General features: G+C 32.1%; 2 protein-coding genes, 1 long non-coding RNA gene and 2 other non-coding genes across 5 annotated transcripts; 3 read left to right on the plus strand and 2 right to left on the minus strand.

Moving 5' to 3' along the window:
* The first annotated feature begins 12803 nt into the window (after nucleotides 1-12803).
* Nucleotides 12804-15091, plus strand: LOC103503178 (alcohol dehydrogenase-like). Its single transcript, XM_008467328.2, has 9 exons — nucleotides 12804-12949; nucleotides 13060-13196; nucleotides 13304-13350; nucleotides 13467-13875; nucleotides 13979-14054; nucleotides 14144-14205; nucleotides 14345-14440; nucleotides 14541-14702; nucleotides 14797-15091. Exons 1-9 carry the CDS (start codon nucleotides 12913-12915, stop codon nucleotides 14914-14916), a joined length of 1146 nt encoding a protein of 381 aa, XP_008465550.2. The 5' UTR covers nucleotides 12804-12912; the 3' UTR covers nucleotides 14917-15091.
* Nucleotides 15092-20770: 5679 nt separating this feature from the next.
* Nucleotides 20771-20843, minus strand: TRNAR-UCU (transfer RNA arginine (anticodon UCU)). The gene has a single exon. It is a non-coding gene; the product is annotated as a tRNA-Arg (tRNA).
* Nucleotides 20844-28555: 7712 nt separating this feature from the next.
* Nucleotides 28556-30821, minus strand: ADH1 (alcohol dehydrogenase 1). The gene is given in 9 exon segments (NM_001297469.1): nucleotides 28556-28874; nucleotides 28963-29124; nucleotides 29228-29385; nucleotides 29479-29554; nucleotides 29644-29726; nucleotides 29813-30138; nucleotides 30242-30288; nucleotides 30415-30551; nucleotides 30642-30821. Coding segments are annotated over 9 exon segments (1140 nt in total). The 5' UTR covers nucleotides 30676-30821; the 3' UTR covers nucleotides 28556-28757.
* An 11594-nt stretch (nucleotides 30822-42415) lies between these two features.
* On the plus strand, nucleotides 42416-42496 carry TRNAL-AAG (transfer RNA leucine (anticodon AAG)). Its single transcript has one exon. It is a non-coding gene; the product is annotated as a tRNA-Leu (tRNA).
* Nucleotides 42497-51157: 8661 nt separating this feature from the next.
* Nucleotides 51158-52677, plus strand: LOC127149857 (uncharacterized). The gene is made up of 4 exons (XR_007821661.1): nucleotides 51158-51319; nucleotides 51398-51647; nucleotides 51727-52194; nucleotides 52309-52677. It is a non-coding gene; the product is annotated as an uncharacterized LOC127149857 (long non-coding RNA).
* Nucleotides 52678-72089: the final 19412 nt, after the last annotated feature.

The raw sequence follows: 72089 nt of genomic DNA on the forward strand, positions 1-72089 counted from the left end.
TTTAAAACCTTGACGTGCATCAACTTAACCAAAAAATTTAAGGAGGAAAACTCAGAATAACCATGGTACAACTCATTACGTGTTTCATTCAATAAGTCCTGAAATATGTTTCTTATATCTTATTCTATATCTACCCTAATATTGCTCAGCATTTCATCCTCCAAACAACCTTCCTCTGTTTTCTTTTCCTGTTCAGTCGGGGCTTGTAAATCATTCAACATACAAAACATATCATCTTCTTCATGAAAATGCTTACTACTAGTTCTTTCATCAAAGTTTTTTGTACGTTTATTAAAGCTAGCTAACTCTCCATGATACACCCATTTTCTGTAGTAGGGGGATATTCCAATAGTAAGTAGATATCGTTCCACACCCTTTAATGAGTTCCAATTTAAGCTCATACATCTCTTGTATGGGCACCTTATTCGTCCCTAATCATCAACATGAAACTTGGCAACATCTAAACATTGGGCCACTCTCTCTCTATACTCAATGGAAAACTTATTCCTAAGTTTCATCCAACTCTTATCCATCATTAAAGCCCCTAAAACATAAATAGATTTGATTATAAGTATATTCCTCCTTTTACATCCTAAATTTACTCTCTTTTATAAACAATTTCCCAAACTTTTCATTAAAGCCAACTTTAAACTATAAAGGCTACCATAACTGCATGATAGTCACTACAGCCTAATTAACCTAAAAAAATATCAATCATCACATACTATTTACCCCTTCCAACAACGCTACTTAACAAGCTACCCTACCACAGAAATACTAATAAATACAAAACTAAGTTGGCGCAAAAATGCTACCATAACTACAGGATAGCCATCCCAAATCAACAACAAATTATTTCGAAACTACTAAGAAATAAAGTACTGAAATTGAACTAAAGGCTACCATAACTGCAGGATATCCAAAACGAATGTCAACCACAAATTACATAAAACAATAATGACCCATCGCCCCCCCCCCTCAATTTTCAACTTTAACCCCTCAAATTTTCAAGTCAAACCCTCCACCCCCTTCTTACACCCAATTAAACCCCTCACCCCCTTGAAAAGTTGAATTCAATTCCCCCTCTCAAAATTTCATCCTCAACCCCCCTAATTCTCAACCTATCCCCTTCAAATATTCAATTAAACCCATCCTACCCCTTTAAAAAGTTCAATTCATCAATCCCCCCTTCAAAATTCCAATCAACCCCCCCCCCCCCCGGTCCCCTCAAAATTTCATCCTCAACCCCCCTCTAATTCTTAACCCATCCCCTTCAAATATTCAATTAAACATACTAACCTAATCTAACCTAAACTAACTACAAATCTTAAACTAACTTCAAAACTCTAAACAATATTCTAAATAGTTTGAAACTTACCGAATAGGATGAGCCGCGGCACCGCGGCAAGGGAGACGATGGCGAGGGGCACGACGAATGGGCGAAGCAAGCGACACGACCGTAGACTTCTTTTTCTTCTCCTTCTTTTCTTGTTTTTCTTCGTCTTTCAGTTCTGTGAAAGATAGAATTGAAACGAAATATATAGGGGAACTTCCAACGTACCACTAAGATGTAGGGAGGGAGGAGTTCCCCCTCTTTTCAATGTCATTAGTGATTCATCGGGAATCGTTAGAAACAAATCCGACGAATCACTAATGGCATCGAAAATAGGTAATACCATTCTTGACGCCATGCATTGGATGTCAAAAATCTTGATCTAACATAATTAATGTTTGAGTTTTTACGACGACCATACAAGGAATTGGGAATGGTGTCACCTATTTCTAATGCATGACGAGAACCATCGGGAACAGGGGTATCCATTTTTGATGCCCCATGCAGGCGTTAGGAAATGTTATATATTTAATTTAATTACACACAATTTCTAATGCCCTAGTCCCAAACGTCGGAAATGGCTTCTTGGTTCTTGACATTTCAAGAAGGACGTTGGGAAAAGGTAATATTAAAATAATGTATTCGTCATGTCCCGACGTGTACAAAATGGCATCGGGAAAAGTCGTTCGTCCCAATTTTCCTTCTTCTGATAGCGTTTTATCCGTAAAAAATCTCTCGTTTTCTTGTAGTGTATGGTTGTTGATAATAATCCTCTTGAGTCGTTTCCAAAAAATAATCAATCAAATCCTTCACCAACTAATGAGACTGCCCACAAAACCCTTTTATCAGTAATACTTCTGTTTCAAATTCCTCAAGACCCTGGACATACTTTTCCTTCTGAAACTTGCAATGAGCAATCAATTCCCAAACCCAATAAGCCTAAAAAAGTTTTAAGAGACCAAAAAATCATTGATAAAGCATGCCGAAGAAATGGAAATATGTAGTTCAAAGGAGAACTTTTTATGAACAAAACATTTCAGATCAACCCCATTCTTGTTTGGAAATAATGGATTTAATAGTCAAAGTTTGTCGCTCTAAAACTGTTTCTCAAGTTGATCAGTTCTATCCACAATTAATTAGAGAACTAATTGTAAGTCTCCACATAGATTTCAATGATTCTAGTAGTCTTGACTAACAAACTATTCATATAAGAGGAATTCCTTTAAAACTTTCTCCAAGCATATTTAATAACTTTAATGGTAATCATATTCCAGAAGATCTCTCTTTATTACAGTCTTTACCCGTGTCGTTAGCTTCAGAACTTACTGGTGGTATTTCTTTTCAATGGACTGCAAATGGTCAAATACCTGTTGTCTCTTAATGTCAAGTATTGTATCTTGTCTAAAATAGAAATAGCCAACTGGTTTCCATCCACTAATGCTTCTACCGTTTCCATTGCATTAGCTACCCTTCTGTATCGCATTGGAACTAGTTCACTAGTAAATGTTGGTTAGTTTATATACAATAAACTCTTAAAGCATGTAGACACATTGGCGTAAAGCTTCCCATTGGCTTCCCAAGATTGTTATCAAGTATTTTACTACTCTAACATCCTAAAGTTTTAATAGATCAAGATGCCCCTAGACCTGCTCCAAAAACCTTATCCTTAAGTTATAAACTTTTCCAGGGAACTTATGTTCTAGATATTTAGCACAACGTCTGTCATCCTAGATCAATTGACTCATCCAATTCAAAAAAATATCATTATTTTTCCAGAATGATTATTAATTTCTCCTATGTTTGTGATGTGAACTTTAGTTTCATAATTAGACAATAAAAACGTAACATTGGCCGGTATAACAATAAGTACCAAGGTCTTTAAACTAGATGATTTTACAAATTAAATTTAGTTAAAGAATAACATACCTTAATCCATGAATAATCTTCTTGAGGGATTGAGTTTCTCTCCCTTTACCTAGTTTAAAACTTAATTAGATTTCTTGATGAGGAAGAATTAACTACTTAATGAGGCAGTAAGAGAGACCAATTCCTAAGGTTCTATTTATAGACACCACCCATTATCTTTTAACTTAATGGGCCTAATAAAATAATAGGCTTCAAAGAGATAAAATAACATATAATACATATGGACCACATTAATAATAGTATTATATTTAAAATAATCTAACATTCTCCCACTTGGCCAATTTACATTATTTACCATATATGTTCATAGACATAATGCACAATAAACTTCATAACATATCATGTCAAGTCAAAGAAACTACTAAAGGATCATGGCGGGCATACATCATTGCATTAACATACTCCCTTTCATGTATCACTAAAAGAGTTCTTCTATTAACATGATCTATAATAAAGATAATCAATAACGGTTGAACAATAAGTGTCTTTATCAAATACGATGTCCTAGTTAACACAATTCTTTTATGTAGATACTAATCATAAAAATAGAACCATGAGATAAAATCAGAAACAATAAATAAATGAGCTCGAAGTGTCAAATAACATAATTCTTGATTTCAATAATAATATCTACTAATGCCCGTACGTTTAACATGATCATTGAATGTGTTTAATGACAATCCTTTAGTTAGTAGATCTGCAATTATAAGTTTAATGCTAATATGTTTGATCGACACTCTTTGTTTCTGAACTTCTTCTTTAACGATAAAGTATATTAATTTCATATGTTTAGCACCTTTAGAATACTTATCGTTTATTAGAGAAAACTATTGCAAAATTATCACAATACTGTTGACAATTCCAAGTCCTGAGATAAAGTTCTGTAGCCATAAGACATGAATTATAGCTTCAAAGCATGTTACAAATTCAGCCTACATAATGGATGCAACAACAATATAATGCTTCGCACCTTTATATGAAATTTCTCATTCATCTAATAGGAACAAATAACCAAAAGAGGATTATCATATATTTACACACTCGACAAAATCTGAATTTGAATATTCTATCACTTCAAGATGATCATATCTCTTGTAAGTAAGCATATAGAACAAGGATTATAATTAAACTTACTCCTACTGATCCTTAGGTATATACATCGATCAACGATGTTTTCTTTAAAATCAAAAAGTGTGATGGTATCATTGCACTGAAGATACCAATGTCTGAAAGCTTATTTAAGTCCATATATTGACCTCTTTAATTTACATACCATATGTTCCTTTCCTTCAGCCATAAAATCTTCTGGTTGATCCATGAACACTTATTCATCTAAATTCCCATTTAGAAAAGCAGTTTTCACATCCATTTGATAAAGCTCTAAGTCACAATGAGCTACTAAACCATAATAATTCTTAATGAGTCCTTTTGCGAGATAGAAGAAAATCTCTCTTTATAGTCAAGTCAAACCTTGTGTTGTTTGTTATTGCCATTTGAATCAAATTTGGTCTTAAAGACCCCTTTCCACCCAACTCTTTTACTTTCTTTAGGCAATTTTACAAGGTCCCAGACTTCATTATCATTCATTCATTGTAACTCTTCTTTCATGGCATCTAGCCAGACAGAATTATCTTCTTTAATGGCTTGTGAAATTGAAACTAGATCATTATTAATACTTAAGGTCAAATGTTGACTCATGCAAATAAATCACATAATCATTAAAAATAGTTGTTCTTCTTTGTCTTACAGATCTTCTTAACTCTATTTCTTGTGGTTCTTCAGTTACAGATTCATTTGCTATAACATCATTATGTGGTGTTTGACCATTGATTTGTTCTTCTTGTGGATTGTTAACATAGTTAACAACTACATGAACAATAACTTGAGAAGGAATTATAGATGAAGGAATTTCCACCCTTACTTCCTCAATTTCTACTTTACATGGTTCCAAACTTCCACTAATTACGTCATTCTCAATGAACCTTACATTTTCAGTTTGAAGTATTCTCATATTGTGGTTAAGACAATAAAACCTACTCCCTTTTGATTTTTCTAGATAACAAATGAAGAAACCATTGGTTGTTCTTGAATCCAGTTTCCTTTCGTGTGGATTATAAATTCTTACTTTCGCTTGACAACTCCAAACATGCGAGTGCCTTAAAATAGGTTTCCTTACTCTCCACAATTCAAAAGATGTCTTTAGGACTTACTTACTAGAAACTCTATTTAATAAATATTGAGAGGTTCTTAATGCATACATCCACAAGGACACATGTAAAGACAAATTAATTAAAATGCTTCTAACCACATTCGTTGATGTACGATATTACGTCCTTTTGCAACACCATTTTGTTGTGGTGTTCCTAGTATTGTGTATTGAGCACATATACCATGACTTTCTAGGAATTTAGCAAATGGGTCAAAACAATGTACTTTCTAATCATATTTTCCATAAATTTTATAAAATCAATGTGAATTTCAATTCCAGTTTAGGTATCTAGTTGGCCTGCTGCAATTGTTCACAGAAGAATTTGATAATGTGCATTGGGATTGTTGGTAATGACAATTTTCATCAAATAAGTATGGATTTGTTAGTACTAACTAGGTCTGTTGTTTTTATATTGGGATGAATTAATTTTCATCAAATAATTATGGATTCGTTAGTTTGGATTATGTGCATTGGGATTATTTAGCATTATCTAATTTCTCATGTGTCATCTAGATTGACTTAATCTCTCGCTGAATGTACCTTTTTTTATGACTTTAATGTTCTTCTAGGTCGGTTATTTTTATATTGCTTAGTTAGATTACCAAATGCAAGCACATACTACTTCATGTTGTATTCTTTATATTTTTTCTCTATTTCTCTGGGAAGAAAAGAGGTTGTCTATCCTCTTGTAGTGATATTTAAAATGAGGTTTTGCTTGATGTTGATGAAGAAGAGAAGGAAAGTATTCTTTTTAGACATAGTGAGAAGCTAGCCATTTCCTCCATTTTTGTAAGTGAAAGAGTTAAACTTACCAAATTCCTAAATCAAAAACAAGATTTTAAAAACTATTTTTATTTGGTTTCCAGAACTTAGTGTATTTGGCCATTTTTGCTTCTGCAGTTAATAGATTCGAGTAGGACTGTTTCTCTGTTTGGGCGGCGATAAATGTCGGTGATCGAGTGGACAGTGCACTGAAAGACATGGCTGTAGTATTCTCCATTGTTGTATTCTCTATATGTAAGTCGTTCTTTATTTTTTCACATTCAAATTTGGGTATCGTAACTTTATTTTTTTTTCAAGTTGATTTTATGATTTGGGCAAATATTTCAAAGTTACTCTTTGGGCATTTTCTTGCATTGTAGATTTAGCATCTTTTTGCACATTTCTGTTATAGATGACTTCAAACTATCCTATATCTTACAAACTTAGTGTATCATATTCATCTTTTCATATTAAACGACATTCTAGGAGTGTAATTGTCACTTGAGCTATTTTTCTCAGTAATTTATTCTACTGCTGCTTTGGATTTTCTTTATTTCTTCTTTTCAAAGTTTCTTTTATTTTTATTTAATGAATATTTGTACCTAATAGCTTCTACATAAATTTTCTAGGTGAAATTCAAACTGAATATTTGTTCATTGTTTTAAACTTTTCTATTGCACAATTTAAAGGTGAATGGCAGCAACCCTGAGATTTACTACCCATTTCAACAGGGAGATTCTTTTGTTTTCAATGCACTAGCTAGTCGATAAAACTATTGAATTCTGGTCGAAAAGCTTGTCTGTTGGGCGTGAAGAAAAATCTTATATTAATCTTCTTCAGGTAAGTGTACTTTAAGAGATGTTATTCAACTTATGCATTGGACTATAAAGCTGAACAAGGAGAATTAATTCTAAATTGTGTTGGTGATATGTAAATTATTCTAAATTAGTTCTAATAATAAGAGTTCACTTTTATGGCATTTATCTTTTCGTGGGTTGGAATTTTATATCCGGTTGATAGGCTTCTCATCTCAATTTACTATTTCAACGATGTACATTGATATATTTATTGTTGATTGAAAGCTATAAGTTTTAATCAAGTTGTAGATTTACCCTTTTATTATTTTCCTGTTTAGTTGGTTCAAGATACTTGAAAAATCCTGAAGTGCTTGACAAAGTAGGAATAAAGCCTCCTCATGGAGTTCTTTCAAAAGGACCTCCTAGCTATGGTAAGGTTAGTTTCACTCCTTCTAGATTTGAAAATATTTGAGCGGTAAAATATTTCATTTACACAAGTAAAATATTTTATCGATGTGACTAATGGTTAAAAGTGCCCAATTGTTGTGCTGATTTACTGCAATGCTGATTTTCTGCTGTTTTACATCAAAGGGTTGGCTTTAAATGGATTTTAAACCAATCGTTGTTGGCATTTTTGTGCTTTGTACTGATAATATAATGGAGAGCTCATAGATAGTATACTCAGTAGAATATGATCTGATGCATCCTGGCCTGCCTTAAAAAACTGTTATTTAGTTCTAGTGCTCTATCTTTATTCAGTTCTTCAACAATTGAAATGATGATTGCATCGAATTTATAGTTAATAGTGACAAGCATGTGGTCATGTTCATGTTTCAGTTTCAATAAAGATTGTTAAGAGGTCAGGAAGGACGTATAAGAATCGACAACGACTTTATCTTTCTAAGCAGATGAGAACCGTTGTGATTTGTTGAAATGACTACATTGTTTATTTCTCTATGTAATTATGTTGAATTGCGGCTAAGGATTGTTTACTTATGGTGTATAGCTAGATGTTACTATATCATGTTGAAGATTGTTTCGTAAATGTTGTTTACTTTTTGGTTTTTCTTTTCATTCTTTGTTATCAGACTGATGGTAGCACTCCAAATATTATTATTAGGGTTCCAAGCATGAGCAGAGTATATTAGTATTAGGGTTCCATACTTTAGGTTCGAGTTGCACCTCTTCTGGCTAGATCCAATTTGCTCATTACCAGGGATATAGAGTGGAATATCGAGTTGAAATATATGTCATTTACCTTCTTTTGTCGATATGGAGATGGATAGGTAGTGGATTAGTAGGATTTGGACTTTCTTGTTTGAGATACACGATCATTGTTTATGATTTTCTTTACTAGTGCTTATACTTATTCTTATTCTCATTATTTAGATTTTTAGACTCTATGTTGAAAATTACATTATATCTACAATATGGAAATTAATTGGTTTTATTTTATTTTCTTATGTGTCCACAGCCTCTTAGACTCACAATCAAGGTACACTTTACGAACTGTAAATGACCATGTTTATAAACTCAAAAGATCCGGACTCTCTTTTCCTTTTTATCGTTTAAATGACTAAATGTAGGGATGTATATTATCGTTTCTTTGTCTTGTTATTTTCCACTTTTTGTATCTCCTGGCGTCTTACAAAGAGAGAAAGATCATATTTAAGATAGTCATATTTAAGATGCGTATATGTAAGGCTTTCCATTTGAATACCCTCTACATTTCCAATACCAAGCTTAGAAGTTATAGAAAAGAATAATTTACTGCCAAGCTTAGAAGTTACTATTGTTGAAGTGTATGTGTTGTGGTGTTGAAGTGAATGTGTATTGTGTTGTTGAAGTGAATATGTTGTATTGTTGAATCAATTTTGTTTCCTTTTATTTTCTTACTAGGTTTTGCCAGAATCCATTGGAGCAGTGAAGTCATATTTGCGGCAATTCATTGATGTATAGGCATTTTTGTAGGTTTGGTAAGAAAATTTCTGGTTTAAATGTAGTTATTTAAATAGCTTATTCGTAATAAACTATATATGTACCAACACTTAAAGCGATATTATAAAGTGTATGTTTCTTTATATTAAAGTGTCCACCGTTTCTTTCCATATGTGATCATATTGGTCTGTGAAATGGTATGTGTAATGGCAAGGCAACGTGAAAAACAGGATTCAATAAAAAATAATGCAAGAAAAATAATGACTAAAAAGAAAATTATGACATTTAAATGTAAAAAACAAAACTGTCATCGAAAAAGTAATATTGGCAGTTAATTAATGTCATGGAAAGTGAAATGATGACAGTTAATAAGTGTCATAAAAGATAAATAATGACATTTAATATTTGTCATACAATATTAACAATGACAGTTATTTGTTGTCATAAAATGTAAACAATGACAGTTATCCGATGTCATAAAATATAAACAATGATACCTATTAACTGTCATCGAAAATAAATAATGACAGTTATACTCTGTCATAAGATATTGAATTCGTGACATTTATTCTATGTCATGAAAAACCACATTTCGTGACAGTTTTGGAGAACTGTCATAAAATACTTTTTATGACTGCTGCATCAATGACCGCAAAAAACAGTCACGAAAACTTTTAATAAGTGCATTTAACTGTCATCGTAGGCCATTTTTCTACTAATGATCATAAAAGTAGTGTTCTAATTGATGAAGTTTACTATTCCCTTGCATGAAGTCTATCCACAACCTTTTCTGCCTATACATAGGCTTCTTTTATATTTTATTAATTAACGAAGACTATTATTAATTTTACATCAATAACAAAGGTTTACATGGTATCATAGATGATCCGTGTAATTTCCTTCCTCTTTCTGTAGGTCTCGCAACGGTTCTTCAAGTTTTTTAAGCAAAGATCTTCTTTCTCCAATTTTTCTTCTCACAAACATTTTCATCCTGATTTCGATTCATCTTGATTCATCAAATTTTTCCCCCTAAAATTTTTGGATCTCTTCGATTTTGAAAGCACACAAACTTTATGAATTTTTTTATGGATCCAACAAAGCACCTGCTCTGATTATTCTCACTCCACCATCTACAGTACCAACTGATATTGTTGCCTCATCATCGACAACACTAACGTCGTCTACCATTGTCGATCCTCTTTATGAATATTGGATTGTAAACAATGAAGCATTAAAGACTATTAAATGCTACTCTATCTCCTAAAGCTTTTGCTTATATTGTCGGATGCACTATATCAAAAGAAAAATAGGAGGTACTTATGAAACTTGTACTTTTTCCCAACCTCAATCATAATTGAAACTTATACTTTTTCTTTAACACTTGGTTTTAGACTTTACAACCTTAAGTTATTAAGTAACAAGAATCACTAACGCAAGATACCACAAAGTCTTCTATTTAATAACTTAACAACTTGCATTCTAAATATAATACATGTGTTCTTTACAATAAAGACTTTTAAATAAAAACTTTAGGCTTCCAACACCTATCGCAACTTCTTAAACTAGAACCCCAAACTTGCTTGCCTCACGCATAGCAGCTCGCCTTACCCTTCTTTATTTGGCCCGTACGTCTTCATAAACTAGGAAGAAAAACTTAACACATTAAGTAAGCACAAGATACATTAAGTACAACAACATAAAGATTCAAAAAGAATGCTTTCAAAACACTTCTTTCTTTTAGAAAATCACTCACAAAACACTTTGCCTTAGTTTCCTTCTTTTTTGAAAGCCTAACTCCAACTCCTCTTCTCACCAAGTGCTCTCTCAGCAGGTACTACAACACTTTAAAAATCTAAGAATAATAACACTTTCTTCAAACTTTTCAATCCTATTTATACTACTTCAAAATCATATTAGTCATCTTTTAAGCCTCTTTTAGCTCGCCAGTTCCTACTTAGTACTTTACACGTGTTAGTTTACTTAGCTTCTCAGACCATGCTTAATCTTAACTCACAATATGTAATCAATTGTCTAGTCGTGATTAGACATTTCCTTAAAATACTAAAATCTCCTCACCTGGCATCAACTCGCACTACAACACCAACGCCTAACCCTTCTCGCAATTCCCTTCATCACGTCGCCTGGCTTCAATGCCAACTATTACTCATAACACATGCTTCAAAATACTTATCTTCTCAAAACGCCTACTTAAAAAATCAAAGCCCTAAACCCTAAACCCTATTCTGGAGTCTGGCCTCACAAATTCGCTTCTAGTCTTATGGCTTGCCTTTGTTTTCCTAATTATTTGCCTTCCCTCGTCAAATCTCAACCATAAATCTCCATTTAAATCATGCCTCTTTCAAAAACTTCCAGATTGCGCAGGAAATACTCTCAACAGAATTAGATCCACAACTGGTTTAATCTCATCATATTTCTTGGCAATCATCCCATATAATGGGCTGCTAAGTAACAATCTATCGTCTCAAGAAGCTCAGAAAGAAGCTGAATATCGTACCTTAGCAACAATGCATCCGTCAATTTCTTGGATAAGATAGTTACCCAAGGACCTACATATGTTTAAGACTTCTCCTCCATTGATTTTGTGTGATAACAAGTTTGCCATTAAACTAACTGATCACAATCCTATCTACTGATCCCAGGTAGAACAAAGCATGTTGAAGTAGATTTTCTTTTTATTCTAGAGAAAGTTGTGCACCGAGATATTCTTCTTCAACATATTTCTACTCATTCACAACTTATGAGTTTTGACAAAACTTTTAACTTCTTAACGGTTTTCATTACTTTAGTTCAAACTCATGCCTTAACAATGACTTTCGTTTTCGTTTGAGGGGGGATATTATTGAATATCTAGAATTAGGTAGTTTTACTTTTAGTTATTTTGTTATTAGTCTGTTAAGCATAATTGTTAGTCTGTTTAGTATCTTTGGTCAATAAATAGCTTCTTGTATATCTGATTAAGTAATGAAAACCATTATTTTACACCAATAATAAAGGTTTACAATTAAAACTTGACACAGTACACTTGTAGTTTTGAGTATTATAATGAACTTATTTTCCCTAAAATCGTAATGATGTATTTATGGTGAAATTCTAACCTACGACTTCCATATGAAAGTTATCAAGTCATCTAATTAGATTGTTCTTTGAACCAAATAAATTAGAGCATGCACCAAATGAATGTCATGTTCATCAAATTTGAAGGCTCGATCCATCTTCACCTTGGTTTGGGCTTTGATCACAATTAGATAAACTTAAAATACAATTTGATTTTAAAATTGTATGTTAATTTTATATATTTATTTATAGAACTTAGTTCAAACGATGAATTCTAACAAAACCAACCTTTGTTTTGGTAGAGGAAAAAAAAAACGTTGAAAGCTGTTTTTTTTATGATGTTAGATGGATCTAGATGGCTGAAGACAGTTGAACAATTGATTATTTTGATAAAATTTTTAGTTTTGATTTCATGCTTTAACTTACACAATACATATTTGGGTCAAGAGTTACAAAAAGAAAAACACAAAAAAGATAAAAATATACATAAAATAATATGAAAGAGAAGATGGAACTTAAAAAATTAATAAAGTGAAGCTTTCAACACATGAACCTCCTCCAAGTTGCTAATTCTTTTAACATTCATTTTGTAGTTTTTTAAATGTCAAAAGAACAAAAAGGCAGCCAACAAAACCAGATACGGTAATCATCAATGGTATTTGTCGCCCACAAGGACTTCCTAATAATTAATACTCTTTATTATTCTTTACTCCAAATGGGTATTGTTCCCTTTTGGCATTTTAACACTCTATTATAAATACAGCTTACCTTTGATACCAAAATTCAACCAAAAATCTCAATCTCAGCATATCAACATATTTCTTCTGTTGAATTAAGAAGTGTTGTGTGTTTGATAATTGTGTACAGAAGTGATGTCGAGCACCAAAGGTCAAGTCATCAAATGCAAAGGTTCATACACTCTTCTAATACTTCTTCTCCATAGATCTATTTAATTTTTAGTGGTGATCTGATATTGAAAATCTAATTATTTTAATAATTTTGTTTTGGACATTGTGCAGCTGCAGTGGCATGGGAAGCTGGAAAGCCACTGGTGATTGAAGAAGTGGAAGTGGCACCACCACAAGCCAATGAAGTTCGTGTTAAGATCCTTTTTACTGCTCTTTGCCACACTGATGTTTACTTTTGGGAGGCCAAGGTAGATAGATGTAGTTTCAATATTCATTAATATATAATTACCCACAAAGATTTTAAATATTTGACATTGTGGGTCTTCTTAAAACTGCATCTTTTTCTACATTTCAGGGTCAAACACCCTTGTTCCCTCGAATATTTGGACATGAAGCTGGAGGGTATGTTTCATACATATATATATATATATATAGTTTTTTATCGGGATGACTAAATATAGATATATATTATTGTATGTGTTTGTAATTTGTTTTATGTGTTTGTAAAAAAAAATCAGAGTTGTGGAGAGTGTAGGAGAAGGAGTGACAGATTTGAAAGAAGGCGATCATGTGCTACCAGTGTTCACAGGGGAATGTGGAGAATGTCGTCATTGTAAGTCAGAAGAGAGCAACATGTGTGATCTCCTTCGAATCAACACAGACCGTGGAGTGATGATTAGTGATGGGAATACGAGATTTTCTAAAAATGGGCAACCAATTTACCACTTTGTTGGAACCTCAACATTTAGTGAATACACAGTTGTTCATGTTGGGTGTCTGGCCAAAATCAACCCTTGTGCCCCTCTTGACACTGTATGTGTTCTTAGTTGTGGAATTTCAACCGGCCTTGGTGCCACTTTGAATGTGGCGAAGCCAACTAAGGGTTCCTCTGTAGCTATCTTTGGATTGGGTGCTGTTGGTCTTGCTGTATGTATTTTTATTTTCAATTTCTCTCCCTCTATTTTTTATTATTATTTATTTTCGTGTATATTATAGATATCATATACACAACATTTTCTTCTAATTATAGGCTGCTGAGGGTGCAAGAATTGCTGGGGCATCTAGAATCATTGGAATTGATCTCAATTCAAATCGATTTGAAGAAGGTAAAACACTCATCATCAATATCCCTTTATGCTCTTCCGGATCAAATTCTGATACGCTTATTTTTCTCTAATTTATTTTAAATCTACAGCTAAAAAGTTTGGTGTCAATGAGTTTGTGAATCCAAAGGAGTATGACAAACCTGTCCAACAGGTACATAGTTATAATTACTTTATTCATCAGTATTGTTTTAAAACTAAATAACATATATATGTATATGAAAATTGGTGATTATATTTGTGATTATTTTGATTGGTGAATTATGTTCATGCATATAAAACATAACAAACAGGTGATTGCTGAGATGACTAATGGAGGAGTTGATCGAAGTGTTGAATGTACAGGAAGCATCCAAGCAATGATCTCTGCCTTTGAATGTGTTCATGATGTAATTCTTTCATTATTTCTTATTAGTTTATAGTAATTACAATTATGTCATTCTAAACTAAAAGATATTGATTTTGATTTTATTATGCATAATAATTTAGGGATGGGGTGTTGCTGTGCTTGTTGGTGTCCCAAACAAAGACGATTCCTTCAAAACTCATCCAATGCAATTTCTGAATGAGAAAACTCTAAAAGGTACCTTTTTTGGCAACTACAGAACTCGATCTGACATTCCCAATGTTGTGGAGCAGTACTTGAACAAGGTAACTTTAATATTATTGCTCCTTTCTCCTCTCCAAAATATTTTCTTTGGTACAACCTTTTGAAATTAATACATACAACTTTCAAATCATGTAGGAGCTTGAATTGGAGAAATTCATCACCCACTCTGTTTCGTTTTCTGAAATCAACAAGGCTTTTGACTATATGCTAAATGGAGAGTCAATCCGATGCGTCATTCGAATGGAACATGATTGATAATCAAATCATCCCCTATATATGTAAAACATATCTCTCAAGCAAATTAATTAAACTGTGTGCTAGAATAAATCAAGTTTTGTTTTCCATCTCTTGTTTCTTGTAATTATTTTTGTAACTATGCATGTCATTGCGTGCATTAATTTTATGTATCTTTGGACGTATTTTCTGATTATCCTTTTGAATGTAATTATTATTTTTATCTACTTTGAATTAGTTATTATTTTATGAATTAAAAAACTTATTTTCACTAAAAAAATTATATGGACCACAATATGCTTTTAATGACATTAATAGAGAATAGTAGAAGCTTATCAATATCTATTATAGATAAAATTTAAAAAAAAAATATTATATTTTGTAAATATTTTAGTTTATTTATTATATTTGAAAATGCCCCATACAAGGATGGGTTATAATAAGAAGTTTTTTTTTTTAAATATAATAAATCAGTAAAATATTTACACTTATAGAACAATTTTGAAAACGAAAAAAGTCCACTGCCCCACGATAGAAAATACAAAAATACCTAAGTCAACACGCGATTAATTTGCCACATGGGCGTGCGAGTAATCTTCAATCGTGTACTAAAATCTAAACTAATAATCTACAAACGTTTAGATTATATATGATACACAATGGTGTAGTTCTTTTTAAACGATGGGGAAAAAGGCTTCAAATTTAAACGATCGTGTTGACAATGAAAAATGATCGTATTGATCATGGAAAACGATGGTGTTGATTATGGTAAGCGATGGTGTAGTCCGATGTAAATGATCGTTAAAAAATTTAAATCTAACCATCGTGTTGACCATGCTAAACGATCGGGTTGATTATGGTAAACTATTGTTTAGATCATGATACACAATCGTGTAGTTCTTTTTAAACGATGAGCAAAAAGACTTCAAATTTAAAACGATCTTGATATTCTCGAATATGAGGAATATGGAGAGGAATACGGAGAAGAATATTGAAACAATCATGAAATAACTTTAAAGAATGTTGTCGAAAATTATGAAAAAGAAATAAGAGATTTAAACCGAAGGATAAATTGTTTAAAAATAGAATAAAGAAAATCTGGAAAATAAGATGAAGAGATCGTAAAGAAGATGAATAAATCACAAACAAAAATAAGGAAAAGAAGTGACGAATCATCCGTAATGTTCAAGAGAAAATCTGAAATTATTTATGAAAAACACTGGTGGCTTTATGAGTTTTTTTTTTTTGTTACGTTACACTATTTTTTGGTTTTGTTATATTTATATAAATTATCCTAAAAATAATATATATTTTTTAACGAGTACATACTTTAAAAATAATAATAATATTCTTGTATAAATTGAAGTTGAAAATAGTCAAACCATCCTCAACAAAATAAAAACTTCTTTTTTATACTAAGATGGATTATAATGAATTAATTTTCTTAAAAAATAAATACAGAATATTCGAGTTTATATATTATTTTATACAAGTTTAATATAAATTAATTTTCATAAATATAGCAAAACACCAAAATATTTACGGTTCGCGTAACTAAATCAAAACTCATGAAGCTGACTACTTTTTTTAAATATTCCAAATTTGTCTTTTCTTTTCATCCTCTTTCTTATGCAATTTTTCTTTTCTTTGTGATCGTCTTTCTTCTTTCTTCTTATGCAATTTTTCTTTTATGTTCTTTTGAAATCACGATCTTTATTTTCAATCCATTATAAATCTTGTATTATTTTTTTTAAAATGTTATTTGGTTCAAGATTGTGTACTAAATATAAAAGATTTTGGTACACGATCTTGAACAAAAATCCAACAAATACAAAAGATTTTGAAAAAACGATCGGATATTAGTACACGATCGTGTAGCTAAATCTAAACGATCTTGGTACAAGATCGTTTACTAAATATATTACTCATGTGAGTGGCCAATTAATCGTGTGTTGACGGCAGTGTTTGTAATTTCCATTGTGCGCCTTTGAGCTTTTTTCGTTTTTAAAATTGTTATATATAGTGTAAATATTGTGCTATTTTATTATTTTTTTCTTTCTTGAAAAAATGCCTTTAATATATATATTCTTTTGTAACATACTTTAAACTTAATTAGTAAACAAACGGTTCTTTCCACCCCAAACTCCAAAAATTCTAATTCTATAAATATTTTTCATGAAGTATTTAGGAAAAAAACCTTTCTTAGAGTTGTTTTATCAAATTTTACGATCTATTTTGTTTGAGGTTGAGATGATGATGGTATGAATTGGCTTTGTTGAGGTTTGTAAGTGTTTTATGACGTGATAGCACAAAAAGCATGCTTTCTAACTCCACTTAATTTGAGGTTGTTCAATGATTTTATGTTTTTATTTGGTTATTTTATAGGTTACAAGCAATTGAGCTAGAATTCATGTCATTGTGGAGCTAAATTGAGAAAAATGGAAGTCATAAAAGCATCAACCCCAATAAAAGCTTAAAGTTAAGAAGTTAAATAGGCTTCTACCTTTGCATCTCCAAGCAAGGTGCCTCATGATGCTATGCATGGCAGGCATAATGATTGTAATTTTCGAAAAGCGCAATGATGCGATGCTACCTTAGAACAAGCGATGCTATGAAGTCAAGGTGCACATTATTTATCGTTAGTGCCGTGACACTATCCCTACACTAGAGCGTTGTGTTTTTATGTAGTTGTTTTTCATTGCCTAGGTCGAACCATCTTCGATTCTAGTCATTCTACTACAGATTTCTCACTATTTTTTGAGTTTTGAGTCTAGTTTTATGTACCCAAATATCTCCTCTTCATTTGACAAGTGGATGAGAGGCAAAGGTACTCTCTCTTAGCTTGAGTTTGTAGCAATCACCCTTTAATTCATGAATTTGTGAGATTTGAATTGAGTTTAAAATATTGATAGTTCAAATTTTGACTTTGATGATTATGTTCATATTGTCGAACGCATAAGGATTTTATGACAAATGCTTTTAATTATGTGCAATTCTCTTTGTAAGTTGTACGTGATGATTTTATTAGAAGCATATTGTGGTCCATATAATTTTTTTAATGAAAATTATAACTAATTTTTGAGAAACTTAGTTACCAGAGAGAACAAGAGTTAATGCATAAGTCAAGCCAAATCCTCAAACTTTGAACAAGCCATTGGCAAATAATCCTTCACATACTTATAGCTTTGACACATGCAAATCTAATTTGCAAAATCAATTGCCACTTAATCATAATTAAGTAAGTGAGATATGTAGAATAAATATGTAATGAACACCTATTTAAGCAGGGGCTTATTTTCATGTAAACCCATTAAAATAGGAAAATGCCACTAAGCATTGGATTTTTCCACTAACAAGGTCAAACTTATTTTAATTTTAACCATATTTTCCAATTTTCAATTTTTCCCTTGAAGTTCCATATTCAAAATTAATTTAAAATAGTTAGTTATAAATATGACTAATTAATTATTATTTTAATATTTAATATTAAATTTTTAATAGACCCATATTCGACACACTTCGAAACTGTATTTGAATTTTTTTATATTTAAATTTTGTTTTGTTTAAGTCCTAGAGTCACTACTTAAGGGAACAACCTCTCTACTACTATTCTTAGAATTAAGTGGATAGAAGTGAATTTTATCTTACACCCTATGTCCATAGTTATGTATCTGGTTTTACCTCTAAAATGAGAGGTTTTATTAAGTTTCCATTGTTGAGTTGCTCTCACCTATGCCAATTTAAGGATAATCTCAAATAAATAGGAGTTCATAGTTAGCACATAATTAAGATCGACTTACCTAGGTCAACAAAATCAAAATGATTAGTTTTAAAAAGTAAACGGTGTTATAATGTAAAGGTGACTATCTTATAGTTCGGTTTTATACAAACTCTTTGCATGAAATGTCCCTACTCACATGTCTCCACTTAAAAAATTTAGTTTAAACAATTTAGGATCAAATCGTGTATGCTAAAAATAAAGTGGATTGCATCTATAGTGTCCCAAAATAAGGTGTTCAATTCTATTCTTATACTATATAGACCATTTAGACTACCAGTTTGAACTTGATACACTTTGATGTCACTACATAAAGTTCAACCATTCATATTATAGTCAAGAAAGCTTATTGGATTCAAGGTTTATAACGAGCAAATCACTTATTTAATAACAAAATTTATCAAACAATATCTCAATAACAACTTTATTATAAAATAGGATATTTAACATTCACGAATTTTAGAATATAGAACCAATATAAACAACCTCCAATCTCAAATATGAATTAGTCAAAGAAAGAAACGGAATAAAAAAGGAAAAACGTGCTTATAATTAAATTTAACTTTAATGGAGAGAGAAAAATGTAATGCCAAAACTCCAAACTCACATCATCAACTAAAACCACTAATTTTCTTTTAACGAGAATGAAATAGAAAATGTTTTTCAGATTTTAAATATAGAAAACTTTCCAGATCTAAATTAAATAAAAAATAATGTTTCATATCTGAATTATTGAAAAACACTCGAATATTATTAAATATGAAAATACATTTTTATCTAAGTTACTACAAAATATGCTTTACTTGACACTAATAATTTTGATATACTTGACGTTTTTATTTTTTAAAAAAAAACGTCAAGTATTGACCATTTTAAAGAAAGAAACGTTAAATATAGTTTTAAAAAAACGGAGTTTTCACGTAATTTTTCGAATTATTTTACTTTAGGTTTTACTTGATATTTTTTCGCGTCAAGTATAAGGGAGATTTTACTTGACTTTTTATTTGCGTCAAGTATAGTGAACATTTACTTAACGACTTGACATGAAAAAAAAAACGTCAAATATAGTTTTAAAAAAGCTAATTAACTACTCTTCCCGACAATATTAGGAATGGCTAATTTAATGAAGCACAAAAAAAAAAAATGTTGGATAGATTACTTGTGCTCCCATCTTTAGTTGACCACATCAATTTATAAGATCTATTTATAAGTTTATCCTTTAACACAAGATCATAGTTGCATGTGACGACAAAGATATCAAAACGTTTTTGGCATTCGATTAGGTTATAGGGTGGCAATCTAATCTCAATATATTTACTTTTCAATTGATATATAATTATTGGTTAGGTTTAGTTACCCCAATCTTGAGGAACTAACTATTTTCTTTTGGGACATTCACTTTTCTATGCCTTTTCAAATATACTTTTTGGATTTGATGTCGTCTATGAGCTTGGTCTCATATGTAAGCTTTGGATCGGGTAATTATCAATGATCTAAAACTAAAATCATAACTATTAACAAGAAAATAGTTTGGGAGTCTTCCTCAACAAACTAATGCACAAACTTTCACTACCTCACGGAGAATAGAAGGCTAAAGATTAGGGACCATAACCTTTTATTTATAAAATTGATCTATGGGTTATCTTATAATCTCCTAAAAATGGATGGCTTTGCTCTCAAGTCATACTTCCATATGAAAAATGGTAGTCCTGTTGTATAATATAATATGCTCACTAGAAAATAAATTCAAAATATATATCTCTCGGTTGTTAACACATTTGTATGTAAGTTTGAACAATTTGCATAAAAACTATTGAAAATCAATACAACTAACGTGGTCAACAATATGAATGTGTGTAAGTTCGGACAAATGTTAAGAACAATGGTTAATATTAACTTAGCTTAACTAACATCTGTATGTTTCCAAGGTTAAGAAATCTTGGATTCAAATCCACCACCTATTGTATTTAAAGAATTTTTTTTAAACAAAAAATGTTAAGATCAATGTTGTGGATCAAGTGCACAAATTCAATATTTTTTATTAAAATATTTGAAGAATGTAAGCATAAAAATTTTAAACTTTGGAATGAAAAAGAGCACGCCCAGTGGGATTCGAACCCACAATCGCCTGATTAGAAGTCAGACGCCTTATCCATTAGGCCATGGGCGCTTGTTTGAACAATCTAAGCATTTTTGCAAATCTAATGTAATTCAGCTTTTGTGGAGAAATTTATGTAAATATTAGAGAAACTTTTCTAAATATAATAAAAGATATTTACGGTCCGTTTAACAAAGCCCACAAATTTAGCCACTTTTTAAATATTTCAGATTTGTCCTTCTATTCCTATAATTTTTTATCGTCTTCTTTCTCTATACTCTTCTTCTTCCGTTTTTCTTTTTTTTAGATTTGGGTAACCAAATCTATTTCTTTTTATTCATTTTTTATTCATGTTTCTTCTTTTTCTTTTTTTTTCATTCACTAGTATCATCTTTCTTCTTTTCTTTTTTAAATCATCTTTTCTTTATTAAACAGATGGTGTATAAAGACCTTCAAAAAATTGGTTAGGCATTTAAATTAGAGTAACAAAAACTAAAAGATTGTGTATAAAGAATATTGAAAAAAATCGTCTTTTCTTTTTTACTCAGATGGTTTATAAATAATATTAAAAAAATTGGTTAGGCATTTAAATTAACCAAAATTAAAAGATCGTGTATAAAGAATATTAAAAAAAATCGTTTATACCAAATTTTGAAAAAAAAATATCGTTTAGATTTGACTACCATTTGGGGTAGCCAAATCTAAACGTTCGTATAGACAAATCTAAACGATCGTTTACCAAATTTTGAATGAAAAAAAAAATTAGATTTGGAACCCCAAATCTAAACGATGATGTAGCCAAATCTAAACTATCGTGTAGCCAAATCTAAATGATTGTATACCAAATTTTGATTTCTTTTTAGATTTGGAAATCTAAACGATTGTGTAGCCAAATCTAAACACGTATACCAAATTTTGAAAAAAAAATGGTTTAGATTTGGGGTAGCCAATTAATTAAACAATCGTGTTACCAAATATATTACGCTCATTGTTGATGGGGCATATTTGGTATTTTACACGGTAGGCCTCTAGGTTTTTTCCATTTTCAAAATTGTTCTATACAATATAAATACTTTGCCGCTTTTTTATATTTTTGGAAAGATCCCTAAATATTATTTATTTATTTTTACTTCTAAAAAATAAGTACAATTATTCTCTCAACTTTCAAATTAACCATTTTAGTCCCTTAATTCTAAGAATAGATTTTAAGGATTTATCTACGGAATAGATTTTTTAAAAAAAAATAAATAGAAAAATTACTAGATGGCTTATGTAACATCTTTGTTGCCAAACCTTTGAAAAATCTATTATTGAAAACTCGAGGCTTAAAATGGCTTTTGAAACACGAGAGACCAAATGGATCTATTTTTCTAAATTTAAGGGACTATTTTTATAATTTTATGAAAATTATAATTATATCAATAAGACTCTTTAACTTTGAACTTTGATAAATGAACCAATTTAACTTTTGGACATAATTGTCCACACATTTACTCAAATCCTCTTTTTTATAAAACCAACATGTGAAGAATTATACACACTTGCAAATTAATGCATTGATAATTTTAAAGGAAATAGTAACGAAAGGTCAAAACTGGTTTTATGCATGAAAGTTATATCGGTCTTATAAAACCTTGAAAGGGATGTAAATTGACAAAAGAATTTCCTTTTTATTTTTTATAATTAAATGTCGAATGATTAATTAAAATAATAAAAAGTCATTTAAAAATCCTTTTAAACCTATTTTTAAAAATTTGAGGACTAAAAAGTGGGTTTTGAAAATTTAGAGATAAAATACACATATTCTTAAGAGCTTGAGACATTTTGAAATCCGAGAGATCAAACATATTTTTAAAATTTAAATATCAAAATGTAAATCTTCCTTAATTTTTTTAATCAAAATTAATTAAAAATTTAAAGAACAATCTAATAATCACATAGGAGCTGTAAGCACTCTGAATGAGAGGCCCAACTCATTTTTATTACAGATGAATAAATACATCAATTAATATAGAACATAGATCTTAAAACTTAGTAGCACATGAATATATGAGAATTTCAGAACAAAAAAAAGGAAGTAAGCTGACGGTGAATGAGCTGGGTTACATTAGGGCTGTTTTGGGAAAAAAAATGGGTAGAAGGGATGGATAGCAAATTATTTAGGTGAAAAGGGTGGAATCTTATTATTATAATAGTCTGCGTTGATACTCTGCATTTAGGGTGCCAACTATTATAATATGTATTATAATAGCTTGCATTTAGGGTGCAGACTATTATAGTTTGTTTCGATAATCTACACTTGGGGTGCAGACTATCATACTCTGTATTTGTATAAACTATGTTTGGGATAAAGACTATTATAACCTAGGTTTTTCACTATTTTTTTTTTCTAAAATATATATTGTAGATCCAATACACAATTTTCATAAATTGATTTTATTAAATAATTTTAATTATGATATTCGTTAAATAAATTTAGTATCCATCGTTATGTTTTATGATTTTTTTACATGAATATATATTGTACATTGAATTAAAGAAGCTTCCTAATTACAACGTTCATAGCAATAATTTAAGCTTCGATTTTGTGTTTCCACTAATCTCTTTTTCCATGCATATATATTTGTCATGAAATGTAATATTTTTCTTAAAATCATTTTCCTTAATCTTCTTAATTACAACGTTCATTTCATAAGTTTAGCTTAAATTATTACTTTTCACCACTTTTTTTTTCTGTCGTACACGTGTAATGGAAAACATGTAAACACAAACCGCTATTATTGAAATTGCTTACTTACAATTCTTAGTCCATTAAATTTTGATATATCTGGACAAAATGCTTACATCATTAAATTAGGTTAGTGTGCTTCATACTAGTTGAAGCATACATCGTTACTATTCGTAAATTTGGTACTAAAGCAATGCAAAAGACATTTCAAATACGCATCTCTCCGAACATAACTTCATTAATATATAAGATTCATAGAAAAGGTTTTTACAATAGAATACAAAATGAAGACAAATACATTAAACCAGATGAACTAGCAGACAAACAGGAGAAACAAAGAAAATCAACAATCAGTCTAGCATTATCGAACATGACCTTCCTCTTATTCTCTCTTAGCTTCGAGAGCTAGGAAATATTCTAATTATTGGAATAATTCTCTCTAGGCTCTAAGAAATCTAAATTTATGAACTCCACAAATGTAGAGAATTCCTCTGTTTATAGGCTCTCTGGTAGGCTTTATGGGCTTGCGCTTGATTGGACCATGGATAAGACCTCTGGACCCAACCATATGAATTTGGGTCTTGTTCAGCATTTGAGCTAAATTAAACCTATTTTTGGGCTCTTTGAACTTTAACCAAAATAAATAATATTTAATTTGACCAAAATAATTAACTTGATCCAACACACATGATAAAACATGTGTTTATCATAATTTGCCAATTTATGTTTTCAATTTAAATTTAGGACACATGTCAATTTTAATTAGTCCAAAATAATTTTTCGTCATTAATTTCTTAAATGACGTGACGATTTGTGATTAGTCCAATTTTTTTTGAATAAAATAGTGTAATGGTAGTGTTTTCCAAAAGAAATATTTCATAATTTTGTATTAAATTTAAATTCATAGTAGTTGTCTATTACTATTACATGATTTTTTTCCAAAAATATAACAAAGAGTTAAAATATTTACATTGTATATAATAATTTTGAAAAAGGAAAAATTCCACAGCGTGAAATAACAAAAATATCTCACAATTAATTGATCACACACAGGTGAAAAACTATTTTATATCCAGTCTAAACGATTTTGTACCTAGTCTATATGATTTTGTACCATTGTACCAAGTCTAAACGATCTTGTACCAAATTAAAACGATCTATTAGTGATAGTGGTCTATCTCTGTCTATTTGGGATAGACAACTAATCGTTTAGATATTGGTACACGATTGTTTAGATCTGATACCTATACCGTTTAGATCTTGTACCAAGAAGAAAAAAAATGAGAGAAGAAGAAGAAGAAGAAAGAAGTTCTAGAAAATGAAATGAAGAAATTGCGGACAAGAAGAAGTGGGAATAAGAGGAAGGAGAAGCAATAATATGGAAAGGAGAAGAATAAATCACAAAGAAGAAGAGAAAGAAGTGAAATGAAGAATTGTTCTGCAATATTCAGAACCAAAAAAGGGCAGATTTGGAATTTATGAAAAAAAAACAATGGTGACTTCATGAGCTCTAATAAACTGTTACACGAGACGTAAATATTTTTAGGTTTTGTTACATTTATGTAAATTATCTTTATTATTATACTATGCGTAAATATATGAACGTTTTTTTTTTAATAATGTTATATTAAAAATTATTGTAAAAAATGGGATAGGAGTGAAACAATTGATAAAAATAGGGTAGGGAAGTCGTGGACCCATTCACGACTAGGTAGACAAGGTCCACGACTTCGCTGACGTGTCTATTGAAGTTATGGACCCCGTCCACGACTTCCATGAGTTGTCCTCCAATCACGCTTATTTTATTCTTTTTATATATATATATATATATATAATATAATCACCATTAATAAATCTCGACCTCCTAATAATATACCATTAATAAATAGAAATTATACCTTATTGAAAAATAAATAGTATAATTATACCTTATCGATGATATTTAATATTTATTTTGGTATAATTATACTCTTTATTTTTAAATAAAATATAATTTTTATTCCTTTCTCTTTCTATTTTTAATATTTAAAATTTTTCTTATTGAATTAGGGAAATATTCTAATTTTGAATTTCATTCCTAAGAGATTTAGTTAATAATTCAATAAGGAAATTTTTAAATAATATTTTTAAATTCATAATTAAGATTTTTAGGTAGAAAAATAATCAAATATTTTAATTTAATAATCAATTATTTTTTTTCTTTACTTTATTTATAGGGAAACTTACATAAACGTAACAAAACTGTAAATTATTTACGGCTTGTGTAACAAAGCTCATAAGGTTAGTCATTTTTTAAATATTCCAAGTTTGTCATTTCAATTTTCTTTTCTTATTCGCGATTTGTCTTCCTCCTGTTATTTAATCTTCCCCGTCTTTCACTGCGATTTCATCTTTCTTCTTTTCTCTTTTTCTTTTCTGCGATTTCTTTCCATCATCTTTCTTATTTTTTAATTCTTTATTTATGTCGTTTAATCTTTCAATCGTCTTTCTACTTTTTCTCTTCTTTTTTTTCGCTGCAATTTCTTTCCATCGTCTTCCTTCTTTCTTTTTTTTTTTTTACGCGTTTATATTTGGGTAACCAAATCTAAACGACTGTGTATGAGACTGTGTACAACAAAATAGCAAAATCTAAAAGATCGTGTATAAAGAATCTTGAAAAAAATCATTTAGATTGGAGTAGCCAAATGTAAACGATCATGTAAAAAAAATTATGTATAAAGAATCTAGAAAAAAAAATCATTTAGATTGGAGTAGCCAAATGTAAACGATCGTTTAAAAAAGTAAACGATCGTGTAAAAAAAATAAAACATCGTGTATAAAAAATCTTGAAAAAAATCATTTGGATTGGAATAGTCAAATGTAAACGATCGTGTAAAAAAGGTAAACGATCGTGTAAATAAATCTAAATGATCGTGTATCAAAAGAATTAATAAAATCGTGTACTAAATTTTTTTAAAAAAAAATCATTTAGATTTGGGTTCCTAAATCTAAACGGTCGTGTAACAAAATTAAACGATGGAATTGAAAAGATAAATTGTAGTCATATCTAAACGATCGCTTATAAATTGTAGCTATATCTAAATAATCGTGTTTTAGACATATCTAAACGATCGCGAATAAATTATAAACATATCTAAATGATCACCTTGTAGTCATATCTAAACGATCGAGTATATTGAATCATATCTAAACGATCGCGTATATATTGAGCCATATCTAAACGATCGCGTATATATTGAACCATATCTAAACGATCGCGTATATATTGAGCCATATCTAAACGATCGCGTATATATTGAACCATATCTAAACGATCGCGTATATATTGAACCATATCTAAACGATCGCATGTAAATCACAAATATATTACACGCGCGTTATTGACGGCGTGGTTGACGGGGCATTTTTGGTATTTTACACGGTAGGCCTCTGGATTTTTTCCGTTTTTGGAATTGTTCTATAGAATGTAAATATTTTACAGCTCTTTATATTTTTTAAAAGACCCCTTTATTTATATATAATCACCATTAATAAATTTCAACCTTCTAAAAAATATTTCATTCCTAAAAATATCAATCCTTAATTATTAAATTAAAATAGTTGATTATTTTCTTTCCAAAAAATTTGATTATTAATGGCAACAGCTCATGGAAGTCGACTATCCTATTTTTGTCGATTGTTTCACTCCTACCTCATTTTAACTATATATTAGTCGATTAGAAAATATGGATATAGGTGAAAAAAATAAAGAAGAATAAAGAGGAAGAAATTAAAATAGAAAAATACAAAATATAAAAGGTAAATACCATTGTGCATGACACAAAACTAAAAAAGTTTTAAATAAAACCTGAATCTTGTTAAAAGAAAATAATAGAGAAAACCTAATCTCCAAAGAAAAATAAGAAAAAAGATGTTTTGAGAGAAAATTACAAAAGATATATATATATATATATATATATATATATATATATATATATATATATATATATATATATGTTTATTTATTATAAATATTATTAATATATAGAAGCCCATCAGTAAGCTTAGTGTCCATGTCACATGTCACCTCTTTGACCATTCGATACTACTGACATCTCTTGCTATCACCTGCACCTACTTGCCATTTTTCCTATAAATGGAGGCATTTGATGGATTTGGCTAGATACGTACAAATTTCAACCTAAATGGAAGAAATGGATTTTAAAGAGTTTTTTCTTTCTATTTTCTTAATTTATTTACCTTGTTTGTTTGTTTTAATATTATATTTCTCAAATTTTCGTTTTTTCTTTTTTTTTTTTTTTTTTGGTTATGCTTCGTTTTTACAACAAAAATGATAATTCACTTCATTTTTATGAATTACATTGTTTGTAGTGATGGAGGGAAAACTAGGAATTTGGAAAATATACCTCACGTGTTCTCCAACCATTTTTAAGAACAAAATTAAAAAAAAAAACCCTGCCTTTCAAAGAAAATCAAATAGTGATAGCTCCGTGGGTCTGTCTCCATCTGAATGGGACTCTGATCTCCGGAGTGTCCCCTCTTTCTTCTTCTGGAACAGCACAGGGGCCCAATTTGACTTTTTATTAAATATAAAAGTTTTTGAAAAAGTGCAGTGTTTATTGTGTTGTATATGAAAAAGAAACATCGGCAAATCCACAAAAATATAATATTTACAAGTTTCATATCTATTATGTATTATCTATCACAGATAGAATTTTAAATTTATTATATTTTAAAAATAATTTTAACGATTATGTCACCTACAATAACATCCATTACACTCTCATTCTCCCAAACCAAATAAAAAGAGAAAGGGGAGTTAGAAAGGAGGGATGGATGGATGGAGGGAGAAAAGAGAAAGGGTAGAGAGAGAGGAAACAGAGAGAAAAAATTAAACATATAAAAGTTAATAATAAATTGCCACCTCGATTAGAATTTGCCAACTCAATGCTATGATGTTAGATTTTTATTAGTCATGTAAGGGTAGGATGGATAGATGGATGAAGGAGGTAGTTCATTTTGACAGAAAGAAAGCAAAAGTGTATTTTATTTTTTCTTTTCGATTATAATATGACTACAATATTTCAAGAGTTGGATGAAATTGACAAAAAGGCGATAACACTATCGCGAACATTCCACTCTCAGAAAACATCAAACACAAACTTAGAAAGAAATAAGGAAAAACAGAACTCTCCAGCCTCTTTCAATCACCACATAATCTTATTCCCTTATTTTCATCTCATCCCACAGTTATTATTTCAATTATCCATTCTAATAATGCATCGAATCGACTCCCCTTTCAGCATGTAATCAAACGCCTTGTTGATCTCAGAAAATGACACTGTATGTGTAATGAACTTCTCCAATTCCAGCTCCTTCAACAAACAAAAGAGTAAACCCACCTCAGAAATCACACAGCATTTATCAAATTAACCTTCAATTCTTTCGAAAGAGTTTCTATACCTTGTTCAAGTACTTCTCGACCACCCCCGGAATGTCGGTTCGGGGTTTGTAGTTGCCGAAGAATGTACCCTTTAGAGTTCTTTCGTTAAGGAAATTCATAGGATGAGTTTTGAATGCATCGTCTTTGTTTGGGACTCCCACAAGAACAGCAACACCCCACCCCTGCTTTTTTCAAAAACAGAAGGAAAAAAGACTAATGTTAAATAAGGGAAATGGGATTATTTTGGTTACGGAGTTTAGGTTCGGTTTGGAATGACTTATTTACATCGTGAACGCATTCAAATGCTGCGATCATTGCTTGGATGCTTCCCGTACACTCGACGCTTCGGTCAACTCCTCCGTTCGTCATCTCAGCAATCACCTCTTGAACTGGCTTGTTGTGATCCTTTGGATTCACAAATTCATTGCAACCAAATTTCTTTGCTGTTCAAGGAAATCGTCATCACAAACAAATCAATAAATAAGCCATCTAAAACAAGAAACTTCTCATTAGTCATTATGTCAATTTGATTCTACCTTCTTCGAATCGAGCCGGGTTCAGATCAACACCAATGATCCTAGACGCACCAGCAATTCTTGCTCCTTCAGCAGCCTTAGGTTAAAAAAAAACAGAGAAAATCTCAACAACTTCAGATATTACGACAATTTCAATTAGAAAATGAACGACTGGTAAGAACTTACAGCAAGTCCAACAGCTCCAAGTCCGAAGATCGCAACAGATTGACCCTTTTTAGGCTTTGCAACATTCAAAGTGGCACCAAGGCCTTGATTTACAAACACAAACCAAATTAATTACATTAAACAACAGAATCAAATAATCTGTATTATATTGAAGAGAAATGTGGAAAACCTGTGGAAATGCCGCAGCTAAGAACACAAACTTTGTCAAGAGGGGCAGCAGGGTTGATCTTAGCCAAGCAACCAACATGAACAACAGTGTATTCACTAAAAGTGGAGGTTCCAACAAAATGATGAATGGGTTGTCCATTTTTGGAGAATCTAGTTTTGCCATCACTGATCATAACTCCACGATCGGTATTGATTCGAAGAAGATCACACATATTGCTTTCTTCAGATTGACAATGACTACAATCCCCACATTCACCAGTGAAAATAGGAAGAACATGATCTCCTGGTTGAAGATCTTTCACTCCTTCTCCAACACTCTCAACAATTCTATTCAAAATCACCGAAACCCTCAGAACAATATTACACATTAAAAAAAAACAAAACAAAACAAAACAAAGTAAAAAAGGAAAAAAGTTGATCCAAAACTTACCCTCCAGCCTCATGTCCAAAAATACGAGGAAACAATGGGGTTTGTCCCTAAAACACAACCAAAAATAAAAAATAAAAAACCCCTTAACCCCATTTAAAAATAAAAAAAAAAAAAAAAAAAAAAAAAACAAGAAACTGGGATTTGATCATAACTGATTGTGAATTCAAACATACCTTGGCTTCCCAGAAATAAACATCGGTATGACAGAGAGACGTGAAAAGGATCTTCAATCGGACTTCATTAGCTTGCGGTGGTGCCACTTCAACTTCTTCAATGACAAGTGGCTTTCCGGCCTCCCAAGCCACAGCAGCTACAACAGAAACAAAGATCAAATAAAATACAAAAGAAAAGCGATGGATGAAAAAATTGGTGAAGATGGAAGATGTATTTATTGTTTTACCTTTGCATTTGATGACCTGACCGGCAGTGGACATAGTTGTGGGTTATGGTGAAAGGGATTTGAAGAGAGAGAGAGAGAGAAACAAAATTTAATTTGGGTTAGAAAGAGAAATGACGACGATGATGATGAAGGAAGAAGTGAGTGAGAGTATTTATAGGTAAAAGGATTTGAATTTTGGGAAAGAAGTAACCGTGGTTTTCGGCGAGTAATACCATTTCCTGTTATACTAGGATTTCTAGGTGCGCCTCGGGTCCTTTTGTGGATGATTTATTTCAAAAATAGTTTGTTTTTAAAATTTATTATGAAAATAATGTTTTTTCAAATACCGCTATTCTTTCTTTTTTTTTTTTTTGATAGTTGCAAATTTAGCAATTATATTCAAAATAATTAAGTATATAGCAATATTTTAAAAAAATTGCAAATATAGCAAAATCTGTCAAAATCTATCAATGATAGGAGTCTATCATTGATAGACCATGTAGCAAATGTTGGTCTATCACTGATAAACCATAAGAGTCTATCAACGATAGAAGTGTATCACTGATAGATTTTGCTATATTTGCAATTTTTTAAAAATATTGCTACATACTTAATAATTATTCTAAAAATTGCTACCTATTATAATTACCCTTTTTTTTTAATCCTTCACATTTGGCCGAGTTCTCAAAACTCGCCCTGTCAATTTAAAAAAGAAAAAAGAAAAAAAGAAAAAAAAGAAAACAGAAAAAGGGTAGAAGAGAAAGAGATGGGCGAGTCCCTCCCTCTTCACATCTTTTTTTCTCTTTTCTCTCATTTTTAAAAAAAAAACTTTATTTAAATATTTCTATTTTCTATCTTTTAAAAATACTTATTTAAATATTTTTCTTTTCTATCATTCTATTTTCTTTTGAAAAAAATGTAAAATTTATTTTTAATATTTCTTTTAAAAACTTGATTTTAACTATTTTAGAATCATTATTAATATTAACAAATATGGTTGAGAGAGAAAATAAGGCCACAAAGTAAAAATAATTTCAAATTTGATTCTAGTCTACTAGATATTAGAAAATTCATATCTTAATTGTGATAAGATAAAAATAAATCCTACTAAGATCTCATATAATGGTTCCATATGAGTTATCTAATAAATTTTTTAATATTCAATTTCTTTACTAACTTATCACTACTAATGTAATGTGAGGGTACCAAATCTAAATGATATTGCTAAATGATCATTTAGATTTGTAGTGAAAGAATAAGTTAAAGAGAAGGATGCAATACCTGACAATGAAAAAAGAATAAAGAGATGGCACCGAAGATGAGAAGTGACAAAGAAGGAAAAAAATTATGGAAGAGGAGATGAAGAAATCACAAGAAGAAATGATAATACAAAGAAGGAGAAGTACTAATATGAAGAAGATGCACATGTATTTAACCAGAAATTCGAAACCAACAAAAAAATGACAAGCAAATATGTATCATTTATGTTGTTTACAAATTGTTATATGATAGATAGTGTCAATGGAGTTGATTATGACCAACCTCCATGTGAAAACTTAAATAGAATATAGGATCTAATTTGGCATAAACTTAAATGGAGAACCAGTGTGCTAATATAGAAAATTAAACTATAAGGATGGAAAAAAAACCAAAAAGAAATAGAATTAAGACTCGACCAAGGAGGGAGAATAAAAACTAAATTATTTCAATAAATAGTTTTGAAAGAGTACTAATTTGATAAATTCTTTCTCAAAAATTAACATAAACATAAATTGAAAAATAAAAAAGTTAAAGAAATTTTATCAATTTAAAAATACAAAGAATACACTTTTCATATCATTTTCTTACTAGTTTTGAATTTCTTGTTGAATACATGCTCATCTTCATCATATTAGTACTCTTCCTTTCTCATATTCTCATTTCTTTTCTGTTTTTTTTTTTAATTGATTTGGGTGAGTTCTCAAAACTCTCCCTACCGAAAAGGATTAAAAGAAAGAAAAAAAAAAGAAAAAAGAAAGAATAACATTATTTTAATAAATTTTTTAAGAACAACATTATTTTTATAATAAATTTTAAAACAACTGTATTTGTATAAATTATCCAACCAATTCAAATCAATAAGCATGATCATGACCAAAACCAAAACCAAGTTGCTATGCCACGCCACTATTCACTTTTATTTTTTAATTCATTACCAAAATAGCAGAACGAAATGCTTTTACTTCAAATTCTATTGGCTCACAAATTGGGTAACATCTCTTTGACATTTGACAATGATGCCAATTTCATTTTTATTTCAACTATGCTGATGAAAATTTTTATTTATATTAAATTCGGTTATTTTCAATATCAAACACTTTGGAGTTGTTTGGGAGAAGGGTTGAATTATGAAGAATTAGTATTATGATAGTATGTGTTTGATGGAAGAGTTATTTACGTAGTGTTAAGTAGTGTTATGAAATTTATCTTTTTTTAAACATTTTTTAAAAGTTCTTATTCTAAATCCATTACACAAGTTTCCTATATTTAATTTAACAAATTGTCTTATTTTTGTAAAAATTTTAAATAATTTCTTTAACGTGGCATCCATTTTTAGCATTTTGTATGTGATCGTTGTATGTGAATAAATTATTAATTTTTTTAAAAAATTGTATTCTAAGTCCAATACACAAATTTCGTATATTTAATTTCCTAAAATGTCATATTTTCGTAGAACAATTTCTAGTAATTTGGTGTCTATTTTCAACCTTTTTACATAATTGCTATGTGCAAGTAAATTATTAATTTTTTAAAATTTATATTCTAATTTCGATACACAAATTTTGTATATTTAATTTACGAAATCGTCCTAGTTTTTGTAAAACAATTTGCCAAATCTTTTTTAAGCAATCGTTATGTGAGGATAAATTTTTTTAAATTCATATTCTAAATCCACTGCTTGCCATAAATGCGTATGAGGATACAGTGTTTTATCTTGACTCGCTAAGGACGACATCTAAAGCAACTACAAGATATGTAACCGACACGTAAGTTAATCTTCTGTATCATGTAGTGTTGTTAATTCTAATGCATGTACAATATTCTAAGATATGTGCAATCTTATCTTGGCAAAACAGAGCAATAGTGATATTTCACTCGCAAAAGAACACTAATAAAAGCATGAACCAAACTTTATGGCGAATAGTAAAGGCAAGTATAAATATTTAAATTCATTGTATTTTGTAGATTACTAGCAATTAGGATTAGTTCGTTATTCTAATTTGTTGTTTTTATAGTGTCCACTACAAGTCAGGAGCACTGCGTGTGGATACTATGCCATGAAGTATATGAGAGAAATTGTAAATAGGGGAAGCATTGTCATCTCGAATTCGGTATGTTATATTTCAAACTATTTCTTTTGTGGGGTATAATAATTTTCATGAATACTAATTCATTTATTTTGCATGTCTACAGATTGATAAACGAAAACCATACTCACGGCCGAGTTAGATGAGGTGCGAGTTGAGTTGGCTGAGTTTTTGGGTTCGTACATATGATCTAGGACTTATTTGTCATTCTGAAACAGGAAACTTTATTTTTTGTGGCTGATTTTTTGAAATGTTCATATGGAGGGGGGATGGGGGTTGATTGATATACTTTTGAGACTTTGTTGTGGTTTAGGGTTTAGGTGAATTGTTCATATGTAGAGGGTTGCCATTATGAAACTTTATGTATTAGGGATGATATACTTTTGGGTTAAGTTAGTTAATTAGATGATGTTTAGTTCAATTCTTGGAAATCTACTGAAATGATTTATATATTGGTTTTGTAAATGATATATGAATATGATGCAAAGTTTTGGAAATGATATGAATAAATGATGTTGAGTTGCCATTTGATGAATATTTGTCGTTTATATGTAGTTGAATTCTTGGACCAATGGGAGCATAATACAGGAATAATAATATAAATAAATTACAATTAAAAAAATGGAAAATTGTTTGACGGTTCTGAAATGTCATGAACAATAAATTTCTTGACGGTTTGCAAATGTCATAAACAACGATATTCTTGATGGTTCCTAAATGTCATTAAAAAGCATACTCTTGACGGTTCCTAAATGTCATGAAAAAGAATACTCTTGACAATTACAAAATATCATAAACAATCACTTTCTTGACAGTTAATAAATGTCAAAAATGCACTTTTGACGATTATAAAATGTCATAAATATTCGTATCTTGACGGTTCTAAACTGTCATGAAAAATTGAATACTTGACGGTTATAAATTGCCAACGTTCACAATTCTTGACGTTTTTTAACTATTAAGAACTTTGTCATTCTTGACACTGGATTCAATGACAGTTTTAAAACCGTCAAGAATAATCATTCTTGACAGTTTGAAACTGTCAAGAATAATCATTTTTGACGATTTGAAACTATCAAGAGAGTCAATTTTTGTAATAGTGATTATTTGTTAAAAATATAGGCCTCCATTTGTAACCATTCCAATTTTTTTGTTTTTTCTATTTTCTAAATTTTGTTTTAATTTAAAAAAAGAATATGATAACTATTTTTTGTTTTTTTGTTTTTGAATAGCAAAATGAATGCCCAAGACTTATTTTCCAAGGGTGCATACAAGTGCCAATTGAGCTAAGTGCATGATGGTTACTTTTTTTCATTTTTAATTAGCTTTCATATTTTCTTTTAATCTTCATTAAAAAAATTAAGAAGTGAATTAGTTACTGACCACAATTATAGCTCTAATTTCAAGAAGTCTCATTTAAAAATTACTTTTAAGCTTAAGCTTAAGTTTTTGAAATATATAAATATTGTGGCTATATAACTGTATTTCAAATGACAAAAAGAAGATATAGCAATTGAATGTGGTTTTCAAATATGTAGTAATTGAAAGTGAGTTTGAGTTAAAAGGAAAATGTTTGTCACGAGGCAAGAAGATAGCTTACGTTTGGAATGGGACAATATTATTGAAGAAGGAAGAAAGAAATTGGAGATATTTCAAGAGGTGGGTGTTTTGGGAATTATACACTGATTTGAAACCCAACTTTTACAACGTTTTTGGACGATAAACTTCATTTGAAGGTTCTTTCTTAATTACCCACTTGCCACCAAGTTGGGTAGTCACTAACTTTATAACCCATAAATGAATAGCAACCTAAAAAGCTCAAATATTGTTATTGGACCAACTTCATATCTCAATTTTGTTTTCTAATAGATTATAAAGTATCCTAACTTGCATGTACTCGAAGTTAACCATTTTTTAAATATTCTAGGTTTATCCTTCCATCCTTCTTCTTCATTCGTCTATTCCATCGTCTTTCTTCTTTTCTTTTCTCTTTTTCTTTCTTCCCGTTTTCGTTTGTTCCATCATATTTCATTCTTTTCGTCTTTCATTATTTTCTTTTTTTTTTTGTTTAAGATCGTGTATCAAATATAAAAGATATTTTTTTTTCAAAATTTTATTTGGTTTTTCAAGATCGTATACTAAATATAAAAGACTGGAAAAAATAGCAAAATCTAAAAGATCGTGTATAAAGAATCTTGAAAAAAATCATTTAGATTGGAGTAGCCAAATGTAAACAACCGTGTACGATCGTGTAAAAAAATAAATCATCATGTAGATAAATCTAAATGATTATGTATCAAAAGAATTAAAAAAAATCGTTTAGTCAAATCTAAACGATCGTGTACAAAAATTTGAGCCCAATTTAAACGATTGTGTACCAAATTTTGGAAAAAAAATCGTTTAGATTTGGGTCCAAATATTAAAACAATGACAAGAGACACTTTTTTAAAACGAGGGAAGACTAAATTTTTATTAAAAACGAAATATTAAAACACTGAAACATAAACGCGGAAGCAAAACTAAGTCCCCATATGGCATGTCACGGATCCTTCTCTGTCACTCGCCAGCTTTCCTCTACCTTTACCTTCGCCTGAAATATTAAACATAGAAAGAGTGAGTATAAACATATACTCAGTAAGGGACCTACTACTAGTCCCGCTAGGTGTCTGTTAACTTCCCATTAGAATCCTGAAAAGGTACCCAATAACTGGCACGTTCCCGAACACGTGCAACATGCGCTCCCGTAGGCACAGAATCTGGTCTTCGACGTCCCGAGGGAGTACCTAGGACATACTAGTCTGTAGCGAACCCGGAGGAAACACTAAGACAATCGGGCTGTGAGGATCCCATCGAATCACTCGAATCATATCTATATCCATGCTAGACTGGCGGTCCCGTCGGACTACGCAGTCCTAAAAAGGTAGTGATCCCGAAGGACACCCATGCAGGTACGACTCTAATAGACAAAGTTAACAGAACACCCTATCCATAGCATGTAGCACAATATAACATCATAACATGACATGAATATTAATCTTAACGTCCTTAATCATGTGATTAATATATCATGCATCAACAATCATCAACAGTCATCAACAACATACTACCGGTCATTAACATAACATCAGTCATCATCATCAATCATCAAGTTATGCATTTTAGCTACCATTAATGCATAATCATAATTACATGTGGTCTCTTAAATTCAGTTCGAATGTCTAGTAGGAGAATCTCTTACCTGGAGATTTTAGCCAAACAAGGTACTCCCTATAAAAATTCTCCAATTAATTTGATCCTAATCATAAGAGGAAAACTCAGTATCTTGATTAATGAAATTAGCAATTGGCTAACATCAAAAAATTCTCCCAAATTAAATAACTTTCTAAAAAAAGGGTTGAAACCAATTCAACCTTGATTGGAGAAAAAATACAAGATGTAAATCTCCAAAAATTAGCCAATTGAACCTTTAAAGAAACTTCAAAAAGTTATAAAATTAAATTAATAAATTATTAATTTAATTACCTTAGCTTATCAATGTTACTCAGATGGAGGTTGAAAAATCCTTTTATCCTTGATGGAAAAATCATCACTTTAAATCCTCTTAACTTCAACTGATGAAGCGGCGACAACAGAGGGTTATCTTAGAGAAGAAATGAAAACCTTTTTCTTTTTCCTTTACTTTCTAACTTCCAATGCTATTTATAGACTCAAATAATAACAATAACAATTATTATTATTATTTCCTTTTAGGATATATACATATATATATATACATACATATATATATATATATAATACAAAAAATATACATATATCTTTATTTCCATTATCTTTCCTAAATAAATGCCTTAAATGCACAAAATCTTAGGCAATTATAACCATTAATAATAATAATAATACTTCTTTATTATTATTATTTTTCTCTCACCAAAATCTACAATAAACATATATATTTATTTAAGCTATTATTCTCTCTTATAAATAAATATATATCTTTTTCGTCCAATCAAATCAACCATCTCTTTTCTCATGAATTATCTTCTTTTCCAAATAAATATAATTATATTCCATCATATAATTAATTATAATTTTCCATATTATTAATTAAATATATATATATATCCATATATATATACTCAATTAATTCCAATTCCACCAAACCAACTTTTCCCTCCAAAATCTCAAATTAACTTAAATCTTTAATTCTTTTAATCAATCAAATCTTTTCCAATAAATCACTTACTTCCAACATAAATTAGCTTAACCCAACCATAACAACTCCACTCCACAATCAAGATTCATCTTTCAATAATTAATTATCTTCCACAATAATTAATTATTATTTATCTTTTTCCAAAATAATTAAGTATCATTTATCTTTCTCCAAAATAATTATCCTTTTACAAATAATTATATTTTCTCAAAATATAATTATTTTACTTTTTCTCCCTTACTAAATATATTTTCTCCAAAATACAATTATCTTTTCATTAAATAATTATATTTCAACAAATATAATTATCTTTTCCTTTAACATAATAATTATATATATATTTCCACGTATACATATAATTATTAAATCTCCAACAAATTTTTCACCCCACAATTTAATTAAATAACATCCATAATTATTTAATTAAATTCAATTTCAACAACACTAAAAATCCACAACTTTACTTAATTCTCTTTAACTTATCATTTAATCAAAAACTCAACAAACACCACATGCCAAAACCTTTAATTAATTAAATATTCATCCAAGAAATATTTAATTAATTTCAATTCCCACGTAAATCCAATAATTCTCATTAAATGAATTCAGAATAACGCCCAATAGATTAAATATAATTAAAAAAAATTAAGATAATTAACTCCAAAATTATCTTAATTTTTGGGGCGTTACATATTCATTTTATAAAGATTTTAGTTATCCTCTTTTCAAGAAAGTGTCTTTTGATGTTTATCTTTTGAGTAATGACCTTAACTTAATTTAAAAGTTCGGGTCATTACACCTAGATCGTGTTCTGAGATACCCGTTGAGTGTATAGACAGTCACGCCTCCTTATAGTTGCATAGAGTGATTTTGAGGTGGGGTGTGATACCTCACCTATGCAAATCTAAGTATAATCACGTGTGAACAAGAATTCATAGTTAGTTCAAGATTAAGGTTAAAATACCTAGGTCATCAAATTAAAAGAAATAGTCAGTTTTAAAACATCAACGGTATTATAACGTAAAAATGACTATTTAATAGTCTAGTATTTACATAGGATGCTTCTACTTTCATGTCTCTACATGAACGATTTAGGATTACATCGTTTGTAGTAACTATAGAGCAAGCCGCATTCGTAGTGTTACCAGAATAGGACACTCAACCTTATTCACATATTATAGATTGTTTAGGCTATGAACTTGAACTTGATCCATATTTATGTCTCTACATCAAGTTCAAATCTATAAGATAACCTCAGGACCTTAGTTTATTCGAATTAAGATTTATAGTATTCTATTTTAACAATAAATAATTCAATAATTAGATTATTGAATGTAATTTACAAACTATGAGTTTTAGGACATAAATTCCAACACTAATCCCACTTTTCATAAACGTACAAAGCATATCAAGATTGATTGTCATTTTGTTCGGGATAAAATTGTTGTTGGTTTCTTAAAAGTTTTTCCTATTTGGTCAGCTGACTTGTTGACATCTTTACAAACGCTCTTCCATCTGCTTCTGTTAAATTTCTCATAGCCAAGATCAGAGTCTTTAATCTCCATGCTCTATCTTAAGGGGTGTATTGGTTATATTAACCATATATATATTTTTTTAATTGGGTTAATTTGTTAGTATATATGGTGTACTATACTTAGTATATTAACTGTAGTTAGTTTGTTATGATTTGATATATTGTATTTATATTGCCTAATTATGAATAAGAAAATACTTGATTTTCATCACCTTCGAATCCTACGTTACAATATTTCCCTTATGTCGTAAAAAAATCCATGAAACAAAAAAGTTAGATTAAAATGCCATTAATATAAATAATAAAAGGTTTATAATTAATTTAAAATTAAAATTAAAATTTGTTGTTTTTATAAAATGTTCCATAAATATCTATCAAGATCAACTTTTGATCCAAATTTTCGTAAAATTAAGACATTGATATTTTAAACCATGATTTGAATATGCCTATAATCTTACAATTTCGGTCCTTCTACTTCTAGCATTTGTTGGTTTTGATCCTATGCTTTTGAAATATGTATTTAAAAGAAAAAGAAAGGAGAAAGCAAAAGAAATAGAGGCAAAGGGAGAGCAAGGAAATAAAAAAGAAGAAGAAGAAGAAGAAGAAGAAGAAGTACGCGTTTTTAAGGGGTCCCACTTGAGAATTAAATATATAAAGAAGAATGCTTATGTTACTAAAAAAGGACAAAAGAAAAAACCCTCTTTTAAAAAGATACAATATAGGCATGTCAATCGTCACCTCCTTTTTTATAATACCAAAAGTATCTTCAATTCCTTCCCTTCTTAGACTCACTGTAACGCCATCGCATCATCTTCTTCCCCTTTTCTCCTCTACTCTTTCAATCATTTCTTTTCATTATATTTTTCTTAATAGTCCTTAATGAATTTCGCATATGATTTATAATGTATGGTTTTTCTTCCTAAAATCGTTACATATCTTCTTCCTATAATTTACATTTTTCCTTAAAAGCTTTCAATATCTTGTTTGTGGGTTTAATCTCCTTCGCTCAATGTTACTTATCAATAGATGTGCTTCGCTCAATGTTACTAATAAGTGGATGTGCTTTTTCTCTTCGCTGATAAAACTTAATTTTGTTTTTATTTGATTGACATCTTATTTCTATATGATTGTCATGTAATTGCAATTAGATTACTATTTTATAATTTATCTTTTTAAAATTTTTACACCATTTTGTAGTTATAGTTAAACTTCTAATAGTTATTTTTCATAGTGGTCAATAGGATGATGATCAACAAATGTTATGTAGATTACCAAACTATTGGTGTTTTGGTTGAAGAAGTGATGGTTTTTGAGTCCTTTGTAAATTTGATACATGAGAAACTACAACTTAAATCATCTATCGAGCTTTCTGTTTTATTGAATTTGGTTAACATTGTTAAGATTCTTGAAGATAAAGATGTATCTTGATTTTTTATCGTGGTTAAGAATGATCCATTTACGAAATATCTTTTAGTTGTTCATGTTGTGAATACACTTTTAGAGGTTTCAATTGTTTTCTTCTTCTTTACTTATGTCTAATTTTGGAGTTTGATTAGAATTTTTTAAAGATTTGCATGTTGACAATATGTCTTTTGCATCGTCTTTCAAAGAAGGACTTGTTTACTAATAAGAAAATTTTGTTGAAGCCATTTCAGTACATGGTTGTAAAGAACAATTTTGAATTTATTACTATAAGGTTAAATTCAAAATCTATTGAGGTGGAATATTTGTGCATTTTAATTTTTCTAATAAAAGTCTAGAAATTAATTAGGGGTATTATGGACACTTAGACCTAATTTTTAGTAATATCTTAGCATACTAGATTATTAGAAGAGTTTAAACTAATATGTAATGAATCTTTTGAAAAACATTGTCTCAAAGTAACACTTAATTCTAATAATGATTTTTCAATTCTACTATGGCTGTAGAGTACTTTTCATATGGTAAGATTTAATAGATTTTCCAACCATATTTGATTTTTAATTTTTAATTTTCACAATGTTAAATATTTTTTAGTTTTTGTACAATTTCTTTGGTATATTTTTCTAACTTATTGACATGCACATTTTCTTTAGCAATAGTGGTATATTTTTATTTTTATTTCCATTTTTTAGGAATGGTGAGAGTGTCATATTTCAATTAATATTTAAATAAAAAGAAGTTGAATTTTAAATAGTTTATTTAAAATGTAAATTACAATATAATCCTTGTCGTCCATTCTATTATCCAGTAAGTTAAAAATTATGTACACTAATTAAATTTATAGAAATATGTTAAGAGGGTGCAAAACCAAAGTTAATTTATAGAGAAAAAAATGTCGTTAGTGACATTAGTCACAAAGTTTTAAGATAAAACAAAAGTTAAACATAGGCGTATACTTAAGGATTGAAATCATTTTGTGTTATACCAATGTTGTAAATGACCAAAACAAGTGTAAAATAAACATAATTTCATTGGACAGAGTCTAAAAGAGAGAAGTAAGTAACTTCAAGTGAAAAACTTTAATCTTCTAACTAAATTAATTATTTCAGGCAATAACTTTAGCTCAACGCATCGGTGTGGGTGCTATAGAAGTAGGTTAACTCGAACAGGATGATTGAAGCAAAAGAGCAAGTATTGGGGGAGGAGCGTTCAGAAGCTGGCACGTGAGTTTCTTCCCTCGATATTATTCTTAATTTTCAAATTAAAACTTCCGTCAGATGTTGAGATGGCCGAGTTGGTCTAAGGCGCCAGATTAAGGTTCTGGTCCGAAAGGGCGTGGGTTCAAATCCCACTCTCAACATTCAATTTTATTTGTTTCATTTTAAAAGCAATTTATATTATTTTATTCATTAAATATTAAGTCAGGCGTTTATTTCTGTTTTTTTTTTTTTAAATTTAAAATAGTAATTCTATTTTTTTTAAATATATAGCATGTATTTAAAATGATTCTCTAAACCACTGCACATCAAAATGGAAAATGGACCTTTTTTAATATATTAATAATATTGAAGTTATTTTATAAATGTAGCAAAATCAGTCTATCAATTATTGTTATTATTATGGAGATTTTCAAATATAGAAAAAATGACTAAACTATTTACAAAATATAACAAAAAAACTTACGAAATCGTTATATCCAGCTACAACTCTAGTGAAATACCAAAAAGTCCCATGCGACCCAAACACACAACTCGATGTATTGCTAGACCCAAGCCCACTACCAATTAAAATGTCCGATTGAAAAAAAAAATTGAAACCACGCTCCTCCGTCTTCTTCATCTTATTTAAAAATGATCTTCGCCATTATTTTTGTGTCACAACATCCTTTATATTCAACCTACTTCTCCAAACCTCACTCATGTATCTCACGTTGGTATGCTAATAAATTGTAGAAATACAAGTTATTGTAGCATTTTAAGTAGAATAATAAAGTCTTAATGCATGAAAAAGGAAGAAAACATGCAGTAAAATAGATAAAATAACTTGGTTACTCGTTACAATCTACAAAAGAGCTTTATGCCTATTTATTGCGTTTTCCATGCCCATGTGCAGGAATTTTAGGCGAAAAAAAGGAGTAGCTAGTTGGCAAAATGTTAGGCGAGAAGAACACAACCAACAAGGCTGTTAGAAGCATAAAGATAAGTGTTTCATATCGCTAGCGGACAAAACAAGTTGGTGGAATGTTAGAAAAGGACGAATGTGATGTCTGTGGCACAAAGCAATTTTTTTCAAAGAATTGATGAAGCCTAGACTGTGACATGTCATGTCAATCCTCGCGTATAAATATGAATTTACTTCTCCAAGAATTGTGTGTGAAAAAACATTGAAGAACAAGATCACTTTCAATCTCCATTTCCCTTCTTTATTTTAGGTAAGAGCTTAAAACGAGATGAGAGAATCCCCATTTTGCTTCCCCATAGTGCATAGGCAAAAATCGGAGCCAATGAGTATGAAAAATCATACTCGGTGGCTCAACACATTTCCTTGTACTTTCATTTATAATTTCCTTGATTGTATTTTTAATTTAAACTCCATGACTGATAGGCTTAAAGCTTTATTTATAAATGCAATGTTTTTCTACTTCTATTCTCCATTTTCTTTACCTCTCACATTCAAGTACGTCTAAGTAAGTACAGGTAGATGATGTAAGGAATAATTACTGTTAGAGAATCCAAATGTCTGCATTATTTATCTTGTTTAGTAAAATGCAACCATGAATGTCCCTTGTCTTATTCTAAAGAAAGGATAAAATATTAGCTGTTGTCACTTGACGCGTGATGATCTGAATTTAGCTAACAGGTAACGAAAAGGTTGCAACAATGCAATCCTGTCGCTGAACATATCCTTTGCATACATATCAGAAAAGCGAGCGTATGTGGCAAAGGCACCGAGAGGTTGCTCGCCTTAATATAGGATAAGTTGCATAGAATTAATTCAAAAGGATTAGATGTTGAGTTTTATGTTCTAAAACTCGTAGATAGTAAATATAATCCATTGACCGCTATTAATAAAGTGTTATTATTATAATTTCAATAAGTATTATTGATTATATTATTAGTTTTGCCTTACTAACCTAAATCCAATAAACTAACATCCTAAGTTGTTGGATGAGTCTTGAACAGTATGTAGAGACATACAGGAATTAATGTTCGAGATACAACTTAAAGGGTCTATAGTATAGGGATAAGGCCTAAGTACCTTATCCTGGTAACATTATGGATATGAATCACTTTGTATTTGATACAAACACAATGTCTAATGCGTTCGTGTAGGTAACATGCGAGTGAGGGTATCTTGCATAAGACCAGACCATAAAATAGTAACCACCAGATGTAACTGCTAACTAGTTATGTTTCAATTTCATTAGAATAACATAAGTAACTTAGTCTTAATCCTGAGTTTATTATGAACTCCTATTTGTGAAGGATTGTCTTTTTATTTGTATGAGTGAGAGTGGCAGATTGCCGATTCAATATGCTTATCATTTTGGGGACAAGACCGAGCGGGGAGCTGGGAACATAATCACATAAGATAAAATTCACTCCTTCCCAACTTTAGGGTAAGTAGATAAGTGTTCTCTCAAATGGTATTTTCGGGACTTGAACAAAAGGCCCTACCCTCTCTATGGCACAAGAGAGGTTTTTGTTTAGTGGTTGGACCATAAACAGGTTGTTCATTAGAGGAGCATTGGTATTTAAGAACTAGAAGTAACCCAAGGGTAAAATGGTAATTTGACCAAGTTGGTGTTACGAACACTTGTGAAGGACTAACTTACTAGTATTGGTCTATATCTATGGACACAGAAATATATCTATTGTGAAAAGAGGTAAGTTGTGAGTCTTTAGTGGAGTGTACACATAGTTAAACGAATATTGATTAATATGGTTAATGAGTTTAGCCAGTAAATCTCATATTATTGTAGCTTCTGATCTGTAGGTTAAGACCTTTTCCCAACATGTAAAGGGTAATGAGATTTATTTATATTGGTTGTGGCTTGAAATGTTAAAATCTACTTTGGGAATTAATATAATGTATGATGATACATTTTAATATAAAATTTATATTTTAATTAAACTTTATTATAAAAATATAATTTTGGATATGATTCAAAAATAATTTATAAGAGAATAAAATATTTGAATGAGTTCAAATGTTAATTTAATGTGAATTAGATTCATATTAAAACTATAGGTTAAAATTTAATGTGTATCAACACATTAAAATTATAGGTTATAAGAAAAATTTATATTTGAATATGATTCAAATTTGGATTAAATTAAATATTTGATATTTAATTTAGTACTTAATTAATTAGAGAATTAATTAATAAATATTTGATAGGTTATGTGAGAGATATTCATTTAAATATGATTTAGATGAAATATTTATTAAATATGATTTAATTAATTAATTAAATTATTTAATTAGTTAATTATTTTAATTTTAATATTAGTTTAATTGTTTAAATTAATAGGGAACGTGGGTGGTTTTCCCACGTTCCCTATTTTTCTCTCCAACTTCTGAAGAAGAGGGAGACATTGGTATGGTACGTGAGAACAAATGAGTTATGTGATTTACCTATTTTGAATTCTCTCAGAAAATTCTCTTTAAATAAAATTTCCCTTCTCTAATTTTGGTTCGCACATACCAAATCTCAACCCAAAGAATAGGAGTGTTTCCGAGTGGTCTTGCCCCAATTTAGCATTTGGTAGATTTAGAGTCGTCAACGTAGGTATGTATTCCTTCTCTCTATTTCTATGTAATGTAATTTTTAGCATGCTTAGTCATAAATAAATTCGTTTTTGCCAATGTATTGGCATTTTTATATTTTTAAATTAAATTGAATAATGGTTCTATAATTCTTCCGCTATGCAAGGGCTTTTATCCCTTCATTAGAACAAATCATCTTTAAAATTTTAAGTATTTGGATCCTGGAAGGTGAACAAGTATGACGAAGGCACCAAAAGGTTGCTCCATTACAACGATTTGGGGATCTCCTGACGTAGAAAAAGGCGTCGGCGAAAGGCACGTTAGAAAGAAGAGACTCCTCCGATAAAGACGTGTTGACCTAGATGACTATTCGAACGTCATGATTTAAGACGTCGAAAAAAGAGAAATTAATATTTAAATTTTCCATTTTTCCCAACACAATGCACACACACGTTAGAAATGTGGTTTCCATTCCCGACGTCAACATTAGTCACGTCAGGGAAAAAGAAACAATTAAATAATTATTTCTGTTTCCCCAATGCCATGCAGGCGGTGTCAGAGGAGGTAATGCCTATTCTCGATGTCATAAGTGAAATGTCTAGAATAGGTATACCAATTTCCGACGTCAACGTTGGCCACTTCGAGGAATACGGGGTCTCACGACGTTTTTGATGTGCGTCCGGAGTTTCCCTATAAAAAGACGTCTTTCATTCTATAATTCACTGAAACAAAAGAGAGAAGGTCGAGAGATTTGAGAGAGAGACCTATAGGGGGTTTTCTACCTTTTGTTGCCATCCCAGTCCCGTCATTCGTTGTCTTCTCATCGCCACCGCTCTTCCTTCCTGTAAGTTGTTTAGTTAGTTATTGTTTTGTTTTAGTTTTGGTTTAGCTAATTAGTTTTAGGATTTTTATTTTGAAATAGTCTTAGGATTTATATTTTGAAATAGTTTTAGGATTTAGATTTTGAATAAGTGTTAGATTTTAGTATTGAATTTTAATTTGAAGTGTTTTTAAGATTTAAGATTGAATTTGAGATTGAAGTTGAGATTGAATTTGAGATTGAATTTGAATTTGAATATTTGAAAATATGTGGGGGTTATATTGAAATGGGGGGGGGGGGGGGAGGTTATATTGAATTAAACTGTTTGAAGTTTAAGAATTATAAAATGTATATTGAAATTATTGTAGGTGTATGTTTTAAATTGTTGAAATTTACGTTGGGGTTGAGATCGTAAGAGTTTTAGAGTTGAATTGTTGAATTGTTGAATTGTTAAAATTGTTGTGGTTATCCTACAATTATGGTACCTCTAGCTTTTAATCTTTTACTATGCTTTGTTTGTTGGAATTATGTGTTAGTTAGATTGTAAAAATTGAAGCATGCATTTTTATTGATTCGTTTTGGCTATTCTACAGCTATGGTGGCCTCTAGTTTTTAACCTTTTACTATACTTTGTTTGTTGGAATTAAGTGCTAGTTAGATTGTAAAAATTGAAGCATGCATTTTTATTGATTCGTTCTGGCTATCCTGCAGTTATGGTAGCCTTTAGCAGTTTATAATTTGTTAAAAGTGTTAGATAGCTTGTAAGGTTTGTTGGATAGCTTTGAAAGATTAAAGTAATATGTAGTAAGGTTTTTTTAGCTATCCTACAATTATGGTAGCCTTTTTAGTTTAAACTTAGCTGTAGTAAAAGTTGGGATATTAGGTACTTGTGAGGTGTAGTTTAGTCATGGAGTATGAGCATTTCAGAGAAGGAATATAAGACGAATCAAACATATTTAAGTTTTAGGTCTGTAGCGATGAAAAAAGGTTGGATGAAACTTAAGAATAAGTTCTCGATTGAGTATAGAGATTGAGTGTCCCATTTTTTGGACCTTGCAAAGTATTACGTCGATAATTATGGACTAACAAGGTGTCCATGCAAGAGATGTATGAACTCGAATTGAGACATCTGTTAACCATTGGAATATCCCCCTCTTATACAGAATAGGTGTATCATGGAGAGCACGTGAACTTGGATATAAGTATACAAAGATTTGATGAAGAAACTAGCAGTAGTAACCCAATTGATGAAGGAACTAGTAGTAACCCATTTGATGAAGGAAGTAGTAGTAACCCGTTTCTGAAAAGAAATGAAATGTTGGGTATGTTTCATGATCTGCAAACTCCAATTGGAGACGTAGAAGAAATGAAGGAAGGTTTGGAGAATGACATGTCGTGGAATAGTGGGATAAATATAAAATAAGAAACGACAAACATATTTAAGGACATATTGAATGAAGCACATAGTGAGCTGTACCCTGGGTGTTCTGAATTTTCCTCCCTATTTTTTTTAAGATCATGCATGTAAAGGTTCTCAACGATTCTAGTAACAAGTCCTTCGACATGTTGTTGGAGATATTAAAAGTAGCGTTTTCCTAGTTCATTCTATAAAGCCAAACAAAAATTACGTGACTTGGGCCTGGGATACGAGTCTATTCATGCTTGTAAGTGCGATTGTGTATTGTACTGGAAGGAGCTTGAGGATTTGCAACATTGTCCAACATGTGGTGAGTCTCAGTACAAGGTTAGTCATAATAGCGAAAAAATTCATCAGAAGGTATTACGCCACTTTTCATTGATACCGAGATTATAGGGCTTGTTTGTATCACAAGAAAGCTCATTTGACATGAGATGACAAGGATAAACGAGTGAAAGCAAAGGATGTGTTGAGACATCCATCTGATGTAGAGGGATTAAGATATTTTGATTGTAAATTTCCTGATTTTTCTTCAGATTCATGGAACGTTCGTTTTGGGTTGCTTCAGATTTGTTTAATCCGTTTAGTCATATGAGTACCTCGTATAGTTTATGGCATGTGGTGTTAATTTCTTATAATTTGCCACCTTGGAAACTCATGAAAGAGTCAAACTTCTTCATATCATTGCTTATACTCGGTCCAAAATCTCTTGGTAGAGAAATTGATGTTTACCTCTAACCATTGATTGATGAATTGAAAGAGTTATGAACTTTTGGTGCGTATACATATTATTCTCTTAAGAGTCAGTTCTATCCAGGCTTGTTATAGATAATTAATGACTTCTCGACATATGGTGGCCTGTCCGAGTGGAGTATGAAGGATTCAGACATGTCTCTTATGCATGGGAGATAGATCATCGTTTGGGATACGAGCAAAAATATCTTTCATGGGACATCGATACTATCTTTCAGAGAACCACGTTAGCATAAAAGTAGGCTATATGATGGAAAGGTAGAGCGTAGGGCTCATCAATGGCAATGAATGTGCATGAAATCTTAGAACAAATAGATTCGTTGGAATTTTCAATTATAAGTAAACATCCCTCGCTGAAGATAAGAAAAGAAAGAGAGCTCTTAATTGGACTAAGAGAATTATTTTCTTCGAACTTTTTTACTAGTCGAGATTACTATTATGTCACAAACTTGATGTAATGCATATTGAAAAGAATGTTTGTGACAACTTGGTTGGTACGTTGTTGAATATTGAAGAAAAAAGAAAGGATACCACGAATGCTCGATTGGACCTACAAGATTTAAAAATAATAAATGATTTACACCTGATAGAAGTTGTTAACAGATTGGTGAAACCTCATGCGAGTTACACGTTGACTAATAGCGAGCGAGTTTCGTTCTGCAAGTACCTGAAATTAGTTATGTTTCCTGATGGATTCATTTATAATATTTCATGATGTGTGAATGAAAGAGAAGGAAAAATATTAGGTCTCAAAATGCATGACTGTCATGTATTGCTACATCGACTTCTACCTATTGGTGTTTGAGCATACTTACCGAAAAATGTGAACACGTCTGCTATTGAATTGTGTAGTTTTTTTGTGATTTGTGTGCAAGAATGGTAAAAGTAAGTGATTTGGACTGATTGGAAGCAGATATCATAATCATACTTTGCAAATTGGAAAACATATTTTCACTTGCCTTATTCAACGTAATGGTACACCTCGTCGTTCACCTACCATAAGAAGCTAAGGTTTCTGGTTTACTTTCTTATAGTTGGATGTATCCCATTGAAAGAAGTCTATGCACATTAAAATAATTTATTCATAACAAAGCACGTCCTGAGGGATCTATTGTAGAAGGATATCTGATGAACGAATTAGAGACTTTATGTTCGAGGTATCTAAATGGGATTGAGACCCAATTCACTAGAGATGAATGAAATGATGATAGCATTCTAGAGGTCGAGATGATTGGTGAGTTCGTTTAGAAAGTACGACTATTAGGAGTGTCAAGTTTATGAAGCATATCATAGGAAGAGAAACACCTCTCTCATTGGTACATCCTCAACAATGTAGATGAAATAACGGACTTTCATTAGTATGCATTTCCAACTTTATACTTTATTTGCTATTTTAAGTCTTTCTTATTGTCGTCACACAAGTTATGTACTCTAGGAAACACTTGAGGTTGATACATTTTAAGAGTCAAAGCATTTCTGATTTATTTAAAAGACATCAATGAGTATCTCCTGATTGGTTTAGAGCTCAGGTATATAGAGTAAATGAATTTGAGAATTGGTATATGCTTATTTTATACTTTATTTGTATTCATATACATGCGTGAAAGAGAAAACCTTTCTCAAGATTTCTTCTCACTCGCGATGGGACCTTCATTTGAGGTTCGCTCTTACAGTAGATGCATTGTTAGTGGGGTATGATTTCACATGTTGGAGTGTGATTCCCGACGCACTACATAGAATAATGGATTCATGGTAGTCGGTAAAAGTAGTGGAGGTAGAAGTACCGACGACAATTTCTATCGTGTTTTAGATGAAGTATTGCATGTTCAATATCCACTAGGACAATGTGCTTAACTATTAAGTATAGATGGTTTGACACAGGCAACAACAAAAACCATAGGACACACGTGAAACTAGGTTACATATCAATCAACATGTTTCATTTTTGGTTCGCTAAGGAATGCAACCCAGCTTATAGAGTGTTTTATCTCGAGGACCAAAAAAATGGTACCAATTGGAAAGTTGTTCAAGTGGTCCAAAATAAACGTATATGAAACGTGCTAGAAGTGGAAGATATTGAGAATGAGCAATTTAATGTATTAGAAATCGTTGTTGAACATTGTGTGGACGAACCCATTGAGGATGACACTCTGTATAGGGCTAAAATTGATTCTACAGTGGTGGAAAGACCAGATGTGCGTCATGACGATGATGATGAACAATTATCATCACCTCCAAGAGGATCAAGTGATGATGAATAATAATGTCTTTTGTCTATACATTTAGTTAGAGGTACTCATATTTGTTTAATGTTTGTTGGTTTTTATGTCCACAAAAATTATGTCATTTCCTAGGGGTTTTCATGAGGCAGATATGTACTTGGAGTTAGACGATGATTCAATAAAGGGAAAGCATCGTCTTCGGTGAGTTTAGTCTCGTTACATAAACACATTAATTGGTAATTAAGTTTATGTTTTTTATAGTGTTCTTTTTTCTCGTAGATGCCGCTCAACCCACTCCCACTTCGAGGAGACGTTTGCACTTCCAGAGCTTAGAGTTGGAGTGGTATGCATAACAATATGGGAAGATCCTCATATCGATCACCTTAGGAGAGAACAAGCCTATCTTGCTACATATCGTTCGATTCAGCTATGCCATTGATGTCTTAACGCGAAACACATTTCCTATCCATGCCCTCAAGTGGGTTGATGTACCTCTAGAGTACATCGAGGTCGTCAAGGTGGCCTACAGGTAAGTTTGTAAATTACTCAACATATATGTTAAATCTACATATGTAAAAGACTAATCCTTATGTATTTTTCTTTTGTAGCGTTAGTTTGTGCTCGATTTTGGTGATCAAACATTTAATCATTTTGTTGAGCATCAAATACTCAGCAAGTGGAAGGAATTCATGGCAGACAACCACCGACATTTCAAGCAGTTTAGCGTCCTTAAGGAAGTACATTTGAACCCACCACCGAGATTTATGAATCGCATGGAAGATTGGTAGTTCCTCTGTGACCATTACATGACTCAACAATTTCAGGTGATTTATATCGTCTACTTTTACTTTGGATGTAACATTTTGATTGTTTGAATGTATGAGCAATCAATGGTTAATAAGGCTGGTAGAGCGAAATAGCCTTACAACCACAAAAGAAAATTCAAGTCGTTCCTTCAACGACAACACGATCTCACTGAAGAACGTGGTCGCCTAGTGGACCATGTCGAGTTGTTTAAAGAAACACATGCTAATAGGACGGACAAGTTTGTTTCACAGATAGTAGCAGATGCACATGTAAGTTTTATGAAAACTTTTTATTGTACTTTCTACTTTTAATTGTCATCTCACAACTTATAACTTGTATGGTGCAAAATCAAATACTGGAACTCCACTCCCAGCCTATTCCAGAGGGTTCTCAACCTTTGGAGATGAAATATGTGAGATTGTATTGGGTAGGCGATCAGACTACTTAAATGGTCTTGGTTGGGGCTTCAAGCCTAAGTTCCGAAAGAGTAATGCCCAATTCTTCCTCTTCCTATGACCAAGAGATGCATAAAAGATAGGTTAGCAAACTAAAGGCTAGCCTTGAAAACGCTAACCACTTAATTGAAGAACAACGAATAAGGTCAGAGGAGTGTGATCGATAAATGTCTGAGTGTGACTGAAAAATGGAAGAGAATGCTAAAAAAATAGAAGAAAGTGCTTGAAAGATGAAAGAAAATGCATGAAAAATGGAAGAGATGGGGAAGATGATCGAGAAAATGAGTCAGACACAAAAAGGACCGTGAACACTTGGGGTACACATTTTTCAACTTTTAATTAGTTTAATTTCTCATTTGTGATATATATCTAACTTTACTTTGATGTCATTCGTAGGTTTGGAATTCTTTCTTTTGGCATTCGTGACTATATCTCAGAAGATGAGGATAGTTTTTTCTTTTCTTTCAATGTAATTGTTTTGAACAATTTAAATCACAACTTAATTGTAATTTTTGTTATACATTCGACTTTCGTATTTAATTTTATAAATTGAAAATTTTTTATTTTACTAATTTTTTATAAATTTTGTTTGTTGCCTTTCGAAATAGAACAAAAAATAATACCTCACGATAACAAAAAGTAAATAAAAATAATAAAAAATAAAAAATCTTTATCCCGACGTATATCCTACGTGAGGATAAGGTGATTTCTCGACGTTTTTTCCTTTACGTTGGAAAAAACTTTTTTCAAATTTGTGTCAGGATAGCCTTATTCCTGACGCTCGAAGGGGACATCGGGCTTAATCAATTACTGACATCAGCCATACATCGACATCGATTGCAACGGGGATAAGGCTATGTTGATGCTGTCCCTTTAGGGCGTTAGAGAACCTATGCCAATGAGCTTTTGTATTTTTACCAATGCACCTATGGTGTCGGAAATTTCCCTATTCCTTGTAATGCTCGTCTTAAATTTGAAGTTAACAAATGCTTTGTGTCGCGCTTTGTGTCGCCTCAACGCATTAGTTATACTTGCTTTACGGTGAATTAGTTGGATATTCTTGCATACCATCGCCGAGTACATGAGTTCATTTTTCTTCACATTTCATTGCCACATCCATCTTGCTACTCAATCGCACTTGGTGTAAATATATAAGAAACATCATCCTATGCATTTCAATTTATATTGTATCGATAGTGCATGACTTTAGGATGCATGGTTAGCATATTAGAATCGTTAATTTCCCATGTTCAACCTTGGCTTACCCAAGAAACCTCTCTCTTCACTTACAGTTAGACATGAGAAAAGAAAACTTGTACTTAAATGTCACACCCAGACCCAATATCACTTAATGCGACCATGTCTTAAAGGCACGACCAACTGGACATTCAACGCGAATCTCTCCACAAGATAGAACGTAGAACATCTAGTAGCAAAATAAACACAACGTTAAACTTAACTCAAGATAAGGGTTCATTTAAGATACTAAGACTTCATTGATATTTGACAACAGTGTGCATTTAAAAAAATATAGAGTGTTTCTGCAAACTGAAAATATACAAATCCCATACTTTGCTTGCCTAACTCTACATGCTATGCGAGCTGACAGTGGTTACTACCAAGATGGTGTAACTTATGTATTTCAAGACAAGCTATCAAGACGAAAAGTCAAACATTGGGTGTCCTTTGCCTCCTATGGGGGAAAATAAAACATTTGAAAGATTAGACAAAAGTGTCTATTGAATGAGATTTTTCACCAATACATTTAATGAATAAATTTCAGCCGTAACGTGTTGCAATTCTTTTAACAAAACCAAGCAATTCAAATAGTTATGCATTTTGATAGTAATTTCAAATTCAAATCAAATCATTTCAACACATTAGGTGATTTCCACAAGTCAAATTTCATTAACAAATATTTATAAATTATATGAAAACCTTTTTCCTTTCAAATTATTCATCATAACTCCTCTTGCTTAGAAATATATTTCGCGTAACACATTATATGGATCATATCGTAGAATCATTCTGCATGCTTAATTACATCTTTGTACTGTCCTTAGCTCAAGCGTTTACCATACTCTTTTGCTGAGTTGTGGCTGTGCGGAGTAATATTTTAACACAACAACAATTTCTTCATCAAATTCCATCGCGCATAATGTGTCTTCCAATGCCAGAACACACAACAAGTAAAGACATCCCATACCAGATCACACAGCAAATATAAGGCATCCTATTTCATATCACACAACAAGAATAGGGCATGCTATCCCAGATTACACAGCAAGGATAAGGCATCCCACACCAGAACACACAGTAAGTGTGAGGTATCTCATCATGTAGGGTACCAAAGATTATTTCATCACAATATTCTAGGTCATTATCAAATTCATTTGTAAACCAAATCCATTTTAAGAATTTTGAGAACATAAGGAATATGGAACTCAAGGATTCAATAGAGATAAATTTAATGATTCAAATATAATGGAATTTTTTTTTAATTTGAAAACATTTTAAAAAGAAACCACTCATAATCAGTTAGCCTACTTGCCTAAGTCCTCAGCCAAGTTCCTTTGCACTTTCTTTTAAATTCTTTTCGAATTCGAGCTTGTGGTGTTGATTATAAAAATCTTGGCAAATCCTCCAACGTTTCTTAAGAAAACATAAGATAATTAAGGTCTTAGATTAGCTGAAACTTTCCTTATTTATATGCCTCTTTGGAGAAACTTTCCATGTCGAAATGATTACTTCTGTCAGTGGTAAGAATCATTCAACATCAGAACACCATAGTCACATCTTATCCTGAACTCAGTTTGGTGGCAAGGTCAAATCAACTCACTAGCCTCATGACGCCAACTACTTCATGGTGAAGGAAGCTCACATTGCCTTCCAATTAATCTCTTAGTTCCTTCTCATCGCATATAGTCTCACAATGTGACCAGCTCTTATCGTGTTTAAATTTACTACAATAATTTTTGTTTCTGGCGACAGTTTTTTCTAGGAACGTAAAAAAAGTGGGCAAAGATAAGATGTGCCGACATAGTTTCAGTGCAAAGGCATATCTTCGTTTTTGTCTACGTTAATATGTACGTGGGCAAAAGTTGTGTATTGCGTGGACACAACATTGTCTTTTTCCACAAAAATATACACATGGGTAAAATGTGTTGGGAATGACTATCATTGTACTATTCTATTGCCTACGCTTACGAGTGCACCCTAGAGTTTGGAAGTTGTGTAAACCTTTGAGAGCAACCCGACATATGCGATTTAGCACCGATGTCGCACGAATTTTGCTTTCAAGGCAATGGTTCAACACAGCACAACAACAACGATCTATGTTTGTTTTTCCAACAATTTGAAAGCAAAATTATTTTCAAATGTTTAGCAACAGGGGTGATGATGATGAAATTGGTTTGCTTCTGAATCAGAAATTGGATCCAAATTTCTGAATTGGAAAGTAAACCCAAAATGTGATGGCGGCGGAAACGACTAGGAACAGGAACGCGAACGACACTTTGTACAGACTGACGAGAGTTCTTGAAGACGCTCGACAGAGGACTCAGAGTGAAGAACGGAAAATTGGAAGGACTGTAATCAAAGAGGAGAAGAAAATAGGAGAAAAATTAAATCACTGAGAGAAAATGAGCTTCATCCATGAAACTGAAACATCTAAGCCCTTCCTTGTCCACCCTTGCTTCAGCAACCTCCATTGAAGCTTGTGGGTTGTTTCAAATGCTTCTGTTCGTCTTGTCAATCAGTAATTTCATTAACCCAGAATTTTTTCCCATTTTATTTGGCTTTTGGAGATGATGATAAAAAGGGTTTAAGTATTAATTGAATCTCTAGTTTTTATGCTACAAAATTTCTAGATTGATGAACTCTTCATGAAATTGGGGGAAATTGTTTGACCTGAATACACGTATTGATTTTGGCATAGGAGAAGGTTTTGAAGGATAATTTTCAGATGTGGAGGCCTTTATTTATTCTTGAAAAAGCAGCCACAAGTGGGATTATGGGGATGTGTTGTGCTATAGTTATATAATTTTACATTTAGAAGAAAAACATAGGATATTCGCAAGTGGGGTTGAGCGGTGAAATTGCCATAGAAGGCCACCATTAAAGGATAATAACTTCACCCTTTTCCCATATTAGTGTTATTCATCTATATTTTAACAGCCTTTAACATGGTTTTGAACCATTTTTTGTTTGAGATTTGTGAGCCTGTGAGTATTCTTATTTGAGATGTTGATGGAACTAAAAAGAAAAAGGTGTATAACTTCTTCCTAGAAACTATAATTATGGTTAAGTTATTAGCATGCTTTGCTTCTGTAGATCTGTTTCTAAATATTTTGGTATCTTCTCGTGGTATATGGAGATACTGGAATTGAAGATGAAAGAATAATAAGAACCTTGGTTTGAGATTTTGTACTTTGATTGTCAAATGTATATATGATAGAGAGTCAAGTTATTGTAAATTTGGATAATGATGTTTTTGATTAGTTTGAAATCTCAATCCATTTTTTTTTATTATTCAAATATCGTGAAAATGTTTTTGGTTGGTAATTTGTTGAGCTTTTGGGTCGATTTTACTATGGGTTGAGTTTTCCTATAGTTTAAGGCTCCACAATTTTCAAATTTGGTATGATATGAGAATTAGTATATATTGAATATTTCATTAGCAAGCATATTGGCTCTTAGTTTTGTATTGCTATTAATGTCATAATGGAAAGTTATTGTGATAAAATGTAATTTGGTTATGATGGCCTTTCTACAAAAATAGTTTCAATATTGACAATCATGATTTGATTGCTAGTTTATTCCATAAATTTAATTTTTACATATAGTATAAGAATTAACTAGTTTACTTCTATGCTATAATTGAGGATGACATTCTGTATGTATATTTGATGAGGATATACTATAGTATTCCGTATAGTTTGACAAATTTATGTTGTAGTAATGAGTGCTATTGTGATGATTTGAATAGTCTATATATTCTTGGATAAAAATAATGTATGACATGAATCATACATAAGATTTGATTAATTAGAAGTAGAAAGTCAATTAAACAAAAGGATTATGAATACCTTAGAATAGAGTTTTGTGAACTAAATGGATTTGTTCATGAAATTTATTCCCCTCAAATAAAATAGCATTTTTGAACTTTAAATATGTTATGCATTTAAATATTTAGAAGTGTGGGGGTGTCTAACTAAGGTAGCATATCTTGTGTTCAAGAAATTCTTCAGCATGATTGAAAACCTTTGACTATGTTTATTGATTATATCATAATAATGTTGCATATAGATTTATATATTTATATCAGTTTGTGAATGTTGAGACGCTGCTGTGATATACTTGAGCATATTTATTAGCATGTTAGAATGGGTAGAAATGTATGTCGCATGTGATAGAGTTATGCATGACTTACTTCATGAATTGTTGAATAATTTGTTTGTTAATTTTCTTGAAATTGAAAGTATTATTATTACTTGTAATCAACTTTGGTCGTACAACATTATTTGCATATTACTAAAGTTTGTTAGTAGTATGAAAATATGCAAATTCATTCTTTATGGATCTCATAGGAACTTATGAAATGTTTAAGATATTGTCTAAACTATTGAATATGTGAGATCTTATAAGGCATGGGGACTTATACCGTAAGGTGTCTCTAAATTAAAGTGGTATCAAAGTCATGTTGTTCTTGGTTTAGCCTTGTTGATGTATTCCTAGGTCGAACAATGGTGTAGTGGAACCTTAAAAGTAGTCACAGTATTATCCATGGTTGAGCTCTATTGAATAAGTAATATGCTCTAGAGAGAAGTTAGTCTAGATAAAAGTTAAATGGATGGATGTCTACTTTAGAGGAGGTTCAGTTGGAACTTTGTTCGAGGGGAGGATCATTGGGAATGCGACCACAGTCCCACATTAGATAAATAAACTGATCATAAGTACATAGGTGTAACTTCAGACAATATTTTGAATCAAACGTGGAATTTAGAATGTTTTGATTCTTATTCTCGTACGACTAAATTTGCCACTATAGAGCCTTGAAAGCTTTTGTAGTTGTATGTGGTCTTCTAATACATCAAGCTTATGTAAAGATGATATTTCTCAATGGTAACTTGGTATAGCCAAATTTCTTTATGGTCTTAAACTAGTTCCTGAAAATTTGATGAGGAAAAAACATTAACAACACTGCAAAGAATGTCTCGAGTAGTGAATTGTTGATATATGGAGTTTATTGTGTGATTATATGTTTGTATGTTGATGTGAAAGATTTATGTGATACAAACATAAATGTTAGTAATGCTATAAAGTTATCACATCTTGTAGTCATGAAAGATTTATGTGAGACTAAGGTTATGAGTTTAGTATTATTGAGAATGTTTTGATTTATGTCAATCACATATTGAATACTATTAAAGAGATTTTAATAGTTTGATAGTGCTCTTATGATGCTAGTAATGAGCCTTAAGGAAAATAAATGAGATAGTGTTTCTCAATCTGAATATGCAAAGGTTAACGGTACAAGACATGTTGTTGTATATGTTGTGAGAAGATTGAGTATACACACACATAATCCTGATTAAGATTATTTTATTGATCTTTGTCATTTATTAAGATATCTTAAGGTTACAATAGATTTTGGTTTGCATTGTAATAATTGTCTACCATACTAAATAGGTAGTGTATGCAAACCGGGTAACTTAGAAATGGCGAAGTAAGCTTTACTAGTGGATATGTGTTCTTAATAAAAAATGTACCATTATATGGGTCCATTAGTATGAATGACATAAAAGCCTAATGAGAGATGTACCATTGTGGGGGGCCTCCATACCAGTATATCTGTATTAAGATTCATACACGGCCATAAGGTATTATCAAGAATAGTGTATTATGGCAAAAGAAAGACATATTCGTCTGAAACATGGAGTTATGAAATGATAGTTGAATGAAAGAATTATCTTCTTGAAGTATGTGATGTCTAAGGAAATTTGTAGTTCATCTCTCCAAAGGCCTAATAAGGAGAGAGTAATTCTAGAATTTTCAACAAGTATGAGACTCAAACATTTAATGGTTTGTAGCCCTTTTCTAGGTGGTCTATTGTGATAGACTTGATGGTCTACAGCCCCTTTCTGGGTGGTTTGCTACGGTAGACTTGATGGTCCATAGCCACGTATGGGTAGTCCTTAAATGGATTTGATGGATGAAACTAAAACCTTAGAAATTTGCATAGCCCTTCTTTGAGCGGTCCCTGTATGGATGGACTTGATGGATAACCGTAAAATCTTCATAGCTCAGTTTTGAGTGGTTTATCTTTGACAAACTTGATGAAGTTGGTCTTAATGTGGACTATTGTGAAGTCTTCATAGCTCAGTTTTGAGTGGTCTATTGTGATAGACTTGATGAAGCAATAAACGTGATTGTGAGGGTGTGGACCGCCTTCTATGAAAAAGTTTAAGGTTTTTTTTCTAGAGCTTTCATGTTGACCTGAGGTTCTATGTGCACGACCTTAAATAGCACAATTTTGAGTTGTCTGTTGCGATAGACCTTATTATAGAATCGATGGAAAATTAAGAAGTAAAACGTGTTGTGGGGGTCTCAACCATAGTTATTGAAAGTTCAAAAGGTAACTTACTTTCTTTATAAATTGGATTGTTGCCCCCACCTCACTACGCATCAATTCAAATCGAAAGATATTGATGTTTAAGTTTATACTACTTCTTTCTTTGCTCAGAGAAAATGCTTTATTATTGTTTGAACTGGACTACAATGGTACCCTTTCGTGGAGGATTGTTAGGAATGACTATCCTTGTACTATTTTATAAGAGTTGAAAATTAATAATTGTTATTATTTAATATATTTTATAACTCAAAAACCATAATTCTTATATATATATATATATATATATGTTTAAAGAAAAGTTTTTGGAGTGATCTCTTTCTTTTCACAAAACAAAACCTTAATTTCTTTCTCTAAGCTTTTTTCATTCTGATTCTATTCTCAACTCTTACAAGTGCACGCTAGAGTTTGGAAGTTGTGTAAACCTTGGGGAGCAACTCGGCATATGCGATTTAGCACCGAGATCGCACCAAATTTTACTTTCAAGGCAGTGGTTCGACATGGCATAACAACGATGATCAATGTTTGTTTTTCCAACAAAATGTTACATGGTTTAAAGGAAATTTTTTAAGTTAAATTTCTGTCAACGTTTATTTTGGTTTATGGGCACGTTTCGTGTGTGGGCAGATATTTTAAATATTTTTCGACGTAATTTACGTAGTGAAAGACCGCACGCTGTTTACACATATTTATGCCGACATAATTGATGTGGTGAAAGATCCTACACTTTTTATATGTATTTATGACGACACAAAATTTATACATATGGGAACGAAAATAGCGTGGACATATGATTTATAAAAAAAAACATAATTTCTTTAATTTTTCTCATTTTTTCTTTTTCCCTCCAACATTTCCCTCCCACATTTCTCTCTCCCATACAACCCCCAAATTTGCCTCTTCCTCTTCTCACAGAACGTAACTCAGCCGCTGTCCTCCCGATTTTCCTCTTCTCTTCTCGCAACCCACCATTTGAACGTCATTATTACCCTTCGATTTTCCTGTTCCTTTTCTCATAATCCACCATTTGAATGCCGCCTTTACTTGTTTCCATCTAAATGCCACTAAATGCTACCACTACACTGCTACCATCTAAACAGCGTCGAACGCTGCCACTACCTGCTACCATCCGAATGCCGCCACTCCCTTGCTTGCCAAACTTATCGCTGACTTGCCGTCAATGCTCCATTCGCCGCTGCCCACCTTAAATAAGTTTAACTTTAGTTTATTTACCTAGATCTCAAAGCCTCCAACATTCTGCTTGATTTTATAGGATATTGAGTAGTAGATTGATAAGATATTGATTCTCATTCTCCATTACCAATAACTCCAAAATCTCTGCCTGTTCGATTTGCCATATACGATGCCCTTTTGTTGAATGGAGGAGGGATTTCACTTACGTAGAGCTTCATGTCGCTACCAATGGATTCTCTTAGGAAAAATTTCCTTTCTGAAGGTAGGTTTGGTTCGGTTTATAGTGGTGAAATCGGTGGGATTAAGATTGCTATCAAGAACCATATACTTGTGAGTTCTTAAAGAGAACACTATAAAAATTTTCATCTTTACCAACGTAGAAAAACGTGTGCAGTTCTTACAAAAAACGTAGACAGAGTTTCTGTCGACGTGTTTTTGTGTGGACATGTTGCGTGGATGAAACACTGTCGTCTTTTTATTTGCCCACATTGTTGACGTTGCGTCAGTAGAAATGCCCACACAAATTAAAATCATGGGCATAAAAGATATTTCTAACAAAAAAAAAAACGTTGGTACAAAGGTATTTTTGACCACGATCATCATCGACTCAACAAAAATAAATTTTTTGGCCACGAAAAAATTGTCGACAGAAAGGTACTTTTACCCACGATCATCAACACGTCAGCAAAAATAAACTTTCTGGCCACGTTTGTTTCATGAGCAAAAAAAAAAAAAAAAATCTCCCCACGCTAAATTTGTCGGTAAATAATATTTGTTTCTTTTTTGCCCACGCAGAGAACATCACCAGAGCTTTCTAATTGCTAACATATTTCTAGCCACACAAAGAACGTGGGAAGAACGATTTTAATTTTTTCACATTCATTATTAGTATTGTATGCTTCTAAATTAATTTTCAAATATAGAATGAATTTCCTTCCTATAACAAAATATATCGAACATTGCAACAAAAAATTTAAAAATGAAAATATTTCTAACCGTTGATATTTTGTCAAAATATGACAAACAATAATTCAATACTTTGTCAAAATATGACAAACCATAATTCTTTAGTGTGTCAAGGTACATGAGATATATTAAATTTCATTTTGGTATACCTAAATGTTTTATTAATTATTTAATAAAAAGGGGTTGGAGGGAAAATAAAAATGAAGGGGGGAAATTTATGAATTTGGTAAAGTTTTAGCAACATACATATTTGTTGCAAATTCTTTTAGTGGTGCGAATTAAAACCATGTTGCTAATATTAATATTTTGTGACACGTATTTTTTTGTGTGTTGCTAAACGATCTTTTATTGGCAAAAATTACGTGTATCACTAAAAATTTGTCACTGAATAATGAATTTCTTGTAGTGGTTTCTATCAATATTCCAAATTCAGTTTCCTGAAAAAACTCTATCGAATTTTCAATTAAAAGCAGACAACTAAAAAAGAACACAATGATTAATTAACTATTGATTTGAGGAAAAATGCTTAGACAGAGAATTACAGAGCAACACTTCGGACCTTCTCACCATTCATGAGCAGCGGTGTGTGCGCGTAATAATTGTCAACACTAATGAACATCAACTACACCAATAGTATAAGGATTCTAGCTTGGAAGAAAAATTCTCCTGAGCCAATATTTAGGTAACTTGTCGAATATTTATCAAATACGAAACACTCCTATATGTATAATTAACCAAAACACTCTTATAGAAAACAGTAAGCATAGATTAAGTGGTAACAAGTAAGAGTGCCTATGATAGAGCTTGTGTAGCAGAACGTGGGTGACCTGTTGAGGTGGGACGTTGCATGTGAGAGAAAAGATGGAAAGGGAGGTGGGGGCTGCGTTCGACGAGAAACAATTCGGTGGGGAGGGGGGAAGGGGATGCATGTGAGAGAAAAGAAGGAAAAGGAGGGGAAGAAAAAGTTAGGATTTGGGAAATCAGTTTTCTTTTTTAAAAAAACTTATGCCCATGTTATTTATCTCGTTATATCTTTTGTCATAATAAATATGTATAAAAAGGTGGATTTTTCGCAACGTAAATTACGTCGGCAAATATTTAAAATATCTGCCATACACGATACGTGGCCATAAACTAAAATAAACGTCGACAAAAATTTAACTTAATTTTTCTGTAAACCACACAACTTTTTGTCCACGTATATATTTTTGTCGGCAAAAATGAAGATGTGCCCGCACAATGAAATTACGTCGTACATCATATATTTGTCCATATTTTTTATTTTCGTCTTGTAAACAAGAGAGGAAAAAAGTGCGACCGACGGAGAAGAAGAAGTTGAGTTTCAGTAGAAGCAATGAGGGGCATTTTCGAGAAGTGTTTGACGGTGTCTGACGTTGGTCGTGGATTTATGGCGGATTCTGAGGTTCCGATGTTTGTTGTAGTTAAATTTAGTCAACTTTCATGGATTTAACCGCGAACAGGAGGATAGAAGGGTCGAACGGTGTTTCTGACAAGTTTCATGGTGAGTTTCGCTGTGGGTGTTTTGTTTTTTAGTCGTGGTTCTTCTTGGGGTTTGCAGTGGGTTGTTCGACATGCGAGTCTTTAGTCGGAGGAGCCGACAAGAAGAAAATCTCTTGATTTGCACCAAATGTATGGAGACTTTGAAGGTTTGAAAGGGACGAAGCTAGAAGCTAACTCCAATCGTTTCAGCCTGAACATTTGAATGTCTGAACGCGCATGATTTGAAAAAGATATGAAATAGTTCTAGAAACTATGTGGAGCTTTGATGATGAAATAGTTCTGGATCATCTCATTTCTTTATCTCTTCTGTATTTATATCGCATGCATGTTTAGAGGTAGAACCCCTAGATCATGTTTTATCAGTGTCTACTCTATCTAAGAAGAATATGTTGTCAAAAGAAAAGATAAAAGCATATCAGATTGAGATAGCGTGTCATGCAATAGATGTAACATTATTAGTTCTGGATATGCATGATTTTGATGTAATTCTAGGTATGGATTAGCTAGCTGCTAATCATGCTAATATAGATTGTTCCTGCACTACAAGAAAATGGATCATTCCCGACGCAGAATATGACATCGGCATAAGAAACGTCGGAAATAAGGGTTTTTCCGACGTCCTAAACACCACGTCGGGAACAGCGTCGGAAAAACACTCTTTCCCGATGCATCAGAAAGCGTCGATAAAAACTCGTCGGGAAAAAGGTAAATTTAATTTAAAAAACAAACAATTCCCTACGCCGTGCACAGTGCGTCGGGAACGGCGTCGGGAAAAGGGTTTTTCCCGACGCGTTATAAAGTGTCGGGAAAACCTTTTAATGAGCATCGGGAATGCCCCTTTTTCCGATGCTTTTAGGGGGATTTCCCGACGTCACGGCACTGCGTCGGGAAATCCCCTTTTTAATCGTTTCAGTTATGTAATTTACAGAACCGAAACCGAGAGGGAAAACGAGAGGAGAAGCCGAAAGGGGAGAAGAGAGAATCGTCGTCGCCGTTCCGTGATCTGCCGCCGTCCTTTGTCGTCGTCTTTGTCGCCGTTCAGCCGCCGTCTGCCACTTTAGGTAAGTGGAAAATTAACTTTTATTTAGTTTGAATTTATGTTTTAGGGTTTTTTTAGGAAAATTATTTTAGGATTTTATTTTGGAATAGATTTTTGTTTGTTAAATGTATTTTTGTATAGAATGTGTGTAATTTGTGGTTAAATTGAAATTTGAATGCTTTAGGGTTTAGGTTTATTTAGAAAATTGAATTGAGGGGAGTGTTTATAGTTAAATGAAAATTGAATGGAGGTTGAATTGGGGGAGGGGGTTTATTGTTAAATTGAAAATTGAATTGGGAGGGGGGGTTTATAGTTGAATTGAAAATTGAAATTGGAGGGGGGGGGGGGGGTTAATAGTTAAATTGAATTGGGAGGGGGGGGGGATTTATAGTTAAATTTAAAATTGAATTGGGGAGAGGGAGGTTTAAGTTAAATTGAAAATTGAAATTGGAGGGGGGGTTAATAGTTGAATTGAAGCTGGGGGGAGGGGGGGTTATAGTTTATGTTTTGAATTGAAAATGCAAAATGTGTGTTAAGATTTGTTTTGGCTATCCTGTTTGTGTTGAATATTTGTATTGTTGATTTGAGATGGCTATCCTACAGTTATGGTAGCTTTTTTGTTTTGAATTTGTTTATGTTTCGGATGGCTATCCTGCAGTTATGGTAGACTTTTTTGTTTTGAATTTGCTGGTTTGAATGGGTGGTAGTAGGATAGTTTGAAGTATTTTGTTGTTAATAATTAGGTTGTGTTGGCTATCCTGCAGTTATGGTAGCCTCTATAGTTTGGAGGGGTTTGTAGGATGCGAAGATATTTTGAAGTATTTTGTTGTTAATAATTAGGTTGTGTTGGCTATCTTGCAGTTATGGTAGCCTCTATAGTTTGAAGTTATTTATTGAAAAATAGTGAAAATTCAGAAGAGTAAGTTATGCAGTTATGGTAGCCTTTATAGTTTGATGTTTGTTTTCTATGTCCATAGCCATTATGTCATATCGACGATCAAATTTTATGGAGATGGACGATATGTTCCTCCAGTTTGAGAACGATTTAGATAATAACATCGCGGGATGGTCGTCATCTGTGGACGACAATACGGGCGAGTCTAAGAATTTTCTTCATTTTAACTTACAAATATTTCATGTTCTTTTTTCTAACTTTATATGTTATTATCGATTTATTGAACATAGTCTTCTTCTCAACAAGCGACTTCGACTCTTAAGAGACGTGCGCAGTCTCGACTCTTGGAGTTAAAGCGCCACGTTGCAATAAATGGGCGCATTCCGATGATGATCGCCCTTGGAGTGGAGAAGCCTATTTCTCCACATGCCGTTCGCTTCAGTCAGGCGATAGGCGTGTGCGTGCGAAAGACATTTTCCGTCTGCTGTCTTAAGTGGGCGAACGTTGGGAGAGAATACATTGAGGTCGTCAAGGGCGACCTCCAGGTAATTAAATGCACTAGACATTTATATATGATTTCATTTGAAACATATCTAACTTTAACCAATCTAATGTGTTATGTTTGTAATGTGTAGCGATTGTTTGTGCTTGATTTCAATGATCAAGCGATAAACAGGTTTGTTGAGCATCAGATGCTCACGACCTTTAAAGAGTTCTGGGCCAACTGTCATAGACATTTCAAAAAGTACAGCGACCCGGAGGAGGCTCGTGCCAACCCACCAAACGCATTGGTTGGACGTGATGAGAATTGGCACTTCCTCTGCGACCATTATATCAGCCGTGCATTCCAGGTATTTGTCATGATTAATTATGATAATAAGTTTTAATATGTATACGAAATAAACAATATAATTATTTTAATGCAGGAGCAATCACGGACGAACAAGGCTGCTAGACAGAAGCAGCCTTACAATCATCGTAGCGGGTCTAAGTCGTTTCTACAACGACAGTATGAGCTTGCTGAAAGAAAAGGGGAGCCGGTCGATCGTATGGAATTGTTTCGGGAAACACACGTTCGAGCTGGGACATTCGTGTCGCAGGCCGCCGAGGATGCGCATGTAAGTTATGCCCTTATTAATTATCCACTTTCATTATATATTTTTGCGCGTTACCTAACATAGTTTTTAAATTTGTTGCAGAATGAAATGCTGGAACTCCAATCCCAGCCTACCCCAGAGGGTAGTCAGCCACTCTCTGAGGATGAGATATGCGATCAGGTGTTGGGTAGACGACCAGGCTACTCAAAAGGCCTTGGTTGGGGACCCAAGCCGAAGGCCTGCAGAACGGCGAGTGCAAGCAGTTCGTTGACATCTTGTTCGCAGTCCACAGAAAAAGAGATTGAATTACAAGCTAAACTTCATGAAGCTTTGGAAAGGATTGAAGTACAAGATAGAAATCACCAAGCATTAGCTTCACAAGTGGAAAGTATGAAAAAGATGATAGAAGAACTAACTCGTGTACAACAGGGACCGCCACATGACCCCTAGCTCTGCGGTACGTATATGTCTCTATTATTCTTAAGTTTTTGCTATATATGATTATGTATTAAACTTAGTTATTTTTATACCATTTTTAGGACCGAAGGTGTAGAATGACGCACATTATGTTTATGTTTTTTCTATTTTGAGAACTATATTTTGTTGTAGTCAATTTATTCGTATTATTAATTTTAATTCTATTTTTTTAATTTGTGTTTGTATATTTATTAATTTATTTTAATTTATATTTAATTTTTTTTAATTTAATCCAAAACGTCGCGAAATTTTTTTGAACAATCCGAACATCATTGTGAATGTTTAAGCAAAATATTATAAGGAAAAAAGTAGAAATAAAATATTTTAAAAAATATATAATAAAGATTTCCCGACGTTCTCTACGTCGGGAAAAACGTCGGAAAAGCGGTTTTCCCGACGCTGAGACATGCGTCGGCATAGATGGCATCGGGAATAAGGTATTCCCGACGCTGTATATGCCGACACATATCTCAGCGTCGGGAAAACCTTTCCCGACGCCGTACCAACACGGCGTCGAGAAAGCTTCTCGCGACGTATTTCTCGCGACGTTCTTCCTGACGTCGTGTTGTACGTCGGGATATCCTTTTCTGACGAACTTTTCATTTTTCCCGACGTATTTGTGCGTCAGGAGTACCCCCGTCTCTTGTAGTGCTGTAAGGAGGTAGTGTTTAATCCTCCTACAAGAACTCGTTTTAAGTTTAAATGGGTAGGAACAGTAGTATTACTGTCACACCCCCTCCCGGACCACCTACTGTCTATGCATGTTGGTGGATCTTCTTCCCCTAGAGTTGCAGGCATTGGATGTAATTCTGGGAATGGACTTCTTATTCACTCACTATGCTTCGATGAATTGCCATAGGAAAGAGGTGACTTTTAGGAAACAAGGTTCGACCGAAGTTGTTTTTAGGGGTGTTCTTCGTTTTGGGAGGAAAGGTAAGTTGAGTCCTAGATATATTGGTCCGTACCAGATAATAGAACGAGTTGGACCAGCAGCCTATAGACTTGAATTGCCAACGAAACTCGATCGAATACATGATGTTTTTCATGTGTCCATGTTGAGGAAATATATTTCAGATCCATCACATGTGTTGCAAGTACAACCAATTGAACTGAAAGAAGACTTGAGTTGTAGAGAGGAAGCAGTTCAGATCCTCGACAGGAAGGAGCAAGTTTTGAGGAACAAAACGATCCGGCTCGTGAAAGTTCTTTGGAGACATCATGGAATAAAGGAGGCAACCTGGGAGTCAGAAGATCAAATGAGGAGGAGTTACCCGACACTCTTCACCTAAGGACTTCTAAATTTCGAGGACGAAATTTCATAAGGGGGAGGTAAGTTGTAAACCCGAGATTTCCTTATGATCATTTTCTCTTGTCATCTATTGTTGGGATTACTAAGTTAAAATAAAAATAAAAGAAAAAAAGAAAAAAAAAAGAAAAAAAAAGAAAGAAAAGAGAAGAAAGGAAGTGGAATTGGACAACAAAGCCCACCACCACAAGTTCATTTTTTTCAGCCCCATTTCATTTCTTTCCTCCATCATTTTCCATCCAAACTTTCAGAGCACTTTGAGGAGAGAGTGAAGGAATAATAAGAAGAAGAATTTCGTGGTTTGAGGTTGAAGAAGATAAAAAAAATGTTCATGCAAAGCCAGCCATTGCAGAATCTGGGTTGAACTGTCAACCTCTGGTTGTTTTGTTCTGTTTGAGCTATCTAGAAGGAACTAAGAGGTGAGGTTTGATTTTCTTGAACGTTAGTTCATTTTCTAATAAATTGCATGAAGGAAGCTTGAGCTGAATAGTATGAGAAGTTAATGGTTTTTGAAATGGAAAACAGAGCACAGGATTTTCGAGCAAACCAGGAGGATTTCTGGTGTTCTCTGATGCTTTGAGTATTCTGGAAGTGCACAAGTCAAATCAGAAACTTTATTTGGTATAGTTAGAAAGCTTATTCAATATCCTACAACTTTTATGAAGATTTTGGGAGCCAAAAATGACTTTAAGTGGGGTTAATTGCAGGAGATAGATAAGGAGTGGTAGAGAACCTCGAATTTTGTATTGTCTGTGTTCGGGGCAATTCGGGATGAATTAGTTGAGAATCTCGTTTTCATTTCTTCAGGTAAGTTGTAGAGTGTTTGAACATGAAGATTTTTATGTATATTTCATTAATTTTGGTTAAGTTTTGAGGAAGTTATGGGTGTTGGAAATTAGGATATCGAATCTGGAAAATCTGCAAATGTGGGTTGTAATGTGATTCTTAATCTAATTGTTTAGAAATTCATGAGCATGGAAGGACAAAAGCTATCTATGGTTCTAATGCTCGGTTTTGGTTGTTGACAGGCCAAGAGGAAATAGGCCGAGACTACAAACCGGGGAACTAGATAAGACTGTGAGTGACAAAACAATTTCTAAAATGTTATTAAACAATTATTCATAATTACATGTTTTACATGTTTTTCTATGAATGATACATGTTTTTGTAAACAGTTTCAAACATGAGTTTTAAGCTTAGATTTCCTAATGAGGGTTATATTCGAGCACGTGGCTAATGGCTTAACGGAAAGTAGTTGAAACGATATCTTTCAAAGTAAAGCATGTGTTAACAAATATTGTATAATGATTTAAAGTTTTTCACGAGTAAACTGAATAAACTTAAGTTTTACAAAAGATAACGATAAACAGACATGTTTAAATGATTTCATGTGACTTCGCGGAGCTTTCCATTGATTACATGACTGAGATATTGAGCATGAGGCTATATGGTACCTTGTGCACACAGGTTATATTTCCGTTGTCGACGTTGAGTGTACTCCGTGACAACGATGCTGTCGTGAGTGTTGGGTGGGCCCCACTACAACAAAGACGATGGGAGTGCCGGGTGAGCCCCACTACATCGTAGGACTAGTAAACGTTGGTTGTACTGAGCGTGCCCTACACCACGCAGATCGGTCATGTTAGTTAAAACGTTTGTTGTACTTGTTATGCCTTGCTAGATTTTTATGACGAACTTGGAAGATATTTTAGAAAACCTTATTTATTACACGTTTATGTTAAATGCTTTGTTTGAACATATTTATACGTCTAAAGGTTTATCACATGTTTCGACGTCCGTATTTAGAGTTTTAAATTTAGTCACTCACTGGGCCTCGTAGCTCATTCTTTTCAAAATGTTTCCCACTTTTCAGGTAGAGATTGAGCTCCCGGTACCTGATACACTGCCAACGTCTGCTGAAAGTTCCGGATCAAACTCCAGTACGTGGTTGAAGTTGCATTTTGAGTCTGTTCATGTTGAAATGTTTTGTAAGGTTTGTATAATATCGTCTTAGAGGTCGTGGTCATTAAACTCTAGTTGGTTTTGGTCGTGATGTTTATATCAGGTTATTTTACAAATCAAGTGATGTCAGGGCTGCATTTTATGTATGTTGGGAAGGTTTTCGTGGTTTCCTCTGTGTGGTATTCCAAGTTGAATATTCTATATCTAAGATTAGTATGTTTATCGGGCTTAACGTTCAGTAGGGTTAGCAGGGATCGTTAGAGGAGACGATGTCTGTCGGCTTCAAGTCGTCTTTCGGGCTAAGACAGCAGGTGGTCCGGGAGGGGGTGTGACAATTACCTAAAGTGATTTTAGCTATAAAAGCAAGCAAGCTACTTAACTATGGTACTTGGAGTATCTTAGCCAGTGTGGTGGATACTAGAGAGGCTGATGTTTCTTTGTTATCGGAACTTGTGGTGAGGGACTATCGAGATGTTTTTCCTAAAGATCTTCCAGGATTGCCCCCTTACAGGGAGATTCATTTTGCTATTGAGCTGGAATCTGGTACTGTTCCTATTCCATACAGAATGGCCCCAGCAGAGTTGAAAGAGCTGAATGTGCAGTTGCTAGAGTTGCTTGACAAAGGTATCATTCGATCGAGTGTGTTACCTTGGGGTGCACCAGTTTTGTTTGTTAAAAAGAAAGATGGGTCGATAGGCTTGTGTAGAGTTGAATAAAGGTAACTGTTAAGAACAAGTATCCTTTACCCAAGATTGATGACCTGCTTGACTAGTTGCAGGGAGCCACTGTGCTCTTTAAGATCGATCTTCGATCAGGTTACCATCATTTGAGGATTAAGAACAGTGATATACTGAAGACAACCTTTCGCTTGAGATATGGGTATTTCGAGTTCATTGTGATGTCCTTTGGATTGACGAATGTTCCAACAGTGTTTATGGATTTGATGAACAGAGTGTTTAAAGATTTCTTAAACACTTTTGTAATTTTGTTTATTGATGATATCTTGGTATATTCCAGCAGTGTTTAGCAGAGCATGAGGAGCATTTTCGCATGGTTCTAGAGACCTTTCGAACTAATAAACTATATGCAAAGTTTTCAAAATGTGAGTTTTGGCTTAAGCAAGTATTCTTTCTAGGCCATGTGGTTTTTAAGGATGGTGTTTCTATAGATCCAGCTAAGATAGAGGCTGTTACCAGTTGGCCTCGACATTCCACAGTCATTGAAGTTTATAGCTTTCTGGGTTCAGTAGGTTATTACCGACGATTGACTTTTCTCGTATAGCTACTCCCCTTACTCAGTTGACCAGGAAAGGAGCTCCATTTGTTTGGAGCAAGACTTGTGAGGATAGTTTTCAGAACCTAAAGCAGAGGCTTGTTACTACACCGATCCTTACTGTACTTGATGGTTTAGGGAGTTTTGTGATTGACAATGATGCTTCTAAGAAAGGTTTGAGTTGTGTTATGATACAATCAGGTAAGGTAGTCGCTTATGTTTCTCGTCAGTTGAAGAGTCATGAGCATAATTACCCTACCCATGATTTAGAGTTGGCAGCAGTAGCTTTTACACTAAAGATATGAAGACATTATTTGTATGGTGAGAAAATACACATTTTTACTGACCAT

The sequence above is a fragment of the Cucumis melo genome, chromosome 1 (assembly GCF_025177605.1).
Source record: "Cucumis melo cultivar AY chromosome 1, USDA_Cmelo_AY_1.0, whole genome shotgun sequence".
In the NCBI taxonomy this organism is placed as follows: Eukaryota; Viridiplantae; Streptophyta; class Magnoliopsida; order Cucurbitales; family Cucurbitaceae; genus Cucumis; species Cucumis melo.

Excerpts from the sequence above, each read along its gene's own strand:
- LOC103503178 (XM_008467328.2), top strand. The coding sequence starts at position 12,913 with ATGTCGAGCACCAAAGGTCAAGTCATCAAATGCAAAG. Across the intron at positions 12,950-13,059 it reads TCAAGTCATCAAATGCAAAG|CTGCAGTGGCATGGGAAGCT; the intron begins GTTCATACACTC and ends GACATTGTGCAG. Across the intron at positions 14,206-14,344 it reads ATGACAAACCTGTCCAACAG|GTGATTGCTGAGATGACTAA; the intron begins GTACATAGTTAT and ends CATAACAAACAG.